This window comes from Gossypium hirsutum, chromosome D08, assembly GCF_007990345.1.
Source record: "Gossypium hirsutum isolate 1008001.06 chromosome D08, Gossypium_hirsutum_v2.1, whole genome shotgun sequence".
Lineage (NCBI taxonomy): Eukaryota > Viridiplantae > Streptophyta > Magnoliopsida > Malvales > Malvaceae > Gossypium > Gossypium hirsutum.
The window spans coordinates 21566216-21630902 of record NC_053444.1 but is presented as its reverse complement, the minus strand read 5'-3'; the positions used below and the strand labels follow the sequence as shown (position 1 = coordinate 21630902).

The window sequence follows — 64687 nt, the reverse complement described above, 5'->3', positions numbered from 1 at the left end:
AATCAGTTCCATACATACTCATTAAGTTAAAGATATTTAATCCCTAAGTTGGCTATTATAAACAGTCCCATTTATGACCCCCATTTTGTATTTTTTGATCATTTTACCCTTTGGGGTATTCAGCATTTTACCCCTTGGGTATTTCGATCATTTTATCTTGAGGTAATTTCATATTTTATCCTTTGAGGGTATTTTGATTTACCTTAGGGTTTCGGTCATTTTAGGGTCATTTACCTTAGGTATTTTAGTCATTTTACCTCAGGTATTTCATCATTTTACCTTCTGGGTTTTGTCATTTTACCTTTAGGGGTATTTCATTTTACCCATAATCCAGTTGGGTTACACTCAAGGATCGTAGCCCGTGTGGTCTCAAAGTCGTATCTATGCATTTTGGCTTTTCACGATCTACGGTTGCAGTGGGACGATTACACACCTGATTGTGAAAACGCACTAAGATCCACGAGCACCCAAAATCTACATTCATACAAGTTCTCCATTAGTCGCTAAACAATAGTGTTAAAATCCTTTTTTACATTTTGACCAAAACTAAATTAATACTTGCCTTGCCTGTCAAAAGTGGCTTAGCCCACCTATACCACTAACGAAGGTTGACTAGAATCTTCTGACGGATATCTGCATTGCAAACGAATTTATTAGACAAGATTGTTTAATCATGTGGTTTAAATCCACTTCATGAAACTTACAGAAATACAGCTAGTATTCGGACTACCCCTAGAATGCTAGCCCACATACCTGCTTAGATCGGGAGAAGAGAGAAAGGTTTCAACGACTTGATAATACTTGATACTCCCTCAATCCTCGAGGAGTTCGAACCGACAGAGAAGAGTATATACAGTTGAAAAGTAACCCATCCCAATCCAGTCAACACACCACTCGTACCACCAACACACCATATGGGGATAAAATCGACCCACCCAGCCAACACACCAATATTGTAGCAAAGCTGCCACTAATAGAATCGCAATGAAGCTGCCAGTAATAGTATATGTGGCAAAGCCACTAGTACAGTATACTTTCCCATATCAGTATTCCAACCCCGTGCAATATGTCATGTCATAAATCATACGTGAATGCAAACGTATACTCAGTAATAGTCATATTTATATCATAGACAATATCCATACATATCATAGGTATACGATCATTTGATCTCCTAAGGTATAACAGTCATTTACCCTTGGGGTATTTAGACATTTTACCCTTTGGGTATTTCAGTCATTTACCTCTGAGGTAATTTCATCATTTTATCCTTGAGGGTATTTCGGTCATTTAAACCTCAGGAATTCGTCATTTACCTTTAGGGTATTTTAGTCATTTTACCTCTAGGTATTTCTATATTTACCCTTCTGGGGTATTTGGTCATTTTACCCTTTAGGGGTATTCGGTCATTTTACCATGAATCGCAAGTTGGGCTTACCACTCAAGCGATCGTACGCCCGTGTGGTCTCAAAGTCGTATCTAGGCATTTTGGCTTTTCACCGATCTACGGTTGCAGTGGGACGATTACACACCTGATTGTGAAAACGCACTAAGATCCACGAGCACCCAAATTACATATACAATTCCATAGTCGAAACAAAGTGTTAAAATCTTTTACATTGACCAAACAATAATACTCCTGCTTCAAAGTGCTAGCCCATATACCTACGAAGTTGACTAGAATCTTCTTGAGGATATGCATCAAACGATTTATTAGACAAGATTTTAATCATGTGGTTAAATCCACTTCATGAAAACTTACAGAAATACAGCTAGTATCGGACTACCCTAGAATGCTAGCCACATACCTGCCTAGATCGGGAGAAGAGAGAAAGGTTTCAACGACTTGATAATACTTGATACTCCCTCAATCCTCGAGGAGTTCGAACCGACAGAGAAGAGTATATACAGTTGAAAAGTAACCCATCCAATCCAGTCAACACACCACTCCGTACACCAACACACCATATGGGGATAAAATCGACCCACCCAGCCAACACACCAATATTGTAGCAAAGCTGCACTAATAGAATCGCAATGAAGCTGCCAGTAATAGTATATGTGGCAAAGCCACTAGTACAGATACTTTCCCATATCAGTATTCCAACCCCGTGCAATATGTCATGTCATAAATCATACGTGAATGCAAAACGTCATACTCAGTAATAGTCATATTATATCAAGAACAAATCATCCATACATATCATAAGGTTATAACGATCATTTGATCTCCTAAGGGTATAACAGTCATTTTACCTTTGGGGTATTTTAGACATTTTACCCTTTGGGGTATTTCAGTCATTTTACCCTCTGAGGTAATTTCGATCATTTTATCCTTTGAGGGTATTTTAGTAATTTTACCCTTCGAGGGTATTTCGTCATTTAAACCTCTAAGGGAATTTCGGTCATTTTACCCTTTAGGGGTATTTTAGTCATTTTACCCTCTAGGGTATTTCTATGATTTTACCCTTCTGGGTATTTTGGTCATTTTACCCTTTAGGGGTATTTCGGTCATTTTACCCATGAATCGCAAGTTGGGCTTACCACTCAAGCGATCGTACGCCCGTGTGGTCTCAAAAGTCGTATCTATGGCATTTTGGCTTTTCACCGATCTACGGTTGCAGTGGGACGATTACACACCTGATTGTGAAAACGCACTAAGATCCACGAGCACCCAAAATCTACATTCATACAAGTTCTCCATTAGTCGCTAAACAATAGTGTTAAAATCCTTTTTTACATTTTGACCAAAACTAAATTAATACTTGCCTTGCCTGTCAAAAGTGGCTTAGCCCACCTATACCACTAACGAAGGTTGACTAGAATCTTCTTGACGGATATCTGCATTGCAAACGAATTTATTAGACAAGATTGTTTAATCATGTGGTTTAAATCCACTTCATGAAAACTTACAGAAATACAGCTAGTATTCGGACTACCCCTAGAATGCTAGCCCACATACCTGCCTTAGATCGGGAGAAGAGAGAAAGGTTTCAACGACTTGATAATACTTGATACTCCTCAATCCTCGAGGAGTTCGAACCGACAGAGAAGAGTATATACAGTTGAAAAGTAACCCATCCCAATCCAGTCAACACACCACTCCGTACCACCAACACACCATATGGGGATAAAATCGACCCACCCAGCCAACACACCAATATTGTAGCAAAGCTGCCACTAATAGAATCGCAATGAAGCTGCCAGTAATAGTATATGTGGCAAAGCCACTAGTACAGTATACTTTCCCCATATCAGTATTCCAACCCCGTGCAATATGTCATGTCATAAATCATACGTGAATGCAAAACGTCATACTCAGTAATAGTCATATTTATATCAAGAACAAATCATCCATACATATCATAAGGTTATAACGATCATTTGATCTCCTAAGGGTATAACAGTCATTTTACCCTTTGGGGTATTTTAGACATTTTACCCTTTGGGGTATTTCAGTCATTTTACCCTCTGAGGTAATTTCGATCATTTTATCTTTGAGGGTATTTTAGTAATTTTACCCTTCGAGGGTATTTCGGTCATTTAAACCTCTAAGGGAATTTCGGTCATTTTACCCTTTAGGGGTATTTTAGTCATTTTACCCTCTAGGGTATTTCTATGATTTTACCCTTCTGGGGTATTTTGGTCATTTTACCCTTTAGGGGTATTTCGGTCATTTTACCCATGAATCGCAAGTTGGGCTTACCACTCAAGCGATCGTACGCCCGTGTGGTCTCAAAAGTCGTATCTATGGCATTTTGGCTTTTCACCGATCTACGGTTGCAGTGGGACGATTACACACCTGATTGTGAAAACGCACTAAGATCCACGAGCACCCAAAATCTACATTCATACAAGTTCTCCATTAGTCGCTAAACAATAGTGTTAAAATCCTTCTTTTACATTTTGACCAAAACTAAATTAATACTTGCCTTGCCTGTCAAAAGTGGCTTAGCCCACCTATACCACTAACGAAGGTTGACTAGAATCTTCTTGACGGATATCTGCATTGCAAACGAATTTATTAGACAAGATTGTTTAATCATGTGGTTTAAATCCACTTCATGAAAACTTACAGAAATACAGCTAGTATTCGGACTACCCCTAGAATGCTAGCCCACATACCTGCCTTAGATCGGGAGAAGAGAGAAAGGTTTCAACGACTTGATAATACTTGATACTCCTCAATCCTCGAGGAGTTCGAACCGACAGAGAAGAGTATATACAGTTGAAAGTAACCCATCCCAATCCAGTCAACACACCACTCCGTACCACCAACACACCATATGGGGATAAAATCGACCCACCCAGCCAACACACCAATATTGTAGCAAAGCTGCCACTAATAGAATCGCAATGAAGCTGCCAGTAATAGTATATGTGGCAAAGCCACTAGTACAGTATACTTTCCCCATATCAGTATTCCAACCCCGTGCAATATGTCATGTCATAAATCATACGTGAATGCAAAACGTCATACTCAGTAATAGTCATATTTATATCATAGAACAAATCATCCATACATATCATAAGGTTATAACGATCATTTGATCTCCTAAGGGTATAACAGTCATTTTACCCTTTGGGGTATTTTAGACATTTTACCCTTTGGGGTATTTCAGTCATTTTACCCTCTGAGGTAATTTCGATCATTTTATCCTTTGAGGGTATTTTAGTAATTTTACCCTTCGAGGGTATTTCGGTCATTTAAACCTCTAAGGGAATTTCGGTCATTTTACCCTTTAGGGGTATTTTAGTCATTTTACCCTCTAGGGTATTTCTATGATTTTACCCTTCTGGGGTATTTTGGTCATTTTACCCTTTAGGGGTATTTCGGTCATTTTACCCATGAATCGCAAGTTGGGCTTACCACTCAAGCGATCGTACGCCCGTGTGGTCTCAAAAGTCGTATCTATGGCATTTTGGCTTTTCACCGATCTACGGTTGCAGTGGGACGATTACACACCTGATTGTGAAAACGCACTAAGATCCACGAGCACCCAAAATCTACATTCATACAAGTTCTCCATTAGTCGCTAAACAATAGTGTTAAAATCCTTTTTTACATTTTGACCAAAACTAAATTAATACTTGCCTTGCCTGTCAAAAGTGGCTTAGCCCACCTATACCACTAACGAAGGTTGACTAGAATCTTCTTGACGGATATCTGCATTGCAAACGAATTTATTAGACAAGATTGTTTAATCATGTGGTTTAAATCCACTTCATGAAAACTTACAGAAATACAGCTAGTATTCGGACTACCCCTAGAATGCTAGCCCACATACCTGCCTTAGATCGGGAGAAGAGAGAAAGGTTTCAACGACTTGATAATACTTGATACTCCCTCAATCCTCGAGGAGTTCGAACCGACAGAGAAGAGTATATACAGTTGAAAAGTAACCCATCCCAATCCAGTCAACACACCACTCCGTACCACCAACACACCATATGGGGATAAAATCGACCCACCCAGCCAACACACCAATATTGTAGCAAAGCTGCCACTAATAGAATCGCAATGAAGCTGCCAGTAATAGTATATGTGGCAAAGCCACTAGTACAGTATACTTTCCCCATATCAGTATTCCAACCCCGTGCAATATGTCATGTCATAAATCATACGTGAATGCAAAACGTCATACTCAGTAATAGTCATATTTATATCAAGAACAAATCATCCATACATATCATAAGGTTATAACGATCATTTGATCTCCTAAGGGTATAACAGTCATTTTACCCTTTGGGGTATTTTAGACATTTTACCCTTTTGGGGTATTTCAGTCATTTTACCCTCTGAGGTAATTTCGATCATTTTATCTTTGAGGGTATTTTAGTAATTTTACCCTTCGAGGGTATTTCGGTCATTTAAACCTCTAAGGGAATTTCGGTCATTTTACCCTTTAGGGGTATTTTAGTCATTTTACCCTCTAGGGTATTTCTATGATTTTACCCTTCTGGGGTATTTTGGTCATTTTACCCTTTAGGGGTATTTCGGTCATTTTACCCATGAATCGCAAGTTGGGCTTACCACTCAAGCGATCGTACGCCCGTGTGGTCTCAAAAGTCGTATCTATGGCATTTTGGCTTTTCACCGATCTACGGTTGCAGTGGGACGATTACACACCTGATTGTGAAAACGCACTAAGATCCACGAGCACCCAAAATCTACATTCATACAAGTTCTCCATTAGTCGCTAAACAATAGTGTTAAAATCCTTTTTTACATTTTGACCAAAACTAAATTAATACTTGCCTTGCCTGTCAAAAGTGGCTTAGCCCACCTATACCACTAACGAAGGTTGACTAGAATCTTCTTGACGGATATCTGCATTGCAAACGAATTTATTAGACAAGATTGTTTAATCATGTGGTTTAAATCCACTTCATGAAAACTTACAGAAATACAGCTAGTATTCGGACTACCCCTAGAATGCTAGCCCACATACCTGCCTTAGATCGGGAGAAGAGAGAAAGGTTTCAACGACTTGATAATACTTGATACTCCCTCAATCCTCGAGGAGTTCGAACCGACAGAGAAGAGTATATACAGTTGAAAAGTAACCCATCCCAATCCAGTCAACACACCACTCCGTACCACCAACACACCATATGGGGATAAAATCGACCCACCCAGCCAACACACCAATATTGTAGCAAAGCTGCCACTAATAGAATCGCAATGAAGCTGCCAGTAATAGTATATGTGGCAAAGCCACTAGTACAGATACTTTCCCCATATCAGTATTCCAACCCCGTGCAATATGTCATGTCATAAATCATACGTGAATGCAAAACGTCATACTCAGTAATAGTCATATTTATATCAAAGAACAAATCATCCATACATATCATAAGGTTATAACGATCATTTGATCTCCTAAGGGTATAACAGTCATTTTACACTTTGGGGTATTTTAGACATTTTACCCTTTTGGGGTATTTCAGTCATTTTACCCTCTGAGGTAATTTCGATCATTTTATACTTTGAGGGTATTTTAGTAATTTTACCCTTCGAGGGTATTTCGGTCATTTAAACCTCTAAGGGAATTTCGGTCATTTTACCCTTTAGGGGTATTTTAGTCATTTTACCCTCTAGGGTATTTCTATGATTTTACCCTTCTGGGGTATTTTGGTCATTTTACCCTTTAGGGGTATTTCGGTCATTTTACCCATGAATCGCAAGTTGGGCTTACCACTCAAGCGATCGTACGCCCGTGTGGTCTCAAAAGTCGTATCTATGGCATTTTGGCTTTTCACCGATCTACGGTTGCAGTGGGACGATTACACACCTGATTGTGAAAACGCACTAAGATCCACGAGCACCCAAAATCTACATTCATACAAGTTCTCCATTAGTCGCTAAACAATAGTGTTAAAATCCTTCTTTTACATTTTGACCAAAACTAAATTAATACTTGCCTTGCCTGTCAAAAGTGGCTTAGCCCACCTATACCACTAACGAAGGTTGACTAGAATCTTCTTGACGGATATCTGCATTGCAAACGAATTTATTAGACAAGATTGTTTAATCATGTGGTTTAAATCCACTTCATGAAAACTTACAGAAATACAGCTAGTATTCGGACTACCCCTAGAATGCTAGCCCACATACCTGCCTTAGATCGGGAGAAGAGAGAAAGGTTTCAACGACTTGATAATACTTGATACTCCTCAATCCTCGAGGAGTTCGAACCGACAGAGAAGAGTATATACAGTTGAAAAGTAACCCATCCCAATCCAGTCAACACACCACTCCGTACCACCAACACACCATATGGGGATAAAATCGACCCACCCAGCCAACACACCAATATTGTAGCAAAGCTGCCACTAATAGAATCGCAATGAAGCTGCCAGTAATAGTATATGTGGCAAAGCCACTAGTACAGTATACTTTCCCCATATCAGTATTCCAACCCCGTGCAATATGTCATGTCATAAATCATACGTGAATGCAAAACGTCATACTCAGTAATAGTCATATTTATATCATAGAACAAATCATCCATACATATCATAAGGTTATAACGATCATTTGATCTCCTAAGGGTATAACAGTCATTTTACCCTTTGGGGTATTTTAGACATTTTACCCTTTGGGGTATTTCAGTCATTTTACCCTCTGAGGTAATTTCGATCATTTTATCCTTTGAGGGTATTTTAGTAATTTTACCCTTCGAGGGTATTTCGGTCATTTAAACCTCTAAGGGAATTTCGGTCATTTTACCCTTTAGGGGTATTTTAGTCATTTTACCCTCTAGGGTATTTCTATGATTTTACCCTTCTGGGGTATTTTGGTCATTTTACCCTTTAGGGGTATTTCGGTCATTTTACCCATGAATCGCAAGTTGGGCTTACCACTCAAGCGATCGTACGCCCGTGTGGTCTCAAAAGTCGTATCTATGGCATTTTGGCTTTTCACCGATCTACGGTTGCAGTGGGACGATTACACACCTGATTGTGAAAACGCACTAAGATCCACGAGCACCCAAAATCTACATTCATACAAGTTCTCCATTAGTCGCTAAACAATAGTGTTAAAATCCTTTTTTACATTTTGACCAAAACTAAATTAATACTTGCCTTGCCTGTCAAAAGTGGCTTAGCCCACCTATACCACTAACGAAGGTTGACTAGAATCTTCTTGACGGATATCTGCATTGCAAACGAATTTATTAGACAAGATTGTTTAATCATGTGGTTTAAATCCACTTCATGAAAACTTACAGAAATACAGCTAGTATTCGGACTACCCCTAGAATGCTAGCCCACATACCTGCCTTAGATCGGGAGAAGAGAGAAAGGTTTCAACGACTTGATAATACTTGATACTCCTCAATCCTCGAGGAGTTCGAACCGACAGAGAAGAGTATATACAGTTGAAAAGTAACCCATCCCAATCCAGTCAACACACCACTCCGTACCACCAACACACCATATGGGGATAAAATCGACCCACCCAGCCAACACACCAATATTGTAGCAAAGCTGCCACTAATAGAATCGCAATGAAGCTGCCAGTAATAGTATATGTGGCAAAGCCACTAGTACAGTATACTTTCCCCATATCAGTATTCCAACCCCGTGCAATATGTCATGTCATAAATCATACGTGAATGCAAAACGTCATACTCAGTAATAGTCATATTTATATCAAGAACAAATCATCCATACATATCATAAGGTTATAACGATCATTTGATCTCCTAAGGGTATAACAGTCATTTTACCCTTTGGGGTATTTTAGACATTTTACCCTTTTGGGGTATTTCAGTCATTTTACCCTCTGAGGTAATTTCGATCATTTTATCCTTTGAGGGTATTTTAGTAATTTTACCCTTCGAGGGTATTTCGGTCATTTAAACCTCTAAGGGAATTTCGGTCATTTTACCCTTTAGGGGTATTTTAGTCATTTTACCCTCTAGGGTATTTCTATGATTTTACCCTTCTGGGGTATTTTGGTCATTTTACCCTTTAGGGGTATTTCGGTCATTTTACCCATGAATCGCAAGTTGGGCTTACCACTCAAGCGATCGTACGCCCGTGTGGTCTCAAAAGTCGTATCTATGGCATTTTGGCTTTTCACCGATCTACGGTTGCAGTGGGACGATTACACACCTGATTGTGAAAACGCACTAAGATCCACGAGCACCCAAAATCTACATTCATACAAGTTCTCCATTAGTCGCTAAACAATAGTGTTAAAATCCTTTTTTACATTTGACCAAAACTAAATTAATACTTGCCTTGCCTGTCAAAAGTGGCTTAGCCCACCTATACCACTAACGAAGTTGACTAGAATCTTCTTGACGGATATCTGCATTGCAAACGAATTTATTAGACAAGATTGTTTAATCATGTGGTTTAAATCCACTTCATGAAAACTTACAGAAATACAGCTAGTATTCGGACTACCCCTAGAATGCTAGCCCACATACCTGCCTTAGATCGGGAGAAGAGAGAAAGGTTTCAACGACTTGATAATACTTGATACTCCCTCAATCCTCGAGGAGTTCGAACCGACAGAGAAGAGTATATACAGTTGAAAAGTAACCCATCCCAATCCAGTCAACACACCACTCCGTACCACCAACACACCATATGGGGATAAAATCGACCCACCCAGCCAACACACCAATATTGTAGCAAAGCTGCCACTAATAGAATCGCAATGAAGCTGCCAGTAATAGTATATGTGGCAAAGCCACTAGTACAGAATACTTTCCCCATATCAGTATTCCAACCCCGTGCAATATGTCATGTCATAAATCATACGTGAATGCAAAACGTCATACTCAGTAATAGTCATATTTATATCAAAGAACAAATCATCCATACATATCATAAGGTTATAACGATCATTTGATCTCCTAAGGGTATAACAGTCATTTTACACTTTGTGGGTATTTTAGACATTTTACCCTTTTGGGGTATTTCAGTCATTTTACCCTCTGAGGTAATTTCGATCATTTTATACTTTGAGGGTATTTTAGTAATTTTACCCTTCGAGGGTATTTCGGTCATTTAAACCTCTAAGGGAATTTCGGTCATTTTACCCTTTAGGGGTATTTTAGTCATTTTACCCTCTAGGGTATTTCTATGATTTTACCCTTCTGGGGTATTTTGGTCATTTTACCCTTTAGGGGTATTTCGGTCATTTTACCCATGAATCGCAAGTTGGGCTTACCACTCAAGCGATCGTACGCCCGTGTGGTCTCAAAAGTCGTATCTATGGCATTTTGGCTTTTCACCGATCTACGGTTGCAGTGGGACGATTACACACCTGATTGTGAAAACGCACTAAGATCCACGAGCACCCAAAATCTACATTCATACAAGTTCTCCATTAGTCGCTAAACAATAGTGTTAAAATCCTTCTTTTACATTTGACCAAAACTAAATTAATACTGCCTTGCCTGTCAAAAGTGGCTTAGCCCACCTATACCACTAACGAAGGTTGACTAGAATCTTCTTGACGGATATCTGCATTGCAAACGAATTTATTAGACAAGATTGTTTAATCATGTGGTTTAAATCCACTTCATGAAAACTTACAGAAATACAGCTAGTATTCGGACTACCCCTAGAATGCTAGCCCACATACCTGCCTTAGATCGGGAGAAGAGAGAAAGGTTTCAACGACTTGATAATACTTGATACTCCCTCAATCCTCGAGGAGTTCGAACCGACAGAGAAGAGTATATACAGTTGAAAAGTAACCCATCCCAATCCAGTCAACACACCACTCCGTACCACCAACACACCATATGGGGATAAAATCGACCCACCCAGCCAACACACCAATATTGTAGCAAAGCTGCCACTAATAGAATCGCAATGAAGCTGCCAGTAATAGTATATGTGGCAAAGCCACTAGTACAGTATACTTTCCCCATATCAGTATTCCAACCCCGTGCAATATGTCATGTCATAAATCATACGTGAATGCAAAACGTCATACTCAGTAATAGTCATATTTATATCATAGAACAAATCATCCATACATATCATAAGGTTATAACGATCATTTGATCTCCTAAGGGTATAACAGTCATTTTACCCTTTGGGGTATTTTAGACATTTTACCCTTTGGGGTATTTCAGTCATTTTACCCTCTGAGGTAATTTCGATCATTTTATCCTTTGAGGGTATTTTAGTAATTTTACCCTTCGAGGGTATTTCGGTCATTTAAACCTCTAAGGGAATTTCGGTCATTTTACCCTTTAGGGGTATTTTAGTCATTTTACCCTCTAGGGTATTTCTATCATTTTACCCTTCTGGGGTATTTTGGTCATTTTACCCTTTAGGGGTATTTCGGTCATTTTACCCATGAATCGCAAGTTGGGCTTACCACTCAAGCGATCGTACGCCCGTGTGGTCTCAAAAGTCGTATCTATGGCATTTTGGCTTTTCACCGATCTACGGTTGCAGTGGGACGATTACACACCTGATTGTGAAAACGCACTAAGATCCACGAGCACCCAAAATCTACATTCATACAAGTTCTCCATTAGTCGCTAAACAATAGTGTTAAAATCCTTCTTTTACATTTGACCAAAACTAAATTAATACTGCCTTGCCTGTCAAAAGTGGCTTAGCCCACCTATACCACTAACGAAGGTTGACTAGAATCTTCTTGACGGATATCTGCATTGCAAACGAATTTATTAGACAAGATTGTTTAATCATGTGGTTTAAATCCACTTCATGAAAACTTACAGAAATACAGCTAGTATTCGGACTACCCCTAGAATGCTAGCCCACATACCTGCCTTAGATCGGGAGAAGAGAGAAAGGTTTCAACGACTTGATAATACTTGATACTCCCTCAATCCTCGAGGAGTTCGAACCGACAGAGAAGAGTATATACAGTTGAAAAGTAACCCATCCCAATCCAGTCAACACACCACTCCGTACCACCAACACACCATATGGGATAAAATCGACCCACCCAGCCAACACACCAATATTGTAGCAAAGCTGCCACTAATAGAATCGCAATGAAGCTGCCAGTAATAGTATATGTGGCAAAGCCACTAGTACAGTATACTTTCCCCATATCAGTATTCCAACCCCGTGCAATATGTCATGTCATAAATCATACGTGAATGCAAAACGTCATACTCAGTAATAGTCATATTTATATCATAGAACAAATCATCCATACATATCATAAGGTATAACGATCATTTGATCTCCTAAGGGTATAACAGTCATTTTACCCTTTGGGGTATTTTAGACATTTACCCTTCTGGGGTATTTCAGTCATTTTACCCTCTGAGGTAATTTCGATCATTTTATCCTTTGAGGGTATTTTAGTAATTTTACCCTTCGAGGGTATTTCGGTCATTTAAACCTCAAGGGAATTTCGGTCATTTTACCCTTTAGGGGTATTTTAGTCATTTTACCCTCTAGGGTATTTCTATCATTTTACCCTTCTGGGGTATTTTGGTCATTTTACCCTTTAGGGGTATTTCGGTCATTTTACCCATGAATCGCAAGTTGGGCTTACCACTCAAGCGATCGTACGCCCGTGTGGTCTCAAAAGTCTATCTATGGCATTTTGGCTTTTCACCGATCTACGGTTGAGTGGGACGATTACACACCTGATTGTGAAAACACTAAGATCCACGAGCACCCAAATCTACATTCATACAAGTTCTCCATTAGTCGCTAAACAATAGTGTTAAAATCCTTCTTTTACATTTTGACCAAAACTAAATTAATACTTGCCTTGCCTGTCAAAAGTGGCTTAGCCCACCTATACCACTAACGAAGGTTGACTAGAATCTTCTTGACGGATATCTGCATTGCAAACGAATTTATTAGACAAGATTGTTTAATCATGTGGTTTAAATCCACTTCATGAAAACTTACAGAAATACAGCTAGTATTCGGACTACCCCTAGAATGCTAGCCCACATACCTGCCTTAGATCGGGAGAAGAGAGAAAGGTTTCAACGACTTGATAATACTTGATACTCCCTCAATCCTCGAGGAGTTCGAACCGACAGAGAAGAGTATATACAGTTGAAAAGTAACCCATCCCAATCCAGTCAACACACCACTCCGTACCACCAACACACCATATGGGGATAAAATCGACCCACCCAGCCAACACACCAATATTGTAGCAAAGCTGCCACTAATAGAATCGCAATGAAGCTGCCAGTAATAGTATATGTGGCAAAGCCACTAGTACAGTATACTTTCCCCATATCAGTATTCCAACCCCGTGCAATATGTCATGTCATAAATCATACGTGAATGCAAAACGTCATACTCAGTAATAGTCATATTTATATCATAGAACAAATCATCCATACATATCATAAGGTTATAACGATCATTTGATCTCCTAAGGGTATAACAGTCATTTTACCCTTTGGGGTATTTTAGACATTTACCCTTTTGGGGTATTTGAGTCATTTTACCCTCTGAGGTAATTTCGATCATTTTATCCTTTGAGGGTATTTTAGTAATTTTACCCTTCGAGGGTATTTCGGTCATTTAAACCTCTAAGGGAATTTCGGTCATTTTACCCTTTAGGGGTATTTTAGTCATTTTACCCTCTAGGGTATTTCTATGATTTTACCCTTCTGGGGTATTTTGGTCATTTTACCCTTTAGGGGTATTTCGGTCATTTTACCCATGAATCGCAAGTTGGGCTTACCACCCAGGCGATCGTACGCCCGTGTGGTCTCAAAAGTCGTATCTATGGCATTTTGGCTTTTCACCGATCTACGGTTGCAGTGGGACGATTACACACCTGATTGTGAAAACGCACTAAGATCCACGAGCACCCAAAATCTACATTCATACAAGTTCTCCATTAGTCGCTAAACAATTGTGTTAAAATCCTTCTTTTACATTTGAACCAAAACTAAATTAATACCTGCCTTGCCTGTCAAAAGTGGCTTAGCCCACCTATACCACTAACGAAGGTTGACTAGAATCTTCTTGACGGATATCTGCATTGCAAACGAATTTATTAGACAAGATTGTTTAATCATGTGGTTTAAATCCACTTCATGAAAACTTACAGAAATACAGCTAGTATTCGGACTACCCTAGAATGCTAGCCCACGTACCTGCCTTAAATCGGGAGAAGAGAGAAAGGTTCAACGACTTGATAATACCTGATACTCCCTCAATCCTCGAGGAGTTCGAACCGACAGAGAAGAGTATATACAGTTGAAAAGTAACCCATCCCAATCCAGTCAACACACCACTCTGTACCACCAACACACCATATGGGGATAAAATCGACCCACCCAGCCAACACACCAATATTGTAGCAAAGCTGCCACTAATAGAATCGCAATGAAGCTGCCAGTAATAGTATATGTGGCAAAGCCACTAGTACAGTATACTTTCCCCATATCAGTATTCCAACCCCGTGCAATATGTCATGTCATAAATCATACGTGAATGCAAACGTGATACTCAGTAATAGTCATATTTATATCATAGAACAAATCATCCATACATATCATAAGGTTATAACGATCATTTGATCTCCTAAGGGTATAACAGTCATTTTACCCTTTAGGGGTATTTTAGACATATTACCCTTCTTGGGTATTTCAGTCATTTTACCCTCTGAGGTAATTTCGATCATTTTATCCTTTGAGGGTATTTTAGTAATTTTACCCTTCAAGGGTATTTCAGTCATTTAAACCTCCTAGGGAATTTTGGTCATTTTACCCTTTAGGGGTATTTTAGTCATTTTACCCTCTAGGGTATTTCCTGATTTTACCCTTCTGGGGTATTTTAGTCATTTTACCCTTTAGGGGTATTTCAGACATTTTACCCTTCTGGGGTATTTCAGTCATTTTACCCTCTGAGGTAATTTCGATCATTTTATCCTTTGAGGTAATTTCAATCATTTTATCCTTTGAGGGTATTTTAGTAATTTTACCCTTTGAGGGTATTTCGGTCATTTAAACCTCCAAGGGAATTTCGGTCATTTTACCCATTAGGGGTATTTTAGTCATTTTACCCTCTAGGGTATTTCAATCAATTTACCCTTCGAGGGTATTTCTATCATTTTACCCTTCTGGGTATTTTGGTCATTTTACCCTTTAGGGGTATTTCGTTCATTTTACCCATGAATCGCAAGTTGGGCTTACCACTCAAGCGATCGTACGCCCGTGTGGTCTCAAAAGTCATATCTATGGCATTTTGGCTTTTCACCGATCTACGGTTGCAGTGGGACGATTACACACCTGATTGTGAAAACGCTCTAAGATCCACGAGCACCCAAAATCTACATTCATACAAGTTCTCCATTAGTCGCTAAACAATAGTGTTAAAATCCTTCTTTTACATTTTAACCAAAACTAAATTAATACTTGCCTTGCCTGTCAAAAGTGGCTTAGCCCACCTATACCACTAACGAAGGGTGACTAGAATCTTCTTGACGGATATCTGCATTGCAAACGAATTTATTAGACAAGATTGTTTAATCATGTGGTTTAAATCCACTTCATGAAAACTTACAGAAATACAGCTAGTATTCGGACTACCCCTAGAATGCTAGCCCACATACCTGCCTTAGATCGGGAGAAAAGAGAAAGGTTTCAACGACTTGATAATACTTGATACTCCCTCAATCCTCGAGGAGTTCGAACCGACAGAGAAGAGTATATACAGTTGAACCACAGACAATAAAAGGGGATAGCTCTCAATCAAAAAGAAAATAATAGGAAGTAGAAATCTAAGATAGAAAGAAAAGGTTATTTAGTCAAGGAAGAAAAGAGGAAGAGAAAGAGATTCGGCCCACAGAGAATAGATGAGGAGCAAAGGGAAGGGAAATTCAGCAACAAGAGAAGAGGGAAGAGGAAAGTGTATTTGAAAAAGGGCAACCACAATTATTCGGCCACCACACAAAAAGGAAAAGAGATGAGCAGAAAAAGATATCAAAGACACCCAAGAGAAACACAGTCTTAGCAAAAATTGGCACCCAAAAGCAAAAAGACAAGAACGCGAAACCGACCGAACCCAAAACTGACAGAAAGAAAACTTCAAAAACCGATTACCTGAGTACCTACTAACCAAATTCCGCACAAGCAAACCCCCAACCGAAACCTCTAGCTAGAGTTTTCCCAAAATAGCACAACTCTCCTCACAAACAACTCATTGATTTTCTCCTAAAATCTCTCCCCTTATCCCTCGTTGAATCACTCCACCAATTTCTCCTGAAACTCCCCCAACAACTCCATTCAAACTTCATTTAAACTCCCCTTAGCTGTGTTTCAATCCAACTCCACTACCTACATAGCTCAAGCAGCAAAATAAATATTCTACTGCACAACCCAGGACTTGAACCTCAGACCTCTCAGTTACACAACATGCCACCTTGCCACTTGACCACAAGCTCTTTTTGTGACATAAAACCAACACTAATATTTATAAGGCCTATATGTCTATGCCCAAATTTGTTTAAAAGAAAAACTAAAAATTCTGCCAAGGCAAAGACTTGAACCCAAGCTTCTCAAACACTCCCATACACACTCAAATCACTTAGCCATTAAAGCAAACAAGCAATTTGTGTCAAAACATGAAAAAATTAAAGACTTAGACTTTTGGGGCGTTACATGTTATCCTTTCCTAAATATGCGTACTTTAACTGTGAAGGTAGACGTTTTAACGCTAAGTGGGTGGTTCTTCTATGGACAATTTAGAAACGCTGAAAGTTTGAGCAAATAAATCTAATGTGTCAAACCTCTTTACAAGTCTATCAACAATTAGTTTGGATTCTAGCAACTCGTTGTGGTGTCCTAATGGCTCTTCATCATCAATATCAACTGAATCTGATTCACTATGCTCTTTTTCATGGTATTCTTTTTCAAATTCCACTTCCACAAAAGAATCTAACAAACTGACAGCATGGCACTCTTTGATATCATCAACACATTTTATAGCCTTGAAAACATTAAAAATGATATGTTCATTGTTCACCCTCATAGTTAATTATCCCTTTTGAACATCAATCACAGTCCTACCTGTTGCAAGGAAAGTTCTACCCAAAACAATAGGCACATCTTTGTCAGCTTTACAGTCTAACACAATGAAATCATCAGGAAAAATGAATTTATCTACCCTTACCAGGAAATCCTTGATTTTACCTTCTAGGTGTGCATATGATCGATCTACCAATTGTAAGGTTATAGTGGTAGGCCTTACTTCACCAATTCCCACCTTTTTGAACACAGACATCGGCATAAGATTTATGCTCGCTCCTAAATCGCTCAAGGCCTTCCCAACATATTGGTTTCCAATTGAGCAAAGTATTGTGAAGCTTCTTGGGTCCTTCACCTTTGGAGGCAATTTATTTGTCAACATGTAGTGCACCATTTATTGAGTGAGACTATTTCAAATTCTCCCAATTGTCTCTTCTTTGGAAGTATGTCTTTCATAAACTTGACATAGTTAGGCATTTGCTCCAAGGCTTCGACCAAAGGTATATTGATATGAAGTTGCTTAAGGACATCCAAGAATTGCCTAAAATGTTGGTCTTGTTTGTGATTTTGAAAACATTAGGAAAATTGGTAGGTGGGCGAACTTTAGGTTGTAATGATGATTTTGCTTGGGCATTATGTTCAGCAGTGCTATCTAAGTTTGCTTCAGCATATCTTGGTCCAGTTTTCTCAGTTGTGGTGCTCTTCTTGGGTTGTTGAAGTGTTTTGCTTGTAATTTTTTCTATATTCACTAATTCAGGAACAACATTCTTGAAAACTCTATCTAGTTGTGTGCCACTTCTAAGAGTGATTGCTTTACAATTTTTTCCCATGTGGTCTTGCATTCTCGATATCACTAGGCAAAGTTCCTTGTGTTCTTGAGTTCAAAGCATTAGCTATCTTTCCTACTTGATTCTCTAAAGCTCGTAATGATGATTCTTTGCTCTAAATCACATCATCTTTCTTGGACATATACTCATTTAGTAGAGACTCAATAGATGAGGAAGGAGATGATAATTGTCATTGTTGAACTCGCTCTAGAGGTAGTATATACTAATTGAAACCAGGTGGAACATTTATGGTATTTGGTCTAATAGCCGTGTTACAATTTCCAACTCATTGATTGTTCCGTCCAAAATTTGGGTGTTGTTTCCAACCAGGTTTATACATTTTGGAATAAGGATTGTTGTTCTTATTACAGTTGCCTATATAGTAGATAGATGTTGGGTTTGAGGGACACTCTTCAAACACGTGATCCTCACCACAATAAACACAAGATACCATTTTTGTTTTCAACTCTTTCACATCACTAGGCTTCTGCACGGTCTTTATCATGTTGGCTAAAGAAGGTACCTGAGTAGTAAGTGAGGTAGTAGTATCAAGTTCCAATGATGCAGCCACTCTCCTACTAGTTCCAACTCTTGTTGTGGGGTATTGTTAATCATTATTGGCATTTCCCTCCAAAATCTTATAGGCTTCATTGTAAGAATTATCTAACAAAGTTCCATTAGTTGAAGCATCAACCACCATTCGTGTCAGTGCATTTAAGCCATTGTAGAACATCTCTATTTGGGTCCAATGTTGAAATCCATGCATAGGACTTTCCTAAGCAAATCTTTGAACCTTTCCCATGCTTCATACAGTGTTTCATGCTCTAGTTTCTTGGAGGATGTTATATCATTTCTTAGTTTGGAATTCATATTTTGTGGGTTATATCACAGTAGAAATATATGACAGAGATCATTCCATGATTCTACTGTTCCAGATGGTAAAGTGTTGAGCCATGTTCTAGCACAATCTCTTAAAGGATAGGGAAGCAATTTGAGTTTTAAGGCTTCTTCAGGGATACCCTACTAGCTAAAAGAATCACAAACCTCCAAGAAAAGTCTCAAGTACAATCTGGGTTCGTTAGTTGGCAAACCACCAAACTGACCAATTGATTGAAGTATCTGAAACATTATAGGTTTCAATTTAAAACGAGGAGCTTGAATTTGTTGCCTGACTATTCCAGGATTAAAGTTCTCTATGATAGGCACTACATGCTCTCAAATTGGCCCATCCCGACCATCATACATCTGAGCAATAGGAGGATTAACATTTGGAGCTCTCAGATTAAGTTTTTCATTCATAGCAGGTGGATTGTTACTATCTTGATTCCTTGCTCTTTGTTCTCTTCTCCTTCTTAGCAAGGTCCATTCAATTTTTGGATCTAAGGGATAGAGTTCTTCAACAAGAATGCCTCTACGCATATAGTTAGTAACAGACTTGTTGAGATCACAAAACAATCAAATTAGGAACTAAAACTATAAAATTGCAATAACAAAAACTAAAATTACCAATTTCCAATCCCCAGCAATGTCACAAAAAACTTGTCGCATGTGAATATGATGTGTGAATTGTGCAAGTGTACACGTCGAATCAAGTAATAAAGTGATGAGTGAGTGTCATTCCCACGAGGATTGGATGAGTGCTCTTTGTCAAAGTTATCACAGTTGAATAGAAAAGATAAATGTATCAAATGATGTTTAGTGAAATTAAATAGGATTAACACATTAGAAGTGGGAGTAATGGAGTATATGTAGGATCGCCAGTACCCCTATGCCGCAGTAAAAATTAATAAAAAAATAATTCTGGCGATCCAACCCATGGATCCATCTGTGAGGAATGAATCGGGGTGAAATAATGCTTTCGAAATTATCGAAACTTTAATCTGAGTAGACAACAACTCCTCGGCAAACCAAGCCGCAACCTTTTATGATTCCGACCTGTACGAAATCCACCCAGTTTGACAATGAATGGAAGAAATCTCCAAAACTATTTTTTTTAGAGAATTCTTTGCTTAACGGCTGCTATACCTCACAAGCAAAGTTTTCAGGTTTTTCTTTTTTTTTTAGAGTTTTTGAAAACTCTATATATCACTCTTTTATAATTGGTATATATATAATGAATCATAATTCATAAAATTTTTATCGAACATAATAATCATAATTAAAAATAAATAAATATATTAAAGTTTTTAACCAAAAATTATAATTACATTAATTATAACAAGGATTTCGGTAAACTATATTTATTTAAATTTATATACGAACCAAATTCATATATTAATAGAACTATGTTCTCATTATGTGTACAACATCCTTGTGCATATAATATGTTCGATATTTGATTTCCTAATTAAATTAATTCTATAATTAATTTAATTCATATGACAACCAAACACAATACCAACTATGTTTTATTCTGTTCATTTCAACCATAGTGTGTGACCCTGTAGGTTCTTGTAACGTTAGCAGTAATACTAGAACGATTCTAATGTTACAAACAATGACTGGCATCTAGCAATGCATCATTGCTACCTAAGTTACAAGAAGTCATGGTTCGACATAACCTTTTTGCGGTTAACCTTTCATGCATTAATCCTTAAGTCCTTTATCACTGGAATAGACATAAGTCATGGAATAGTCACACTTGCATAGTCCATCCCATGTTCCTCTATATCTTGAGTAGACTATGATATATAAATAAGTATGACATCTCATATCAACTTATTTGAGCATGGCCATGCATTTCTAGTCTCACTCAATCAAGTGGTCTAAGATAATACTCCCATTATGTGGGAGGGACTTATCTTATATTGATCAACCATATCGCTCTACATAGGTTGTGGTATATACAGCATCGGCCTTTATAAAACAACCAGTTACGGTGTACGTTTGGCTGTATCAAAATATATAACTCACGATGTTGGGATAATGATGATCTCAAGTCGGGAGGATCATATACATATTAATAAGTATGAGTATTGTTGTGACAATTACATAATAATCCAAGAAACATACTCATAGTGGGTTAGTCTAATATGTTGTTCTCTAACACACATATTCATGCATTGATTTTTACACTCCATATCAATGGCAACTCTTTATCATCAATCAACTACATGTTAGTCTTAATGCATTATTATTGTCCTAGTCAACAATAATACTTGACTAAGGATCTTTTAAGAATAATCATATTATTCTCAGGACATTATTATAAAATAGTTTATTTATACACATAAAAAAGAAACTGAAATAATAATAGCAACGCCTTATATTAATAAACATGGTAAATAAAATATGTTATTACAACCATCTCATGATTGATCTTTGGGCATACTCTTACAATCTCCCACTAGCACTAAGACCAATCACTCATATATCTAATACCAAGTGACTTAGTGTGACGATCATGCTTCTGCTGTGTCAGAGGCTTGGTCAGGGGATCAGCAATGTTATCATCTGTAGGTACTCTACATATCGCTACATCCCCTTGATCGAGAATCTCTCGAATAAGATGGTAGCACCTAAGTATATGTTTGGATTGCTGGTGAGATCTTGGTTCTTTAGCTTGTGCAATGGCTCCATTGTTATCACATCGGAGTTCTATAGCATCTAATATGCTAGGCACAACCCTTAGTTCAATAATGAAATTCTTGATTCAAACAGCTTCCTTTGCTACCTCACTGGTTGCAATATACTCGGCCTCTATTGTAGAATCGACTACTGTGCTTTACTTTGAACTCTTCTAGCTCACAGTACCACCATTAAGGCAAAACACAAAACCTGATTGTGATCAAGAATCGTCTTTGTCGGTTTGGAAGCTGGCATCAGTGTAACCTTTTACACTTAACTCTTCCTCACCTCCATATATTAGGAACGTATCCTTAGTTCTTCTTAAGAACTTAAGGATATTCTTGACTATGGTCCAGTGACCTTCACCGGGATCTACTTGGTACCTACTCGTCATACTTAAGGAATATGAGACATCTGGACGGGTACATAACATGACATACATGATAGATCCAATAGCGGAAGCATATGGAATTTTACTCATGCGTTCTCTCTCTTTTGGAGTTGAAGGACACATTTCCTTCGAGAGTGAAATACCATGTCTCATAGGTAGGAATCCTCTATTAGATTCTTCCATACTGAATCTTTTTAGTACTTTATCTATGTATGTACTTTGGCTTAGACCTAGTAGCCGTCTTGATCTATCTCTATAGATCTTGACTCCTAAGATGTAAGTGGCTTCGCCCAAGTCCTTCATAGAAAAACAACTTCCTAACCAAGTCTTAATAGACTGCAAGGTAGGTATGTCATTTCCCATGATAAGTATGTCATCCACATACAATACCAAGAATGTGATAGTGCTTCCACTAACTTTCTTGTAAACACATGGCTCAGCTTCATTTTTAATAAAACTAAACTCTTTGATTGCATTGTTAAAACGAAGATTCCAACTTCGAGAAGCTTGCTTTAATCCATAAATGGATCTTTTTAGCTTACATATCTTTCTAGCATCCTTTGGATTGATAAAACCTTCAGGTTGTGTCATGTACACATCCTCTTCAAGTTTCTCGTTAAGAAAAACTATTTTGACGTCCATCTGCCAAATTTCATAGTCATGAAATGCAGCTATGGTGAGCAAGATCCTAATGAATTTAAACATAGCTACAGGGGAAAAGGTTTCATTATAGCCAACATCATAAATTTGTCGAAAACCTTTAGCGACTAATCGCCCCTTGTATGTTTGTACATTACCATCCATGTCGGTTTTCTTTTTCAAACCCACTTGCACCCTATAGGTTTAACCCCTTCGAGTGGGTCAATCAAAGTCCATACCTTGTTTTTATACATGGAATCCATCTTAGATCTCATGGCCTCAAGCCTTTTCTCAGAGTCTGGGCTCGTCACCGCTTCTTGATAAGTCCTAGGCTCATCTTGATCTATAAGAAGAATGTCACCATGCGTTGTAATGAGAAATCCATTATCTCTCAAGTGCATGGTGTTCTCTTAATGATCTGCGCGGTGGTTGTGTTTCTATAGCAGTTGTCTCAAGTGCATTTCCCTAAAACGAAGTCAGTAGATCAGCATGACTCATTATGGATCGAGCCATGTGTAACAAAATTTGATTTCTTCTCCCAGAAACTCCATTCCATTGAGGAGTACCAAGAGGAGTAAGTTGTGAGACAATCCCACATTCCTTCAAAAGATCATCAAACTCTAGGCTCAAATACTCTCCACCTCGATCAGATCGAAGTGTCTTAATAGTTTTGCCTAGTTGATTTTGTACTTCATTTTTGAATTCCTTAAACTTTTTAAGGGACTCAGACTTATGGCGCATGAGATAAACATACCCATATCTACTGAAATCATCAGTGAAAGTAATGAAGTAGTGAAATCCATCTCTAGCCTGTGTATTTATTGGTCCACATACATCAGAATGTATTAGGCCCAATAAATCACTAGCTTGTTCACTTTTACCAGTAAAAGGAGATTTAGTCATTTTTCCCAATAAGCAAGATTCACATACTTCAAATTGTTCAAAAACAAATGAATCCAAGAGACCATCTTTATGGAGTTTGGATATGCGTTTTTCACTTATGTGGCCCACATGACAATGCCATAGATAACTTTGATTTGAGTAATTTATTTTAGATCTTTTAGTATTTATGTTGTAAATGAGATTCATTTGATCTAAAATATAGAGGCCATTAATCAATTGTGTTAAACCATAGAAAACATTATTGAGATAAGAGGAACAACAATTATTTTTAATAATTATCTCAAAACCAATTTTGTCTAAACAAGAAATTGAAATAATGATTTTAGTCAAACTAGGCACAAAATAACAATCCTCTAAACATAAATCAATTCCACTAGGCAAAGATAAATTATATGTTCCCACAGCTAATGCAACAACTTTTGCTCCATTTCCAACTCGCAGGTCCACATCTCCTCTAGCCAAAGTCCTACTCCTTTGTAGTCTTTGTACAGAAGTACAAATATGAGAACCACAACTAGTATCTAATACCCAAGAAGTAGTAGTTGATAAATTAATATCAATAACATAAATACCTGAAGTAGATGTTCCGCTTGTTTTGGCCTTCTTGACTTCCTCAAGATAGATAGGGCAGTTCTGCTTCCAATGTGCAGTCACACCATAATGAAAGCAGTTTCCTTCCTTAGACACCCCACCTTTAGGTTTCAGTGCAGCCTTTCCTTTTCCATGCTTGGGCATACCTTTTCCCTTGGGCTTTGTCTAAACTTTGGCCTTTTCCTTGCCCTTGTTGTTACGGACCATCAGTATGGGCTTAAGTCCAACCTTTTTCATGTTGCCTTCAGCAGTTCGTAACATACTGAGCAACTGTGGCAGAGTCTTGTCAATTTTATTCATATTGGAATTGAGGACAAACTGGCTTAGACAGGCTTTCAATATAGCCAATCATCTTAAGGACATGAGGTCCTACTGGGCTTCATTCAGCCAGTTTACATTGGAATAGGGCCTTAGAGCTATCGAACCTCTCATGCCGTGCTTGCCCCTAATAAAGTTCTTTCAGGTGCTTGATCATATCATAAGAAACCATGTCCTCATGTTGCTTCTGAAGCTCAGGTTTCATTGTGGCAAGCATAAGACATCCAACGTCTACCATGTCATCGAGATGCTTCCTGTAAACATCTCTATCAGCCCTCGAGGCATTAGCGGGTGGTTCATTAGGAAGTGGTTTTTCAATGACATATATTTTCCGTTCTTGTTTGAAGACAATCCTCAAGTTACGGAACCAGTCAAGAAAGTTCAAACCATTCAATTTGTCCTTCTCAACGACTGATCGCAATGAGAGTATATTAGTGTTTGCAGCCATAATATATCTATAACTGTAAAATAGGTGTGTGAGTAAATTTACCAATTTTATATCAATCATTAATAGGACTTTATTAAAATATGTTCCCACTATTTTATTTCAAAATTAACAATCCTCATATATTAATTTCTAGCGGGTTAAGGATCCATATTTCACCTCCTCTTAAGTAAGATTTGGCTTTACTCTCAAGATTATGTTATTTAGGTAAGCAACACTTTCTAATTACATCATATGTAACTCCTAATATTTGATGAAGAACTCTTGTTCTAATCATCTTATGATTTATACAAATTACCGTCCTCTAGGTTTCTAATCCTATTAGAGTAACCTAGTTAAGTCATTAACCAATTTTTAACCAGCGAATATCACTTTTTTATTCTTCGCGTTTAACCAAGATAAATACTAGTACTTCACTTTGGCAGAACCTACACAATATTGATTGAGGCCTTAACGAGGGAAAAATTGGAAGGCTATGTTGACTTTATATTTTAATAGAGGGATTTTATTAAGGTTGTTGCATCTCACCAATTATGGTCTACTTTAGTCCTTTTAGTCTTTTAATTGATCTCATCAATTAATGGGGCTTATTATTATCAAATTTTAATAAATATAAAATTGGCATGCTTTAGACATCCATAGCATCTCATACATGAATAAATAAAGCAATAAATAAATGCAATAGTTATAGCCCATAAACTAAGGTGGTTCAACCCAAGACAATGGGAGAACCAAAGGAAACCTAAAGGTGTAAGCCAATTCAGAAGCTATCGGTCCACACTAGTTGGCCCATCTTCCTTCTCGTCTAGCCCATAGCAACTCTTGCAAATTACAATATGCAGAAACTCGTTTTACATACGAGGGAGTAAGATGAGAAGAGAAATATAGGAGAATAGTAGTAAGGCACGACACACAGGCCGTATTTATAAAAATTACAACCTTTTATCAAATGGGTCATCAAGCTATAACTATGCATTTCAAACACCGTGCATGTCAAAAATAGCATACATAATTTAATGTTTTGCTAATGTGAATTATAAAATATTCTTTTAACCTTTTATGGCCCACCAAGTTTTATTTATTATAAAACATATTGTAAGAAGATTGGGATCTAAGGCAGTCAAAGGAAGCAGGCAGAGCCAAGGTAATAGCCGAAGCCCCCGCAGTATGAACCAATGGTACAGGGCTGAGCCCCACGGTACGAACCGCATACCCCAGTCAAATGAAACCTCACGATTTGATAACTTTTATCAACAAAATCATGTTTTCAGGATTTTAATCCTTGAGGTTTCATACTGGAACAACCCTTGGTCTATTAACCAATTAACTCTTACTGGAAATTGTAAATACCACCGTCGCATCATTACAGATTTGTTAACAGTTAACAGTAAGGGCATAAAACCAAATAGGCCACAACCCATTATTAACATTTAATCAATTATCAAAAGGAACAGTTATCAGGTTATGCTTGGCCGATTTACAGAGTCGAAAACGTAATAAAAATTAAAGCATGCAACTTATACAATTGCATCACCCAAGTATTTAAACTCAAGTTTGTATCACACAAGTGGCTCTAATACCACTGTAGGATCATCGGTACCCCCATGGCGTAGCAAAAAATAATAAAAATAATAATTTCAATGATTTAACCCATGGATCCATGTGTGAGGAACGAATCAGGGTGAAATAATGGTTTTGAAATTACCGAAACTTCAATCTGAGTAGATAGCGACGCCTCGGCAACAAGAATTCTAACTACTATCGAACCAAGCCGCAACCTTTTATGATTCTGACCTATACATAATCCACCCAGTTTGACAATGAATGGAAAATATCTCCAAAACTGTTTTTTTGGAGAATTCTTTGCTTGACGGCTGCAAGAACTCACAAGCAAAGTTTTCAGGTTTTCATTTTTTTTAGGGTTTTTGAAAACCCTTTATATATCACCCTTTTATAATTGATATATATAATGAATCATAATTCATAAAAATTTTATCCGAACATAAGAATCATAATTAAAAATAAATAAATATATTAATTTTTTTCACCGAAAATTATAATTACATTAATTATAACAAGCATTTCGGTAAACTATATTTATTTAAATTTATATACGAACCAAATTCATATATTAATAGAATAATGTTCTCATTATGTGTACAACATCCTTGTACATATAATATGTTCGAAATTTGATTGCCCAATTAAATTAATTCTATAATTAATTTAATTCATGTGACAACCAAACACAATACGAACTATGTTTTATTCTGTTCATTTCAACATAGTGTGTGACCCTGTAGGTTCTTGTAACGTTAGCAGTAATACTAGAACAATTCTAATGTTACAAACAATGACTGGCATCTAGCAATGCATCATTGCTACCTAAGTTACAAGAAGTCATGATTCGACATAACCTTTTTGTGATTAACCTTTCATGCATTAATCCTTAAGTCCTTTATCTCTGGAGTGGACACAAGTCATGGAATAGTCACACTTACAAAGTCCATCCCATGTTCCTTGATATTTTGAGTAGACTACGATATATAAATAAGTATGACATCTCATATCATCTTATTTGAGCATGGTCATGCATTTCCAGTCTCACTCAATCAAGTGGCCTAAGATATTACCCCCATTATATAGGAGGGACTTATCCTATATTGATCAACCATATCCCTCTACATAGGTTGTGGTATATACAACATCAGCCTTTATAGAACAACCAGTTACAATGTACGTTTGATTGTATCAAATTATACAACTCATGATGTTAAGGTAATGATGATCTCAAGTCTGAGGATCATATACATATTAATCACTATGAGTACTGTTGTGACAATTACATAATAATATAAGAAACATACTCATAGCGGGTGAATCCAATATGTTGTTCTCTAACACACATATTCATGCATTGATTTTGACACTCCATATCAATGACAACTCTTTATCATCAATCAACTACATGTTAGTCTTAACGCATTATTGTTGTCCTAATCAACAAAAATACTTGAGTAATGATCTTTTAAGAATAATCATATTATTCTCAGGATATTATTATAAAACAGTTTATTTATACACACAGAAAAGAAACTAAAATAATAATGACAACGCCTTATGTTAATAAACATGGTAAATCAAGTATGCTATTACAACCATCTCATGATTGATCTTTGGGCATACTCGTACAGTATACTAGCAGAGATTACCATTGCAACAAATCACACAAGAGTACTAACGACTTTAGCAAGGCTAGAATATTGGTCGTGAAGGCTGGGATTACTAGGGGATCTGTTCTAACTCATGAACAATTCCGTGGCAAAACTATGGTGAACTTACTATTCGATTAGGTACGGATATTGTTTATCTCTATCAGAAGTAAGACCTAAGGTTACTCACCCCTAAGGCACTATATGTTTATAGGCTCGGGATTAGAAACTACTAATAAAGCTCAACCCCTCTAAATCGTATAAGGTAAGGCTCATATTACCCAACTACGGTCCAAGTAACCTAATCCCTTAGGTGTTAAGCTACCTTAAGACTTATTGAGCATTCATCAACACTCTCATAAGCATTTAAACAAAAACAACCATTGGGTAAAGAAGTTATATGAACCATATTAGTCCATAAATATTAACTGAAGTTAAAACATCATCCAAAGCAAACCCAGTCGTATTAAGTTAGTTCATGGTTGGGCTACACAAATTCAAGTTGTTTTTGCATCATCAATATCCTAAAATATTAGTTTAGAATAGACGAATTGGAACAAGATGTAGAGGAAGAAATCTGGGTTTCAAAACTCCACTCCCTCCAAATCAACATCTTCTTCCTCGTCTTCACCGAAGTTCACGGTTAGCTCAACTTGCCATTCTTGCCGCCATGAGACCTCTGTCCAAGCTTAGAAAAATTTTCGTCTCTTTCTCTCATTGTTTTCTTGCCTTTTTTATTTGGGTTGTCCTCTAGGGTAAAATCTGTCAGCCACTAATTGATTTTTCCCTAATTTTGAGGTGAATATTCTCAATTACACCTGTATGCAAGGGACCGAATGTTGAGTGCTCTCATTGCTAACTGGGTGTTTGTCATTTTCTTCACCAGCACTGCCATGGCAACATTTTATAGACAAACCTCCATCCTCTGCTATCATTCTCCATTAAACTTGTCATTCAGCCACAACAAGACCTTTCCACAAGCAATTAAAAGTCAAGATGCAATAAAGTAATCACCATCTCAAGTTTTTAGATGCATTGTTTGATTGAAGAGAACTTGTCATGCAATTACATAAAATGAAGCTAATTTTACTTAAGTACGAGAAATTAATTAAGTCTAAATGTATGAATTATAACTCTTTTCCAGAGTTATCAGCTACCCTAAGGGCAAGGGCCAACAATAGTGGCCATAAGAGGCCAAGGGTGGAAGAAGGGTCCCATACTGCTGAAGACAGTAGTGGGGGTAGGTTGATACCTTGCAAACATGCAAAGGAACTAACGGTTCCTCAAAGAGAAATTTATCCTTCAACTGTCCCTACCATACCCAAATCTTCCTCCATACTCGCCAATCTTGTGGGTCTTCCTGCCCCAAATTTGGCATCTTCTTTTGTGGGGTCAAGCTTTGGCACTACCCACACTATTTTGTGCACCTCTCCTCACTGCTCTCTCAACTATACTTCTCATTCTGGTGAGGCAATTACCTTCTTCTTCTGGTAGAATCAACTTAATATGAGGCAATATCCTTTGTCTCCATCCACTATCAAACAAAAAAAATAAGGGTTTTCCCAATGGTTAAAAAAAAATTTCTACCCTTTTTCCTTCGCCTCTAGTGTTCATAAGCCTTCGCTAGTGGAATTGGTGGGTTCATTTCAAGTGATGGCTGCAGAGTGTGGACTTCTTGGCTGGGCGCTCTAGGAAGTCTATAATGAACACTAGTCTAAATGGGTAGAATTTGATAAGGCCATTTATTCGGTCGAACAAACACTTATCCAATTCTGCCTACTACATGAGGCCACTTTCTGCCAGAACCAAAAGCTCACTAGCTCTACCTCCACTTGGGAGACTAAGTAAAAATCCTTAGAGGCTAGAGAGAAAAGGGAAGGAAGCCATTTTTATACCTTTAATTATAAAAGAAACAAGTGGAAAATACTATTCGTAGACAATCTCAACTTGAATCTCTCCATTCCCTCTTAAGTCGAACCCAGGACTCCTCGTCAAGAGCTGATCTGCATCCCTTTCACATCAGTTTACCCGTAGGAGACTTAAGTTTCCATTGCCAAACAGCTTCAAAAGATAGGTTGAAGAAGATAATACCCCCCCAAAAAGTATATTTTTTTCCCTTTTCACATGAATATTTTTATATTCTTCCAAATAGCACAGGTGTCCTTTCATCAGAATCATGCTGCCTCTGTACGTACAAGTTGGTTGTACCAAAATAGACAGCTCACACATTTTTTTCTTATTCGAGTAGCTATCAGGTGTGACGACAATTCTGGGCGCAATCTGGCAATACTCGTGCAACGACATCGGTACCAAAACATGACAAAAATTAAGGATAAAGAGGCTAAAATCCACTGAGTTATAAAATGAAATTTACTTAACTGAAAATGTTAAAATATGTGCTAAAGATAACTAAATAGGGACAAATTAACCAATAACTAGGGAGAAAACATATGTTCTTTCTAATACCATCACTAGCTATCGAAAGAGGCAGATTACAGTAGTGATTCTCTGAGCAGTTGATTAGACAATATTTTTCCATGGCATTATTTTGATATGAACATTTCACCCGAACAATTCTAGCCGGATTCATTCAATAACAAAAATACTCTTGCTTTTCTCTGTAATTTGCCACAGCATTTTACTTGCAATATCAATTCTTTGTTTTTAGCATTTTATTTCATTAATTCATTATACAAACATCTTATTCAACTTGAGAGTATTTCATGTTATTTAGTATAGTCAATAGGATTATAATAACTTACTACATTTCTTATCAATTTTCGATCCCTGTGGAAACGATACTTACTTATCACTTTATTACTTGAACGATGTGTACACTTACACAATTGCATTAGTTATTTACACGCGACAAACCGTTGGAGAAATTTTTGCATCAAGTGAACTAAGAGCAAACCTGAATATTTTTCCAACCAAGGACGGTCCAGATTATGATTATTTTATGTAATTTATATTAAATTTTTATCCAAAGTTAATTTGGTTAAAAATTAATATAAAGCTTGAAGGAGAAAGTGGCCTAGTGTGCTAAGCATTAAAGACTGATCCAACAAGCAAATTGGCAGCCCAACTGTCCAAAAAGCTAACTCAATCACCTGAATTTTTCTAACTTTTATTCTTGCAAAATATCCCTCAAAGTTTCCTTAAACTCCATTCAAATCCCTCCACTTTTTCTGCCTTTGAAGATTTGTCCCAAACTAAATTTAGCAAGGTTTGAAACATTCAAACTAGCTTGTTGTATGGCCAACCAAGGAAGAGTGTATGGCTACTAATTATTTCCTATTTTCAGTAGCAATTCACACCTATAAATACCCACCTTTGCTACCTCAGTCAAGACACCATTAATTCCTACACATCTCTCTCTATTTCACTCACTTTCTCTCTTCCATTCCCTTTCTTATTTTCCCATTTCCCTTTTCGATTTCCCTCTTGAAAAATAACCTTCTTCAACATTGGAATAGCATCATTCAATTATTCATAGAGGCCTTGGTTCAACACAACAAGAAGAGAAGAAGAGGAGCGCACTAGTCTGGCTTCAGAGAAATACTAGATTTGCTTCCTAGTTCCCTTCTTTTTAATTTTCTTCTTTATGTTGTGATCATGAATATGAATAATTTTTTTGTTGTTCTTGTTCAAATTAAAATGGCTTAAATTAATTCGTTTAGATTGGCTGCATTATGTCCACTTGAATTATTAAAATCATGTTTGTGCTATTATAGGCCTTGGTAAGTTGTTCAATTCAAAAAAAATCATACTGATGTTATACTTGCATTATAAAATGTAAGGTAACGAATGGATAATTATTAATTATATTGAAATTATAATTAATTGACACAATATTTAATTGATGCAAGTTTAATCTTCTAAGGTAGTTGAAGGTTAAATTAGTGACGATATTAAATGGTACATTATCCTTGCATAACTTGTAAGATTATTGTGATTAAATTGTTTCAATATAGAAATATACTACTACCTCACTTGATCTTATATGTGCTTATGATGATTGATTAATTGTTTGAATTAGCATTGAAAATTTTTCAAGAGATTGATTAATTTAGTATGTCTTTGCAGTAATTAACAAATTACCAAGTTACCGTGAAAATATTCGTAACAGCATGAACATGAGTTTAGTAATTCTTAGTTAAGGAATGTAATTGAGCTAACATGATTATGTCATATTGATTAAAACTCCTCTTTTTGAAATCGTGCTTTGGAATTTTTACTTTTTATTTATATTACTTAGTTAATTTTTAGTTTTTACATCACTTCTTCAAACCAAAATATTTTTCTCATCACCAAAGTGTTTGATTTACATTTTATAAATATTTTTCTTTCACAGTCCATGTGGGTATGATAACTCGACAATAACTTGTCAATTTATTGCTTGATAATGATTGTGTACACTTGCACATTTTCGTCATTCTAGTACTCTTTTAGGATCCATTCAAATATCAAGTCAGTTGCCTGACAGCCATTAGGGTTTTTCCCTTCTAAATAGTATCGAAATAAGTTCCTAACTACTAGAAGCTTCTCTAGCTCCAGTGTACGACACAATTTCAACCATTTATATTGCTCCGTGGCAATTTCAGAATCAAATACTTGTCACTAAAGACAAGTGGTTTCTCGGGGGATGGATCACTTAAGGAGACTTTGAAATCACCTTCGAGCTTTCTCCTTACCTGGATGTATTTATGATGGTTCAGGTGGAGATTGGAAGCCCAATTCTTGACATTGGGCTCACGACCCATGTGGGAACTAAAATGAACCATTCCAGCTGAGGCCCTTTAGGTGATGATTTTCAGCTAATATGTCTACTAGAAAACACCAATAAGAGGTGGCTTCTCTCGAATGCTGTAATCTCTGAAGTAAGCTACCAATGTCTACCATGAGAGGCCTGCAAGTTGCCCTGATGCAATTCCATAATCATTCAGCACTGCACAAAATAAGGGTATTTATGGAAGATGAAAACCTTACTCTAGCAGATACAAAGGGAGAATGAACCCATCGTCAGAGTAGCTCTATCAACACTCCCCTTGAATGATTTCGGAATAGAGCTTCATGTGCGACACTTAACCACTGAGTACAAGATTTGAGTGGTTAAATGGTTAATTGAATAAAGGAAAAGGGACTTAAATGGTAATTGGACCATTCAAGAGGTTAGTGGATAAATATGGACATGACTTTCGTGTTTTATTTATTTATTAACTAAGGGTAAAATGGTAATTTGATAATTAATTAAAATAAATAAAACCAAAATGCTTATTCATCTTTTACATTGTCTTCTTCACCGAATGGTTAAAAGAAGGAAGCCATTTTTATACCTTTAATTTTCGACAAGCTTTGAGGCTAGCATGGTAAGTGATTTTGGCCCTATTTTTAATTTTTTTGTGTTTTTGATATCGTTGCAACTAGGTCCAGCTAGCTTGTACCTTCGATTTTGAAACTATTAAAGATTTTAAATGTTTCCATTCATGAACCTTATTGTTTTAGATGTTAAATGATGAATTTGAGATATTAGTTGTTATTTAAAAACATTTTATTAAGTGATTTTTTATTAATTTTTTGATTAGGGACTAAATTATTAAAATGATAAAAGTACAAGGATTTAATGTAAAATTATTACGAAATTGGGCTATTTTGGGTTCCATGAACATTCGACTAAGCTTAAATTTGAAAAAAAAAGGTTAATTTGCATGTTTTAGGCTCAAGGACTAAATTGAATAAAAGTTAAACTGTAGGGGCAATTTTGTAAAAATATAAAAAATGACTAAATTGCATAAAATACATTTTTATACTATCTAAATTAATATATTGAAGTAAATTATTAATTTAGATAAAGATCGGTTGGAAATTTAAGGGGAATGGAAACTTACTAAAATGCCCTTGTACGTTAACATTTATGCAATTTAGCCAGGTAAGTTCGTATGAACTATAAACAGTTAAATGTGAGTTAAAATAACTATTTAATGTGTTATTCTATTGTACATGAATTGATATATATATGTTATTATGCAATTTATTATGTTATGATACGATAGAAATTCAACGACGTACGGCGACTAGCAAGCCCCGTTTGAACCTTAGGAATTCTTAGGATACGAATGACATGTCATTAGGGTTTACATGATTTAGGTGCTAGTCTTGAATCTCCTATTGATGGCTGAGGTCTAGCATTTGTTGCGGATACTCCACAGCTCGTGTGAGCAGCATCATGTAGCTACGTTTTGACCCACAGCCGTGTGAGCACACTTATCCACAGCTCGTGTGAGCATATTTGTTCATGAATTGACAGATTATAATTATACGAGTTAGCACACTTTGTGTGAGCTATCCTAGGTATCCAACGATATTCTATTCGGTTCAATGGGCTTGAATTGAAAAGGAAACTGTAAATCTTCAATATGAGCAAATACAAGTATACATGAAATATATTGAAATGATGAGATACATGGTAAGCATGTTATGTATGAAGGATGTTATATCCAATTGAATCATATTCAAGTATAATGGTTATCCATGTTGAATTCATGTGAAATATGTTCAAGTATCCTAACATGTGAGGTTGTTTGATGCTTAGGCATGTGCCAAGCTATTGGTTGGATTGTATTATGTTTACCTATTAGTTATGCATTGAAATGGTAAGTGCCCAAATGGAAATATGCTTGTGTTCATGAAAGAATAGTAAGGTTTAAAATATGTAATTTCTTATGAAATGGTTTATCATGTGGTTAATTCCAAAAGAGGCATGTTTAAATGCATTAGCTTGTGGCTATGGTTGATGATATGCTTATGTCTTGTGTGTTATGCATATGAAACAGGTGTAGAAAGGTAATGAAATAGTAAGTTCATACTTAAAGTGTAAAATGATAAAAAGGGGAAAGATGAGTTGAATTGATATTGTTATTTAAGCTAAAGAAAGTGAATGCAATGGAAACTAATGAAATGCAAATGAAAATATTTGAAAGGGTTTGAGATTTATAAAATCCTACTATGCTAGGGATGATATGTATATGTGATGTTGTGGATTTATTCACTTTGTGAGTTGTTGAATATGATTTCATGACTCTTGCGGTATTGGTATAGTATTATTCTTGATGTATAAATTTCATATTTGAAATGGATTGATATGAATAAAGTTTATACGAGCTTACTAAGCATTCATTTCTTACACAGTTGTTTTTTCTTTAGTTTTTAGGTTATCGGAAGCTCGATCAGGTTGGAAGCTAGTCGAAGATCCATAACACTATCTATCGATTTTACCGATAGATTTCTATGTTTGGTCACGGTTATAATGGCATGTATAAGTGGACTATGTATAATGTGTAATTGAAGAGTTTTATATATATGTCATTTTGGTTGATGATTATGGAATGAAATGTTGCTTTGGATTTGAGGTGCTTAAGGTACTATTGATAACTTGTTAGTTATGGTTAATATGGTCAAATTGGAGTATGTTTTGAAATGACCGAAATTGGTATGGTTGTTATGTATCAGTTATGTTATGTTTTGCCATGAAAACAAGTTAAGTGATAATTGGTTAAATATGCACATGTATAGGTGTTTTGGTTGTTAATATAGCCATTATGTTTTAGCTTGTAATTATGGTGTTTTGAGTGATGGATTCGTTGTTATATTGGTAAGTTTATGTGACCTTATAAGGGTTGATATTTTGGTATATGGTGCTTGAATGATGAGAGCTTAGAATGGTTAATATAAATGCATATTATGATATGTTCTTTAATATGCTTGAATATGGTCAATTTGGTATAGGGAATGTAATTGACATATGAGACTATTTGTGCTAATGTTTTTGTTGATGGATATGAAATGGTAAATTTAGTATAATGAATGTAATTTTGATATGTGAATTAAGTGGTAAGTTTTGGTATAAACTTTGCTACATGTTGGTTGTAAATTTTGGCTTACTATGCACTTGTTTAATACATGTTAAAGTGTTGTAATTGAGGTGCCTTTTGGGAATATTGGTTGTATGATTAAATATTTATTTGGATAACTTGTTGTTGCATGGTTTGGTACACTTTGAAATGCTTTTTCATATATGGTAAATTGGTTGTAGGTGTGTGCTTGCTTGGGTGACAAAAATGGCTTGGAAATGACCTATTTTTCATCCACACGGCTAGAGACGCGGGCATGTGTCTCAACCGTGTGTGACACACGGCTATGTGACACGACTGTCTGTCCCCTGTAGCTTACAAAGGGTTGCAAGTCATGCAGTTACATGGCCTAGCACACGGGCGTGTGAGACCATTTTGAAGGGTACACGGATTGGCACAGGGGCAGGTGGCTTGGCAGTGTGAGCCAAGACAGAGAGTTACATAGGCACAAACACGAGTTGGGGCATAGCCATATGCCTTACTTCGAATGTCCACACGGCCATGTGACCCCTGCAGTTTGAAAATTTTCATCTTTTTCATAAAAATTCCATATGTTTCTGATTTAGTCTTGATTCGTTTCTAATGTTTTTTTAGGGCCTCGAGGGCTCGTATAAGGGACAATATGTATGTTATTGATTCACTTTGCTATGATTCATGTTGTGAATTACATGTTTTAAATTTTTTTATAGTTTTGAAATGTAAACTTCGGTGATGTCCTGTAACCCTATTCTGGCAAAGGATACGAGTTAGGGGTGTTGCACCCTATACCCAACCCAATCATCAGAGCTAGACTACAGGGTGCTACACTTCATGTATGAATTGAACTAAACATCCATTAATACATTCCACATATCAAAATAGCTTAAGAAAAATATTATTTATAAAACCGTTAGCTAATTTACTTCGCCAATGAATTTAATACAATTATATATACCCTTAATTTAAGCTATAAAACATATTTAATTAGTCATGGAAATAATATTTTGTGACAATACTTAATTACAATTCAACTTTGACCTTAAGGCTTAGCCACTAGGTCGCCACATTGTATGCATATTACAACTGAAATGTAAGTCCTGGGAACGAAAAATTTTCACTTAGTCCCTCCTTGAATATTTGAATTTCCCTTTTTACTTGCAATTCATAATAAAACACAAGTAAGTTTGAAATAACTTAATTGGTTGTCCATACCTTGTATCAACACAATGCTAGTAAGCTTGTGCTTCATGAATGAGAATTCATGTTTAACTTTTTGTACTAGGACAATTCACTAATCTTATTAGCGTACTATTGGCATCGCATAAATTGGCTCAACATTTATTTGGTACATTATCTTTAATGACACCACCGCTTATCTACTTGCACATCTTGGAGAACAATTATGTTTGCTCGACTGCATTGAATCTAATACAGGCAACTTGAAAATAGGAGATTTCACATTCAGACTATACAGAGTCTTGCACTTATAGGGTTTCCACTTATGAGATTTATATTCGTATAAATAGAAATACAAATTTATATATGTTTGACATTTTTTGCAGATTATCCCTGTGAATTCTTTCTTTAATAGTTGTCTTTATAGACTCTTATGGAATTGCTTCCTTGAGAGGCAATCCTTGCAGATTCTTACTTGCAAACTTATGGAAGAAGACCCATAGATACTTCTCATGGAACATGACTTGCACCAACAGATACATATAGTCAAGTGAGGTGGGGCTTGGCGAATGGTTTTTGCTACGGATTGTGATTAGTAACTTGTCCTGATGGACTCAAGTTTGTACGATGATCCTTATGGGCCCATGTTTTAGAGTCAAGTGTACGAATCCCTATTTTCGAAACATATAGATGGATTCATAAAACAAGACTCCCATCTAGGGTGGGTTCTCAGGTGATTAGCCAAATTCCAGATTGGAAACACAAAAATATATAGACTTTTTCAGCACCATTTGAGCTCTATTTCATGCAGTTTCATAGTAAATTTTATTGAAATTCACACTTTCATTATAAAATAATTAATTTGCACTTAAATTCTTAAAATATTAAATTTTAATTAATTTTATAATATTTTTTCACAAATTTTGCATAAAAGGCTTGAACCGTTAGCTTGAACCGTTGGAGAAATTTTTGCTTCGAGTGACCCAAAGCAAGGCTAATTATTTTTCCAGCCAAGGATCCAAATTTTGACTATTTTATATACTTTATATTTAATTTTTATCCAAAGTTAGTTGGGTTAAAAATTAATATAAAGCCTAAAGGAGAAAGTGGCCTAGTATGCTAAGAAGAGAAGACTTATCTACCAAGCAAATTGGCAACCCAAAACCGTCCAATAAGCTAGCCCAATCAAAAAAAAATTTAAATTTTTATAATTGCAAATTTTCCCTAAACTTCATTCGAACCCCTCCTCATTTTATGCCTTTAAAGATTTGCCCTAAGCTAAATTTAGCAAAGTTTGAAACATTCAAACTTTGCTCCATGTGTGGCCAGATAAGGGGAGTGTATGGATACTAATTATTTTCTATTTTTAGCAGTCGCTCCCATCTATAAATTCCCCATTTTTCTACTTCATTCAACACACTTTTATTCCTACACATCTCTCTGTCTTTTACTCACTTTCTCTTCTTTGTTTTTCCCTTTTTCTTGTCCATTTCCCTTGTCGATTTCCCTCTTGAAAAATATCCTTCTTTCACCTTGGAATAGCATCATTCAATTTTTCATAGAGGCCTCGGTTCAACAGAACGAGTAGAGAAGAGGAGGAGCGCAATAGTCTAGATTTAGAGAAATCCTGGATTTGTTTCTTAGTTCCCTTCTCTTTAATTTTCTTGTTTATGTTGTGATAATGATTATGAATAATTTTTTTTGTTGTTCTTGTTCTAATTAAAAAGACTTAAATTAATTCATGTTAGATTGATTGCATTCTGTCCACTTGAATTATTAAAATCATGTTTGTATTGTTATAGGCCTTGGTGAGTTGTTCAATTAAATAAAACCATGCTTATGTTATACTTGAATTATAAAATGTAAGGTAACGAATGAATTAATTATTAAATGTATTGAAATTATAATTAATTAACACAATATTTAATTGGTGCATGTTTAATCTTCTAAGGTAGTTGAAGGTTAAATTAGTGACAGTATTAAACGGTACATTAACCTTGCATAACTTGCAAGATTATTGTGATTAAACTGTTTCAATATAGAAATATATTGTTACCTCACTTAATCTTATATGTGCTTATGAAGTTTGATTAATTGTTTGAATTGACATTGAAAACTGTTTAAGAGATTAGTTAATTTAGTAAGTATGAGTAGTAGTTAGCAAATTACCAAGTTGTCGTGAAAATGTTCGTAGAAACATGAACATGAGTTTAGTAATTCTAAGTTAAGGAATGTAATTGATCTAACACAATCATGTCATCTTGATTAAAACCATCTTTTGAAATCGTGCATTGAAACTTTTATTCTATTTTATTTTATTTTACTTAGTTAATTTTTAGTTTTTAATCACTTTATCAAAATCAAAATATTTTTAATCACAAAAGTGTTTGATTTACATTTCATAAATATTTTTCTTTCACAGTCCCTATGGGTACGGTAACTCGACATTTACTTGTCAATTTTATTACTTGTTGTAATTGTGTACACTTGCACATTTCTGTCGTTCCAAGTTTTTTGCGCCATTGCCTGAGTCTGTTTTAAAAGTCATTATTTGTGAATTTGTTAATTTTGCATTTCGATTTTTTTCTGTTCAATTTTAACTTAGTTTTAATCTCCAAAGTGTTTGATTTACATTTCATAAATATTTTTCTTTCACAGTCCCTATGGGTACAATAAATCGATATTTACCTGTCACTTTATTACTTGTTGCGATTGTGTACACTTGCACATTTTTGCCGTTCCAAGTTTTTGGCGTTGTTGCCAGGGTCTGTTTTAAAAGTCATTATTTGTGAATTTTTTAATTTTGTATTTTGGTTTTTTTTTGTTCAATTTTAACTTAGCTAATTTTTTTGTGATTATTTTAGGTTTTTATGAGTATTGATCGAATTATTGATTTACTCCCCATAGATCCTAAAATTGAAAGAACTTTTTGACAAAGAAGAAGACAAGCAAGTCAAAGAAGGATTAAAGAGATGAACTTTGAAAATCTGAATACAGGAAATGGAGCAAATCATGCTCAAAATCCTATCCTTAATGCTGATGATAGTGATAGAGCTCTAAAACAATACGTCGTCATAGTATTTCATTAGCTTCATCTGGGTATTAAGAGACCCAAAATCGAGGCACAACAATTTGAGCTAAATCCAGTCATGTTCCAGATGCTTCAGACAGTGGGCCAATTCATTGGAATGCCTACCGAAGATCATCACCTTCACTTAAGATTGTTTATAGGGGTGAGTAATTCTTTCAAATTAGTTTGAGTACCCGAAGATGCACTATGATTAAAGTTCTTCCTATATTCACTAAGGGACAGAGCTTAAGCCTGGTTGAACTCATTGCCACCAAATTTCATTACCACATAGCAATAGTGAGCAAAACGATTCCTTATGAAATACTTCCCACCTAGCAAGAATGCTCAGTTGAGGAACGAGATTACTACCACAGATGGATGACGAGTCCTTGTATGGGACATGAGAAAGGTTTAAAGAACTATTACAAAGATGCCCTCATCACAAAATCCCTTATTGCATCCAATTAGAGACATTCTATAACGGTTTTAATGCTCACACGAGGATGGTAGTGGATGCTTTTACTAATAGTGCTCTCCTTTCTAAGTCTTATAACGAGGCTTATGAAATCATCATGAGGATTGCTAGAAACAATTATCAATGGCCAACAAATCGAGCATCGCCAGGAAGACAAGTCGCTGGAGAACATGAAGTGGACGCTCTGACTTCACTTGCATCATAGGTATCCTTGATATCCTCAATGCTTAAAAACTTTACTACTAATGGGTTTAATAATTTTGCAGCTTAGCCACCAAATCAATTTGAAAATGTAGCCTGTGTTTATTGTGGGGAATGACACTTGTTTGAAGAATGTTCATCAGATCCAGAATCCGTGTATTACATGGGTAACCAAAAATAAAATCGATGAAGGCAAGGATTGCAATCCAATGTTTATAAACCATCTTTGTAAAACCACCCTAATTTTTCTTGGAGTAACCAAAGGGCTAGAACTAGTAACATTTATGCACAACTTAGACTGACCCATCCACCTATTTTTACCTAACAAGTTTAGAAACCAACTTAAGCTGAACCTTCCAATAGCTTAGTGAACCTACTGAAGGCATATAAGTCAAACAATGACACCACTTTAAGGAATTTGGAGAATCAAGTTTGTCAACTTGCTACTGAACATTGAAATCGACCACAAGGTGCTCTGCCTAGTGATAAGAAAAATCCAAGAAACCTGGGAAAAGTGCATTGTAAAGCATTGACATTGAGGAGTGAAAAGATGATAAAACCCAATATTGTTGAAGTTGAAGAGGAGCCGGCTGATGCTCAAGATTCAGTGGAAGTTTAACCAAGTGCTGAAATTCTAGCTTCACCAAAACCAAAATCTGCAAAATCTAATATGGTAACTTCTAACCCAGTCAGTTCTGATAAACTAATAACTTTGTTAGATCTAGAATTGCCACAAAAGATGAATCTGCCAGTTCAAGTTAAAAATGCTCCACCAACTTACCCTCAAAGACTTCAAAAGAAGAAACAAGAAGTCCAATTTAAGAAATTTTTAGATGTACTATAGCAACTTCATATCAACATTCTAATGGTAGAACCAGTTGATCAGATGTCAAACTATGTCAAATTCATGAAGGATACACGGTCCAAGAAACGAAGACTTAGAGAATTTGATATGGTAGCTCTGACGAAAGAATGCAGTGCATATCTATAGGATAAATTACCCCCAAAGATGAAGGACCTTGGATGTTTTACCATACCTTGCAACACTGGAGCAACTTGTTGTGGTATGTGATAACTCTTGAAAAGAGTTATATTCTAGGCCTCTAAATGGAATTAATTGTTTGAAACTAAGTAAATGCATCTACATTTTTAGGATAATTTTATAACATTTCATAATAAAGCTTAGATTGTGTTGTATTGGTCATCATTTATTACTTTTATAACTTAGGGAAGGAAAAGTTGTGGTTATGGTTGGACACAGGTGTAGGTAAAAGAAGAGGATGAATAGGATGCAGAAAGAAAATAAGGGAAGTGAAATATTGCCACGGCAAGTGGTGAGATTGATTCTCAACACAATTACCATGGCAATCCATGAAGATGACTCAACACTCTATCCACGTCATTCTCAGCCAGCTGGACATGTACCAAAAAAACCAACCTAAAAAGAGGAATAAAAAATGTATGCTAAGGTTGGACAGATCTACCTAATAAAAGGAGAGAGAAGAAGAAAAAGAGAGAGGAGGAGAATGAGCGTGAGAAAGAGATTGGTGAAAACAATTCTCTCTCTCTCTGTGCAAAAAAGAACTCCATTGGAGAATTCCAGAGAAAGAAAGGGTAGCAGCTTAGAAGAGAGTAAAATATAGACGTGAGGAAGGGGAAGAGAAATCTATCCTGGATTCACGAGTAATATGAAGAACCAAAAGGAGTTGCAGTGTGGAATCAACTTCCTACAGTTCTATCTTTATTTTCTAGATTGAATTTTCAGTGATTCAAAAAATTAATTTTTCGGTCTGGAGCTGTTTGGGTGAATGTTTTATCATCTTTAATGCCTAGGATTTGAGATTGTCTATGTCACTATTTCATTCGATTTATGCTTATTTTAAATACATGCATTCAAGTTGTAGACATGTTGAATGTATGTTGTGTTCTTAGGTATTTTTAATTCTAAAAAGGTTACGAATACTGGATCTTGAATCGTTTGATGCAAATGAATACTCGATAGAATATTCATAGTAATCTAGACATAGATGTTGCAAGTTGTACAGAACATTCATAGTAATCTAGACATAGATATTGCAAGTTGTACAGAGAGGACGTTCATTGCAGTTATCAATCCCAAGTTCTGTAGACATACATGAATTAGATTTTTAGCTTAAGATCTAGCTATTGAGAGAGGCAGGTCACGGTAGCGAATCTCTGGGTAATAGATTAGACAATATTTTGCCATGGCATTATCTTGATATGAACATTTCTCCTGATATTCTCTGGGTAATATATTAGACAATATTCATTCAACAACAGGAATACTCTTGATATTCTCTGTGAATTGCCACATCATTTTATTTGCCAAATCAATTCTTTACTCTCCATCATTTAATTTCAATAATTTATTATTCTAGTTTTTTATTTACTCTGAGATTATTTCCTGATATTTTGGTATAATTAACAGTACTATAATAACATACACAGTTTCTTACCAATTTTCAATCCATATGAAGTCAATACTTACTTATCACTTTATTACTTGAATGACATGTATACACAACAAGTTTTTGGCACCGTTGCTGGGGATTGAACACATTGGTGAAAAGTTGATTTGTTATTATTCTTGTTATTTATGTTAGAGAAGTAAGTAGTATTTTATTTTACTTTTCAGGTTTGTATTAGTGTATGAGAAGAAGTATTCAAGAGTACACAAAACTTTGTTTCATTCCTGAAACTGAAAGGGCATTAAGGCAAAGAAGAAAAGAGTTAAGAGAAATGGAGAGAATAAGAAATGATCCAATCATAGAAGATCAGGTACTTCAGAATGAAAGGAATGCTGATATTCATCGAATCATAAATGACAGAGACAAACCCATCAGAGAACATGTAGTGCCTATTTTAGATGATCTAAATCCAGGAATTGTTACGCTACATATTCAAGCTCCATACTTTGAATCAAAACTAGTAATGTTTCAGATGTTGCAAACAGTAGGGTGATTTAGTGGTTTACCTACTGATGATCTGAGATTGCAATTGAGACTGTTTCTTGAAGTCCATGACTTATTAAGGCAGCAGGGTGTTCCTGAAGATGCCTTTAGATTAAAATTATTCCCTTATTTATTGTGAGATTGTGCCAGATCAGGGTTGAATGTGTTACCATCAACTGCGATGGCATCTTGTAATGAACTTTGTCAAAGATTTCTACTTAGGTACCATCCTCCCAACATGAATGCTAAGCTTAGGAATGACATTACATCATTCAAGCAATTGAAAGATGAAACATTATATGAAGCATGAGAGCGTTTCAAGGAACTAATTAGAAATTGTCTGATGCATGGTTTCCAGCATTGGACACCGATGGAAATTTTCTACAACGGATTAAATGCTCATACGCGAATGGTGGTGGATGCATATACTAATGGGACATTGCTTGACAAAGCTTATAATGAAACATATGAAATTCTTGAAAGAATAGCAAATAATGATTATTTGTACCCTACTACCAGATTTGGTACTAGTAGAAAAGTTGTTGGAGTAATGGAACTTGATGCGATTACATCTTTAATAGCTCAGGTATTATCTTTAACAAATATGATTAAAACTCTGGAAAGACCTTTTGCAGTGCAGGAGATGAAGGTTGCAGAACTAGCCTAAGTATACTGTAGAGAAGATAATATTTTTGATGAATGCCCATCCAATCTAGCCTCTACGTATTATGTGGGGAATTTTAATCGTAATAACAACAATCCTTACTCCAACACATAAAATATAGGGTGGAAACAATGTCCAAATTTCAGCTGGAGTAATCAAGGAATGGTAAATGGCAACAATGTTAATCAATAGCATGTCGGTAGTGTACCACCTGGATACAGTCAACCAATGCCATGGAAAAATGTGTGAAAAAGGTCGTCATCTTTAACATAAACTATGGGATCTCTATTAAAAGAGTACATGGCTAAGAATGATGCAATTATTTATTGCCAGACAACTTCTTTAAGAGCCCTAGAGAATCAAGTGGGACAAATTGCCACTGCATTAAGTTCCAGACAACAAATAGAATTGCCTAATGACACAGAAAGTTTATGATCTCAAGGAAAAGAATAATGTAAGGCCATAAAACTCCGGAGTGGCACACAGCTACCAGGAGTTATGAATGATGCCTTTACTGAGGAGGAAAGTTCAAAAGTTCCTGAAAGAACAACTTTCAAATTAGTAGTTGAATTAATTACAAAAGATGGCAGTAAACAATAGCTCCTAACAGTGAATTCATCTTGTAAAACCAATACAAATGCCATGGCAAAACAACCTCAACAAATGGAAGGAAGGCCACTACCACATTTTCCCCAGTGTTTCCAAAAGTTGAAGCAAGATGCTCAATTCAAGAAGTTTCTATAGGTCTTGAAGCAATCACACATTAACATACCTTTGGTGGAAGCATTAGAACAAAGGCCTAACTATGTGAAATTCATGAAAGATATCTTATCCAAGAAGAGAAGTTTAAGGGATTTCGAAACTATTATACTCACTGAGGGGTGAACAACAATGTTAAAGAATAAACTGACACCAAAATTAAAATATCCAGGGAGTTTCACTATACCTTGCTCGATTGGAAACCATTATGTAGGCAAAGCATTATACGATATAGGTGCAAGTATCAATCTAATCTTATGTCTACTTTTAGGAAACTCAGGATAGGAACGGCAATACCTACAACAGTAACACTACAACTAGGTGATAGATCATACGTCCATCTAGAAGGTAAAATTGAAGATGTACTGGTAAGAGTTGACAAGTTCATTTTTCCAGTAGATTTTATTATTCTGGAATGTGAAGTAGATAAAGAGGTACCCACAATACTTGGACGACCTTTCTTAAACTAGTAGAACATTGATTGATGTACAAAAAGGTGAACTAACCATGAGAATTAATGATCAACAGTTGACATTTAATGTGTTTACTACTTTAAAGTGTTCAGACCCAGATGAAGAATGCCATGCTGTTGAATTTGTTGACAATGTAGTACCGAAAAAATTTGTAGGTCATATACACAACAATTTTGATGTAGACTCTGATGTATTAAATGAAACAGAATTGTCTGAAGAATTTGGAGAACTGATAGACATTCAGCAATTTGGAAATGGATTCAGAAGGAGCTTTGAATCATTAAACTTATCAAGTCAATCTTTCAACCCTCCTCGATCGTTCATAGAAGATCCACTTGTGCTGGATTTAGAGTCATTACCAACGCATTTGAAGTACACTTATTTGGGAGATAACGATACACTGTTTGTAGTTATCTCTGTCAAGCTTACAACAGACTAGGAGATAAAATTACTTGAAGTCTTAAAAAATCCAAGAAAGCTTTAGGATGGTCAATTGCGGATATCAAAGGAATTAGCTTAACAAATTGCATGCACAAAATAATACTTAAAAATTGCCATGGAAAATCTATTGAATAGCAAAGGAGACTGAATCTTATCATGAAGAAGTAGTTAAAAAGGAGATTATCAAATGGTTGGACACTGGAATTATATACCCGATTTCTAATAGCTCTTGGGTGAGTGTGTACCCATGAAAGCAATGATAACAACGAACTCATTCCCACATTTACTATCACAGGTTGAGAGTTTGTATGGATTATCAAAAGCTCAACAAAGCAACGAAGAAGAACCATTTCCCTCTACCTTTTATAGATCAAATGTTAAGGAGACTAGCGGGGAAAGCCTTCTACTATTTTTTAGATGGCTACTCAGGGTACAACCAAATTGCCATATCTCCTACTGATCAAGAAAAGACAACATTCACCGATCCTTATGAAACATTTGCTTCCAGAAGAATGTCATTTAGGTTATGTAATGCCCCAAAAACATTCCAGTGTTGCATGATGGCAATATTTTCCAATATGGTGGAGAAATTTCTTGAAGTATTCATGGATGATTTCTCGGTGTTTGGTGACACTTTAGAAGACTGTTTGGAAATTTAGAGTTAGTATGTAACAACCCGTTTTTAGTGAAATTAGAAAAGTAGTTTTAGGATAATAAACCCGATGTAAAAATATTTAATTTATTATTTTTTAATGTCTACAGCATGTTAGTATTATTGTATAAAAATTTCGCTAAGAAATTTTACCGTTTGCATGCTCAATTCGATAAGAAGGACTAAATTGCAAAAGGTACAAAATTAGAGTTCTAAATAGATAAAGAACTTAAATGTATGAGTACTTGAATGGTAAATAGGCCATTGTTTATTTGCATGGAAAAAGATGAAAATTGAATAGATGAACTTTAAGTTAAAAACAAAGGTTAAATTTGTAATTAACTGAATAAGTTAAGTAAAATTAATTAAAACAAAAGCTATCATCTTTGTCTTGTTTCTCTTGCAACAAAAATTAAGACGAAAAACACCATTGAAGAAGCTTAAAGGTTCGGCTACATCTCATAGCTTGCATGGTATGATTTTTTATATCGTTTTTAATAATTTCTATGTTTTTGGAGTCGTAGCTTAATCTAGCTAGCCCAGGGACTAATTTGCAAAAATGTTAAAAGTTTATAGTTTTTCCATGAATATATACATGTTGTTTGTGATGTTTGATGGAAGAAAATGAACCCTTGTTGTTAGATAAACAACTTTTCTAAAGTCATTTTTGTTGAAATGTCAAAAAGGGATTAAATTGAAAATTGTGAAATATTCATGGTGAAACTTATGAAATAATGAAATGTATGAGTTGTTAGGGACCTATATGAAATTTGGCTAGCTTGGGTTAGGGATGAAGTTGCATGAATTTTACTTTACGAGTTAGGGACTAAATTGTAATGAAATCAAAATAATAGAGGCAAAAGCATAATTTTGCATAAATATGAATTTTGATTAAATTCAATAGAATGGTTATTAAATGAATTGAATTTATTCATTTAGATTAAGATGGACCTCATACGGCTTTAGATCAGGGCAAAGATAAAGTTTTGGATTAATCGACTCTGTATCTATGATTTATCGTCGAGGAAAGTTTCGTACGTTTAAATAGCATTTTAAATTTATGTCTTAAATGCTATCAAGTTACATTGCAAAAATTATTTTTCGACAGAAAAAATCCAACGGCGTATCGACGATCATCGACAATGAAAAGGGATGGTGACAACCATCATATATGAAAAGGGATGGTGACAACCATCATATATGAAAAGGGATAGTTTCGACTATCGACTATGAAAAGGGATAGTTTCGACTATCGACTATGAAAAGGGATAGTTTTGACTATCGACTATGAAAAGGGATAGTTTTGACTGTTGATTAATGAAAAGGGATGGTGACGACCATCAACTATGAAAAGGGAAAGTGACGACCATCAATTTATGAAATAGGAAGGTGACGACCATCAAATATGAAAAGGGATGGTTACGACCATCGTTAGCACACTTCTTGTGAGCTTTGGTAAAGGTTTTCAATGCAATTTACTTTGTTATTATGGAAAGATAGAAAGTATGTGTATTCATAATTATAGATAGTATGAGTTCATATGATTTATACTTATGAAATTTATCTTATCATGTGTTGATATTGAAGTTATGTGATTAAGCACTAATTTTGGTTGTTGGTGATGCTTAGGCTTGTGCCAAGCTTGTGTTGGATTGATCCATATTTATTTTAAGCTTATGCATTGTAATGATAAGCATTGTTTATGAATTACAAACTTACTAAACACTGTATGCTTACTTTGTGTTTTTTTCCTATGTTTTATAGTCAATAGGAAGCTCGTTCGGGTTGGAAGATTGTTGGAGACCTATCACACTATCCATCGACTATATCGGTAGATTTTGATGTTTTTAAGTCATGGTTATAATGTCATGTATTGGTGTTTTGTTTTTGATGAAATGGCCAATATGTTTGGTTTGTAATTAAAGTACTTTGGTTAATGATATTTTGATATTTTGGTACTTGTTGGCTAATGTTGAAGTGTTTAGAAATGATATGTATAGAATGAATCTTATGGTATGATTGAATATGATCTTGGTATATGGTCATTATGGTAGAATTTGGTATGGAAATTGGTTACAATTTTTGAGTTGTTAAATGGCTAAGTTATGCTTGTGTTTGATTATATTTAATGTCATCTGCATTGCAGTGCCTTTTGGCATATTGGTGGTATGAATAGGTACCATATTGTTCTAGCTTGATTATGCATATTTTAGGTACACTTTGGATGCTTGAAATGGGTGCAAATGGGTTGTATGTGTGTGCATAATTTGGGTGAAGGAAATGGCTTGAAAATGACCAATTTCTTGTCCACACGGCCTAAGACACGGGCATTCGTCTCAAACGTGTGTGACACACGGCCATGCGACACGGCTATGTGTTCCCTGTAGGTTTCAAAGGGTTAAAAGTCAGGCAGTTACATGGCCTAGCACACTGCCTGGTACACGGGTGTGTGAGGCAATTTCAAGAGTTACAAGGCCTGACACACGGACGTGTGGCTTGGCTATGTGACCCAAGTTAGAGAGTTACACGGGCACGGACACGTGCTGGGAGAAGGTCGTGTGTCTCTACTTCAAATGTCCACACGGCCGAAGACACAGGCATGTGTCTTAACTGTGTGAGTCACACGGCCGAGTGACCCCTGCAGTGTGAAAATTTTCAACTTTTTTTCAAAAATTCTATATGTTTCTGATTTAGCCCCAAAAATGTTTTTAAGGCCTCGAGGGCTCAAATAAGGGACGATATGTATGCGTTTGAATGGAATATGATATGTTTTTATATAATGGTTATAATTGAATGTTTTAAGTTAAAAGTTTTTGGTAATGCTCTGTAACCCTATTCTGGCGACGGATACAGGTTAGGGGTGTTACATAGTACTTTGCCGATATCATGAAACAAATCCTTTGACTATGAAAATGTCTGCCATAAGGTGTAGAATGATAGTGAGTGGATACAGATACGGGTTAAGGGTGTTACATAGTAATTTGTCGATGAGTGGGCCAAGAAAAACTAGTTTGGAGAACCTTTGTAGCAGTTCGCGTGCTTCTAAAATGTCCGCTATAAGGTGTAGAATGACAGTGGTGCAGGATACTTTGAATTTCATCATCCGGAATACATCTCCTAATTACTTGATCTATACACTGCTTGAATAGAAATGGCTCGTCCCAGTAATATTACTTACCATTGTGAAGGAATTTCTTTTGTCCTTGATGATTAAGCACAGATGGCAGTAAACCACTGACTAGAAAGTTAACAACATCAGCATACCATGGTAATGCCATAGCCTACAATAACTACTCATCAGGGAATTTGTCTTCAATCATTTGACTATCACCATAATTATTCCTTGCTTATAGTCGTGAAAAGTGATCAACCACTTGATTTTCAGTGCCTTTCCTACCTTTTGTATTCAAATCAAATTCCTGTAGCAACAATATCAATCTAATGAGTCTGGGCTTGGCCTATTTTTTCGTCACCAAGTATTTAATGGCAAAATGGTCTGTATAAACTGTGACTTTCGTGCCCACTAAATAAGCTCTGATTTTTTCAAAGGCAAATACCACCGTTATTAATTCTTTCTCTATAGTTGTATAATTGAGTTGTGAATCTGTCAACGTATGACTGGCATAATATATAGCATGAAACATTTTGGCTTTTTTTTCCCCAAAACTACTCCTACAGAAAAGTCACTTGTATCACACATCAGTTTGAATGGTAAAGTCCAGTCTGGTACGTGACTACAGGTGTTGTAATTAATCACTCCTTTAACTATTTGAACACTTTTGAGCATAACTCGTCAAAATGAAATGGTTTGTTTTGCTCCAACAATTGACATAGAGGCTTGGATATCTTAGAAAAATCTTTGATGAAGCGACAGTAAAATCCAGCATGACCAAGGAAGATTCTATTTTCTTTTACTGAAGTGGGTGGTGGTAACTTTTCAATGACTTCTATTTTTGCTTTGTCGACAACAATTCATTGCATTGAAATCTTATGGCCCAAAACAATGCCTTCACAACCCATGAAGTGACATTTTTCCCAAACTAACTCCAAAATTTTCAAACAGTTTTCATAAGTGTCACAAAACACTGAGAAAGGAATTTCCCCACCATGTTGGAAAATATTGCCATCATGCACTGCTGGAATGTTGCCGGGGCATTACAGTAACAGCCCTAACTCGTACCCACTGCCAAAATAGGGTTACAGAGCATTACCGTACTAACGTAACTTAAAATCATTCATTTCCAACATTTTGCAAACCATAGCATAATTTATTCAATCACATGCATATCGTCCCTTATTCGAGCCTTCAAGGCCTTAGAAACACTTTAGAAACGATTCGGGACTAAATCGAAAACATATGAAACCTTAAACAAAAAGTTGGAAAAATTCGCACTACAGGGGTCACAAGGCTGTGTGGCCAAGCCATGTGCCTCACACAGCTGAGACACATGCCCGTGTCTTAGGCCGTGTAACATTTGAAATAGAGAAACACGATTGTGTCCCAGCCCATGCTCATGCCCGTGTAACTCTCTGACTAGGGTCACAAGGCCAAGCCACACACCCGTGTGCCAGGCCGTGTGCTAGGCCGTGTAACTTTCGAAAAACAACCATTAAAACCTATAAGGGACACACAGCCATCACATATGGCTGAGACACATGCTCGTGTCTTAGGCTTTGTGGACAAAAAGTAGGCCAAAATCAAGCTATTTCTTTCACCCGTTTTCAACAAGTACCTACAAGCCAAATACACCTATGAACAGGGTACCAAAACATGCATAATAAGACCATTTCAATAGACCATAAATCCATATAGCCAATATGCCATTAAGCCACCTCAATCACAATTTGTCAAATCTATCCAAACATGTGCATAATTGACCATTCATCATCTAGCATTCATATCTAACCTATTTCCATACAAAAACTTACCTCAATTGACCACATTGCAGACATACCAACAGATATCACTTTGGTCATAAAACAATGCATCAATTTGACCACATAAAAATCAACCATTATAGCATCAAAGTGCCAAAAGCACACCAACCAAATTACCATATTTACAAGCCAAACATAACAACTAGTTCATCAAACACAATTCACCTATACATGCTATTATAACCATGACCAAAACATCAAAACTATCGATATAATCTTTGGATAGTGTGATACGTTTCCGACAAACCTCCAAACTGATCGAGCTTCCTATAATCTATGAAACTTAGAAAAGAACAACATTGTAAGCATATAATGCTTAGTAAGTTCATAAATCATGAACATAACCTACCATTTCAATGCATAAACTTAAAAATAGACATGAATCAATCCAACATAGCTTGGCACAATCCTAAGCATCATCAATAACACAAGTTAGTAATTAAACACATAACTTAGCAAAATCATCTCATGGTAAGATAAATTTCATGAACATAGCATATTTGAATTCATACTTTACATAAACATGATTATACATACTTTGATCATCAATAATTCATACCTTTCCATAAGTTATTAACTTAACTATTGGAACACTTATCGTAACAAATGTTGGAACTCATCCATCGGTAGGACATTCAGGACCAGCACCCGAAACATGGTAACCCTAATGACATGTCATTTGTATCCTATATATTCCTAAGGTTCAAACAGGGCTCGATATTCGTTGTAACGTCATTGAATTTTTGTCGTGACATGATTTGATGAATAGCATAATATCATTTAAACCAAATAACATTAAAATAATATTTAAACATACGAACTTACCTCAAATACAAAGACGACGAAATAGGATCACTAATATGAGACTTTATCTTTCCCTCGATCTAGATCCGTATGAGGCTTAACTTGATCTAAATAAGAAAATTTAATTCATTTAATTTTCATTCTATTCAATTCAGTCCAAAATTTATACTTTTGCAAAATTATGCTTTCCCCTTATTATTTTAACTTTTTTACAATTTAATCCTTTAGCCTGTAAATTGAAATTCATGTAATTTCATACACATCCCATGCTAGTCGATTTACCTAAAGACTCATATCAACCCAAACAAAGCATCAATTCATAATTTCATCATGGTATTTTAGTACTTTAACAAATAAGTCCTTAAATCATAATAAAAAATCACTTAACAAAAGTTGTTTATTTAACAACAAGGATTCATAATCTTTCATAAATTTTCAAGAATCACACAAACACATTCATGGAAAAACCCTAATCCTTTAACAGTTTTTAAAATTAGTCCCTAGGCTAGGTAGATTAAGCTACAATAACTTCAAAAACATAAAAATCATTAAAAACGGGATGAAATTTCACTTACATGCTAACCAAACAAGTGACCAAAGCTCTCAAACCCTAAACATGGCTTCTTCAATGTTAAATTTCGGTGAAGATCAAGTAACATGATGATATCTTATGTTTTTTTCCTTATTTTACTTTACTTATTTACCAAATTACTTATTTAACCTTTATTATTATCCTTTAAATTACTTAATTCATGCCCATAAATGTCCACTCATAATAACAATGGTCTAATTACCACATAAATCCCTTAACAATTTAATTTCATAGCTAATAGATACCCTGAACTATTAGAACTATCCTTTTGCACCTTTTACGAATTAGTCCTTTTACTTAATTAAGTATGCAAACGTCAAAATTTCTTAACAAAATTTTAACACGACCTTAATATAGCCCCGTAAAGATTAAAATAATAATAAATTAAATATTTTCACGTCAGATTTGTGGTCCCAAAACCACTGTTCTGATTTCACTAAAAAAGGGTCGTTACAGCTCTCCCCTTAAGGGAATTTTTGTCCTCGAAAATCTTACGAGAAAAGAGGTTCGGGTATTACACTTTTATAGCTTATTTCGGCTCCTAGGTAGCCTCTTTTACATCATGATGTTGCCAAAGGACTTTCGCTAAAGTTATGCATTTGTTTCTCAATTCTTTAACTTCTCGAGCTAAATTTTTGATCGATTCTTCGTTGTATGTCATATCAGGTCGAATCTCGACATCAACAGGTAAATGAAACAACTGATGGATCTTTTCTAACTCTGATGGCAAAGCTTGTATGTAAGCTGCTAGTCTGATTCTTTCAGTGATCTAATACGACCTGATAAAATGTGGACTAAGCTTTCCTTTACGACCGAACCATAGAAATTTCTTCTAGGGCGAGACTTTCAAGAACGCTTTGTTGCCGACTTCAAATTCAATGTCTTTTATTTTTAAATCTGCATAAGATTTCTTTCGGTCTGAAGCTGGTTTCAAACTGTCTCAAATCATTTTCTTCGATTTCTCGTATCAAATCAACCACGTCAATCTTTTCCTCACTGAGCTCAGTCCAATACAATGGAGTTTGACATTTCTGACCATAGAAAGCTTCGTACAGTGCCATTTTTCGATTGATAACTATTGTTATATACGAATTCAACTAATGGTAGAAATCTTTCCTAGTTGCCTTCGAACTCTAAAACACAACATCGAAGCATATCTTCGTGTATCTAAATCACTAGCTCGGACTGACCATTGGTCTGAGGATAAAATGCGGTGCTAAAATGCAAACGAGTACCTAGAGCCTCATACAACTTCCTCCAGAATCGAGACATAAACCGCAGATATCTATCGAAAATGATAGAAACGGGCACCCCGTGTATTCTGACAATCTCAGCAACATATAACTTTGCCAACCTCTCGAGTGAACAATCTTTATGCATTGTTATGAAATGCGTAAATTTTGTCAGACGATCAACAATGACCAAACTGTATCTTTCTTTCTCGGAGACAACGGCAATCCCGATACAAAATCCATCATGACGTGTTACCATTTCCATTCCAGAATCATCACTAGTTGTAAGAAACCAGAAGGTACCTAATGTTTAGCTTGAACTTGTTGACACACTAAACATCTCGATACAAGCTCAGAAATCTCTCGTTTCATACCTAGCCACAAATACATTTGATTCAAATCATCATACATTTTATTGCTACTAAGATGAACATACAAACTACTATTATGAGCTTCTTGCAAAATTTTTTGAATGAGTTCTGCATTTTTTGGAACGCAAATTTTACCTTTAAAATATAAAATATCATCGGATCCAATCTAAAAATCTGAATAAGGAGTTGTCTCAATTCTTTTCCGTTTAGCTATCAACACATATCTATTGAACAAATATTGGTCTATCTTTCAAGTCAGCTAAAATCAAACCGTCATCAGTTAACACCAATTGCGTGTTCAACGCTCTCAAAACAAATAAATATTTTCTACTTAAAGCATCAGCAACAACATTAGCTTTTCCTATATGATAATCAATGTTCAAGTCATAGTCTTTTAATAACTCGAGCCACCTACGTTGTCTCGAATTTAAATCTTTCTACGATATTATGTACTTCAAGCTTTTGTGATCTGTGAAGATATGACATTTTTCTTCGTATAAATGGTGTCACCAAATCTTTAAAGCAAAAACAATCGTTGCAAGTTTTATATCATGCATCGAATAATTCTTTTCGTATAGCTTTAGCTTTCTAGAAGCATAAGCTATCACTATGCCTTCTTGCATCAGAACATAGCCCAAACCATTTAACGATGCATCACTATAGATCACAAATCCTGCAGGTGTATCAGTTAAACCAAATAGCATCATAAGAAATTCATAATGTCTGTAACTGGTTCTGAATGTGGTTTTCGACACATCTGAGTCTTTAATTCGCAACTGGTAGTAACCAGAACAAAGATCAATCTTTGAGAACGCTATTGCATCTTTCAACTGATCAAATAGATTGTCAATACGTGGCAATGGATACTTATTCTTAATCGTGACTTTGTTGAGCTCTCAATAATTAATACATAATCGCATTGATCCATCCTTTTTCTTAACAAATAGAATAGGTGCACCCCAAGGAGAAAAACTGAGTTGACCAAACCCCTATTTATCAACTCTTGTAACTGTGCTTTCAACTCTTTCAACTCTATAGGTGCCATTCTATAAGGAGTTATCGATATTGAAGATGTTCCCGGTACTAACTCAATAGCAAATACATCTGGATACTCATATACCGCTGGAACTGATTGTAGTTTCAACTCAGAAACTCTAGAATAAAATATGTAAGCAAGATATGCATCACAACCTTTTTTAACATATCTATGTGCTGACATAGCCATAATAATATTGGCCATACTATCCAGTCTATTTGAAGCTTTTCAACAGTCTGACACTTTAACACTATAAGCTTTCATCTACAATTCACAACATCATCATGTAGAGTCAACCATTCCATACCCAAAATCACATCAAATTCATCAAATGGTAGTAGCATCAAATCAACTGAAAAGTTACAACATCATCATGTAGAGTCAACCATTCCATACCCAAAATCACATCAAATTCATCAAATGGTAGTAGCATCAAAGGACAATTTTGACAAGCCTTATCAACTAACACATACTCGACTAAGAGGTTTGTTACTTTAACCCCAAATTCAGTGGACTCAACAAGAAATTTCTTACTTGACACTAGTTTCGTGCAAACAAATGAATATGTTGATCTTGAATCAATCAATGCAGTAACATCAGTATCAAAGATAGAAATTGTACCGGTGATAACATCTGGTCCTGAAGCTTTCTCCCGTGCACAGATTGCATAACCTCTAGCTAAGCTAGTGCTCATGCCTCGGGTCTCACAGCAGAGTCTTTTGTCCTACTGCGGCTATTACCTACATTTTCAAGGTTCTGTGAAGGTCTCCTTCTCGTAGTTGTGTTGCTCAGTCGAACAATCTGAGCTTTTTATTTTTCAGACCTCTCTGGGCAATCTTGGATATATGTTCATATGGACCACATTTGAAACATGCCCCACCTTTCATCTAGCACTCACTAAAATGTTGTCGTCCATATTATTGACAATCGGGCTTACTACTCTTAACATTGCCTACGCTCGCTATGGACGTAGCTTGAGGTTTTGAACTCACATGTGGTTTACCTCGATCTCTACCTGAATATCCCACTGAAGCGGATGAACGGTTATGATAAGATTTTCTTGCTAATCTATTACCCGAATCATGAGCCTCAGAATCAGCTTTTCTTTTAGCTTTGCTCAATTCTGTAGCTTTGTGTGCTCGGTCAACTAAAATAACAAATTTTTTCAACTCGAGTATCCCAGCTAATAGCTTTATATCATCATTCAATCCATCTTCAAACCGTTTACACATGGCAATCTCGGTTGGTACACAGTCTCTAGCATACTTGCTCAATCGAACAAATTCTCCTTCATACTCAAATATGGTCATTTAGCCCTGTTTAAGCTTGAGAAACTCTTTTCATTTCTTGTCAAGAAACCTCTGACTTTTGTATTTCTTTCGAAACTCGATTTGAAAGAATTCCCAATCTACGTGCTCTCTTAGTACCACTAAAACCATGGTGTTCCACCATTGATAAGTTGAGTCTTTTAGTAAGGATACGACACATTTCACGCGCTCTATCAGTGTACAAGATAATTCATCAAAAACCCTGATCATGTTTTCTAACTAGAACTGACTTTCTCCTAATCATCTTCAGATGTAGCTCTAAACTCTTTAGCAACATATTTAAGTATTTTATCAAATAGAGGCTTACTTACTCATGTTGGTTCCAAACCCTAAGGAACTACGGGGACCGGTTGAGGAACAAGTGGGGGTGCAAGTTGTTCAGCCATCGAGTTCGTTCATATGAACTCCATAAACCATTCGTTCATCATTTGGAAGAATGCTTCCTTAGCCTCACCTCCCCGGCCGTCAGATACGAGCCTAGTGCCACTCGATGCTGTTCCTTGAATAGAGGCTCATGCACTACTCTCTACTTCATTAGAGTCAAGCTCAATTGGATGACATTTCTATATGAAAGCATACCTCAAAACGGGTCAAGAGTTGTCACACTATCACAAGTTATGTAATGACATGTATTTCTAAACTCATACACACTACGTTTAGTCCGAGAATCGACTAAATCATAGCTCTGATACCACTAAATGTAACACCTCTAACCCGTGTCCATCACCAGAATAGGGTTACAGAGCATTGCCAAAATAAGATTACGGAGCATTACTGTAATAACGTAACTTAAAATCATTCATTTCCAACATTTCACAAATCATAGCATAATTTATTCAAACACATGCTTATCGTCCCTTATTCAAGCCCTCGAGGCCTTAGCAATACTTTAGATATGATTCGAGACTAAATCGAGAACATATGAAAGCTTAAGGAAAAAGTTGGAACAAGTCACATAGTAGGGATCACCCGGCCGTGTGGCTAAGCCGTGTGCCTCACACGGCTGAAACACATGCTTTTGTCCTAAGTTGTCTAACATTCGAAATATGGACACACAGTCCTGTCCCAACCCGTCTCTATGCCCATGTAACTATCTAACTTGAGTTACACAGCCAAGCCACAGGCCAATTTACCAGGCCGTGTAACTTTTGAAATTGGCTCACGCGCCCGTGTGCCAGACTGTGTGCTAGACCGTGTAACTTTTGAAAAAAACCATTAAAACTTATAGGGGACACATGATAGTACTAGAAAGAGCATATGTTTTCTCCCTACTTATTGGTTAATTTGTTCCCATTCAGTTATCTTTAGCACATATTTTAGCATTTTCAGTTCAGTAAATTGTATTTTATAACTCAATGGATCTTAACCTATTTATCCTTAATTTCGTCATGTTTTGGTACTGATGTCACTGCATGAGTATTTCCAGACTGCGCCCAGAATTGTCGCCGCACCTAACAGCTGTCCGGATAAGAACAAAAAGGTGTGAGCTATCTAGTCTGGTACAACTAACTTGTACGTACAGAGGCAACATGATTCTGATGAAAGGACACCTGCGCTATTTGGTTTAATATTAATTTCCACGTGAAAAAGGAAGGGAGAGGTTTATTTTTTGGGGTATTATCTTATTCAACCTATCTTTTTAAGTTTTTCGACTATGGTGGCTTAAGCCTCCTACGGGTGAACCAACATGAAAGTGATGCGAATTAGTTCTTAACAAGGAGCCCTGAGTGGGACACAAGAGGGACTTCAGAGATCAAGTCAAGATTTTCTAGTAATAGTACTCTCCACTTGTTTCTTTTATATTTATTTTCTAAACACTGGTGATTACTTTATATTTCATGTTTGTACAGAAGTATACATGATTTTTGGGTCAAATTTTATTTTATTCAATCTTGATTCTATTGTTTAATCTTTGGGTTTGAATGTTTTTAGCATGGAAGTGTTATTATGGTCACTGACACTAGAAAATTGAACGACAGTTCAAGCTAACAAGCGTGACAATGCAAGTTGCTTGAGGATTAGAGGAATTTAATCCACTTGTTCTTAATAATGTTCCATTATCATCATCGAAAGGTGTAGTTAATGTGCATTTTTAAGTCTTAGATTAAATATAAAAGTTAATCTGGGTAAGATATTCATTGCAATTTAATGCATCGACAATCACCTATCCTTTTATACCTTGTAAGCACTTAATATTCTGTTGAATATTCACATTGGGGATCCCAGTTTATCATTATCATATTTTATCTTAATGTTTTCAAGTTATTGCTTCGACAAATACTCTCACAATTTATCTCGTTTTTATCTATTTATTGCACTGACATTGATAGATAAAAGGCAACCATCCTCGTGGGATTGATATCCGATAGACTCATATCTGTCTACTATACTTGTATTGACAGTGTATGCTTGCACATTATTGTTGTGACGTTAAACAGCCGATCAAGTTTTGGCGTCATTGTCGGGACTGATGTTTGTTTTTGTTTGTTTTTATTTCATAATATTTAGTTGTTGCTGACTTGTTTTCTTTTTGTCACTATTTTCACATTTTATTTTGGATGTTCTATGACTCGAAGCAATTCAGAGTTTATTGTCAATTTTCATCTAGAAATTGAAAGAACTGTTCGGAGGAGACTTCGAGAACAAAGGAATAAGGCTTTACCAAGAAACTATGAAGTTATACCCTTGACTCTAAAGCTGAGAAGGGTGCTTATATTAAGCATCTTAATGACATGTTAGAAATAGGATGTCTAATACTTGCCACCATGACTCTTGAGCTTCAAAAGCAACATAAGGATATGGTTGTCTATGCCTCAAGGAATTATATGAGGGGAAAACACGTCAAGAGAGCTATGAGGCCTCTAAAGCTTTGCCTCGATGTAAAATGGTGGAGGGAACTCCTGTGGGAACTCACATTCTCAAGATGATAGGCAATATTGAAAGCCTTGAAAAACTAAGATTCCTTTTAGGTGAGGAATTGGCCACTGATGTTATCCTGCAATCGTTGTTGGATAGTTTTAGCCAATTTTTCCTTAATTTCAACATGAATGAAATTAATAAGACTTTGCGACAATTGCTCAGCATGTTACGATCTGTTGAAAGTAACATGAAAAGGCTGGGCCTAATCCCATTCTGATGGTCCACAAGGACAAGGGCAAAGGAAAAACTAAGGCTAAGGCAAAGCCTAAGGACAATGGCAAGGCCATACCCAACAAAGGAAAAGTTGCATTGAAACCTAAAAGAGGAATTGTTAAGGAAGAAAAATATTTCCATTGTGGTAAGACCAGACACTGGAAAAAGGAACTGTCCTGCCTATCTTGAAGAGGTCAAGAAGGTAAAGGAAAATGGAGAATCTGCTTATGGTATTTATGTTATTGATATTAATTTATCAACATCTACTTCTTGGGTATTACATACAGGGACTACAAAGGAGTAAGAATCTGGCTAAAGGAGATGTGGACCTCCGAGTTGCTGCATTAGCTGTAGGACCACATATTTTATCATTGCCTAGTGAACTTGATTTAATTTTGGAGGATTGTTATTTTGTGTCCAGTTTTACTAGAAACATTATTTCAATTTCTTGTTTAGACAAAATTGGTTTTGAGATAATTATTAAGAATAATTACAGTTTATTTTATCTCAATAATATTTTCTATGTTTCAACATAATTTGTAAATGACCTCTACATTTTAGATCAAGATAGACCGATTTATAACATAAATACTAAAATATCAATAACGAATAACTCTAATCAAACCTATCTTTGACATTGTCATTTGGGCCAGATAAGTGAGAAGTGCATATCAAAGCTCCATAAAGATGGGATTTTAGATTCTTTTGTTTTCGAACAATTAGATATATGTGAGTCTTGCTTGTTGGGTAAAATGACTAAAACTCCTTTTAATAGTAAAAGTAAGTAAGCTAGTGATCTATAGGGCTTAATACATAGTGATGTATGTGGACCAATGAACACACAAGCTAGAGGAGCTTTTCAATACTTCATTACTTTCACAGATGACTTCAATAGATATGGTTATATTTATCTTATATGCCATAAATATGAAGCCCTTGAAAAGTTAAAGGAAATTAAAAATGAAATACAAAACCAACTAGGTAAAAGTATTAAGGCACTTCGGTCAGATCGATGAGGAGAATACTTAAGCTTAGAGTTTCATGAGTTTTTGAATGAATATGGGGTTGTTTCACAACTTACACCTCCTGGTACTCCACAATGGAATATAGTTTCTAAAAGGAGAAATCAAACACCATTAGACATGGTTCGATCAATGATAAGTCATGTTGATCTTCCTACTTTCTTTTGGGGGCATGCACTTGAAATAGCTGCTTTCACACTAAATTGTGTTTCATCTAAATCGGTTCAAAGGACACCATATGATATGTGGACTGAAAAGTGTCCTAGTATGTCTTTCATTAAGATTTTGGGTTGTGAAGCTTATGTTAAATGTCATACGCCTACTAAGTTCAAACCCAAATCTCAAAAGTGCATCTTTGTAGGATATCCTAAGAAAACTAAAGGATATTATTTCTTCAGTCTTACTGAGAATAACTCGGACAAGAGTCTTCCTTGAAAGAGAGTTTGTCTCTAGAAAAAGAAGTGGTAAAGGAAAAGAACTCAGAGAAATTTGAGAACAATAATACATCACTGAACCTAAGATTGAACAACTACAGGCTCCACAAGTTGTTGCAAAAAAATCAACTATTTTGGAAACACAACTACCACGAAGATTTTTAAGAGAGTGCGATGTACTTGAGAGATATGAATTTCTCATTACAGCACATGGTGATATTCTACTTATTGATCAAGATGAGCCTAAGACTTACCAAGAAGTGGTGGTTAGCCCAGATTCAGGGAAATGGGTTAAGGTCATGAGGTCTGAAATGGATTCCATGTCAGAAAACCAAGTATGGATCTTTATTGACCCACCTGAAGGGGTTAAACCCATAGGATGTAAATGGGTTGTCAAAAAAAACCGACATGAATGGTAATGTACAAACATAAAAAGGACGATTAGTCGCTAAAGGTTTTCACCAAGTTCATGGTATTCACTATGATGAAACCTTTTCTCCTATTGTTATGTTTAAATCAATCCGGATCTTGTTTGCAATAGTTACATTTCATGATTCTAAATTGTGGCAGATAGACGTCAAAACAGCTTTCCTTAATGAGAAACTAGAGGAGAATGTGTACATGACATAACCTGAAGGTTTTGTCGGTCCAAAATATGCTGGTAAGATATGCAAGCTACAAAGATCCATTTATGGATTAAAGCAAGCTTTTTGAAGTTGGAATCATCATTTTAATGATGCAATCAAAGAGTTTGGTTTTATCAAAAATAAAGGCGAACTTGTGTTTATAAGAATATTAGTGGGAACACTATTATATTCTTGGTATTGTATGTGGATGACATACTTATCATAGGAAATAACATACCTACCCTACAATCTATTAAGACTTGGTTAGAAAGTTGTTTTTTCTATGAAGTGCTTGGGCGAGGCTATATACATCTTAGGAGTCAAAATCTATAGAGATAGATCAAGAAGACTCCTAGGTCTAAACCAAAGTACATACATAGATAATTTACTGAAAAGGTTCAAGATGGAAGTATCTAAGAGAGGATTTCTACCTATGAGAAATGGTATTTCACTCTCAAAGGAAATGTGTCCTTCAACTTCACAAGAAAGAGAACGTATGACTAAGATTCCATACACTTCGGCTATTAGATCTATCATGTATGTCATGTTATGTACTCATCTAGATGTATTGTATACTTTAAGCATGACGAGTTTGTACCAAGTGGATCTAGGTGATAGTCATTTGGTCATAGTTAAAAATATCCTTAAGTACTTGAGAATGACTAAGCATACATTCCTTATATATGGAGGTGAGAAAGAGCTGAGTGTAAAAGGTCACACTGATGCTAGTTTCCAAACTGAAAAGGATGATTCACAACCGTAATCAGGTTTTGTGTTTTGCCATAATGGTGGAGTTGTGAGCTAGAAAAGTTCAAAGCAAGATACAATAGTTGATTCTACAACTAAGCCCGTGTATATTGCAACTACTGAGGCTGCAAAAGAGGTTGTTTGGATCAAGAAGTTCATATCTGAACTAGGGGTTGTGCCTAGCATATCAAATCTATAGAATTTCGTTGTGACAACAACAGAGCTACTGGACAAGCATATACTTAGGCATTTTCATCTCATTCGATAAATTATTGATTGAGGAGATGTGGAAATATGCAAAGTACCAATAGATGACAACATCACTGATCCACTAACAAAGCCTCTGACACATCAAAAGCATGATCATCACACTATGTCACTCGATATTCGATATATGATGGATTGGTCTTAGTGCTAATGAGAGCTTATTAGAGTATGCCCAAAGACAAATTATGAGATGATTATAATCACATACTTGTTTTACCTTGTTTATTAATATAAGGCATTGTCATTATTATTTTAGTTTTTTTATATAAATAAACTAAATTGTAATAAAGTCCTAAGAAAATATGATTATTCTTAAAAAGTTCCTTAGTCAAGTATTATTGTAGGCTTTGACAACAATAATGCATTGAGACTAAGGTGTAATTGATTGATAACAAAGAATTGTCATTAACATAGAGATGTCAAAATCAATACATGAGTCTATGTTACAGAACAACATATTGGATTGGCCCACTATGAGTATGTTTCTTGGATTATTATGTAATAGTTACAATATTACTCATAGTGATAACTATGTATATAATCTTCATACTTGAGATTATCATTGTCCCAACGTTGTTAATCATATATTTTGATATAGTCAAAACGTCTACTGTAATAGGTTGTACTATAAAGAATGATGTTGGGTATAGCACAATCCATGTAGTGGGATATGGTGGATCAAGATAGGATTTATCCCTCTTATATAATAGGAGCAATATCTTAGGCCTCTTGATGGAGTGATATTAGAAATGTATGGCCATGCTCGAATAAGTTGATATGAGATATTACACTTATTTGTTTTATTGGAGTTTGCTCAAAAAATCAAGAAATATGAGATTGGACTATACAAGTGACCATCCATGACTTGTGTCCAATCTAGATACTAAGGATAAAAGGATATAATACATGAAAAGATTATTGCAAAAAGGTTATGTCAAATCACGACTTCTTCTAACTTGGGTGACAATGATACATTGCTAGATGTCAGTCCTTGCTTGTAATGTTAGAAATGTTCTAGTATT

The 64687-nt window shown here is 35.9% G+C and overlaps 2 non-coding genes across 2 annotated transcripts; one reads left to right on the top strand and one right to left on the bottom strand.

The window, feature by feature from the left end:
* The first annotated feature begins 19053 nt into the window (after positions 1-19053).
* LOC121220639 (small nucleolar RNA R71) lies at positions 19054-19159 on the top strand. The gene has a single exon (XR_005917859.1). It is a non-coding gene; the product is annotated as a small nucleolar RNA R71 (small nucleolar RNA).
* Positions 19160-44394: 25235 nt separating this feature from the next.
* Positions 44395-44501, bottom strand: LOC121220702 (small nucleolar RNA R71). Its single transcript, XR_005917919.1, has one exon. It is a non-coding gene; the product is annotated as a small nucleolar RNA R71 (small nucleolar RNA).
* Positions 44502-64687: the final 20186 nt, after the last annotated feature.